At 27.1% G+C, this 72,089-nt stretch overlaps 7 protein-coding genes and 1 long non-coding RNA gene across 18 annotated transcripts in view; 4 read left to right on the top strand and 4 right to left on the bottom strand.

The window, feature by feature from the left end:
* LOC101488421 (UDP-N-acetylglucosamine transporter UGNT1-like) overlaps nucleotides 1–733 on the bottom strand; it is a 4,451-nt gene extending 3,718 nt beyond the window's left edge. The window contains exons 1-2 of the mRNA XM_004498688.4: nucleotides 382–733; nucleotides 201–277 (exon numbers count right to left, since the gene is read on the bottom strand). Coding sequence (XP_004498745.1) covers nucleotides 201–277; nucleotides 382–529 — 225 coding nt within the window. The 5' untranslated portion in view covers nucleotides 530–733. The remainder of the gene's footprint in view (nucleotides 1–200; nucleotides 278–381) is intronic.
* A 5,472-nt stretch (nucleotides 734–6,205) lies between these two features.
* Nucleotides 6,206–9,543, top strand: LOC101515666 (G-type lectin S-receptor-like serine/threonine-protein kinase SD2-5). Its single transcript, XM_004498687.4, has one exon. The coding sequence runs from the start codon at nucleotides 7,009–7,011 to the stop codon at nucleotides 9,484–9,486; it is 2,478 nt and encodes an 825-aa protein (XP_004498744.1). The 5' UTR covers nucleotides 6,206–7,008; the 3' UTR covers nucleotides 9,487–9,543.
* Nucleotides 9,544–13,206: 3,663 nt separating this feature from the next.
* Nucleotides 13,207–17,866, top strand: LOC101514913 (protein WVD2-like 6). 5 transcript variants are annotated; one of them, XM_004498686.4, is made up of 10 exons: nucleotides 13,207–13,398; nucleotides 13,927–13,971; nucleotides 14,183–14,457; nucleotides 14,546–14,791; nucleotides 14,965–15,005; nucleotides 15,111–15,176; nucleotides 15,310–15,406; nucleotides 15,516–15,587; nucleotides 15,682–15,792; nucleotides 16,981–17,866. In XM_004498686.4, the coding sequence occupies exons 3-10, from the start codon at nucleotides 14,188–14,190 to the stop codon at nucleotides 17,503–17,505; spliced, it is 1,428 nt and encodes a 475-aa protein (XP_004498743.1). In that variant the 5' UTR covers nucleotides 13,207–13,398; nucleotides 13,927–13,971; nucleotides 14,183–14,187; the 3' UTR covers nucleotides 17,506–17,866. The 5 variants fall into 5 exon arrangements, with proteins under 5 accessions (XP_004498743.1, XP_004498742.1, XP_073223760.1 ...); XM_004498685.4 differs by having other exon boundaries at nucleotides 14,178–14,457; XM_012715312.3 differs by lacking the exon at nucleotides 13,207–13,398 and adding an exon at nucleotides 13,469–13,751.
* A 13,772-nt stretch (nucleotides 17,867–31,638) lies between these two features.
* On the bottom strand, nucleotides 31,639–35,164 carry LOC101514587 (EIN3-binding F-box protein 1). Its single transcript, XM_004498683.4, has 2 exons — nucleotides 34,939–35,164; nucleotides 31,639–34,267 (listed from the first exon to the last, which is right to left on the bottom strand). The coding sequence occupies exons 1-2, from the start codon at nucleotides 34,961–34,963 to the stop codon at nucleotides 32,367–32,369; spliced, it is 1,926 nt and encodes a 641-aa protein (XP_004498740.1). The 5' UTR covers nucleotides 34,964–35,164; the 3' UTR covers nucleotides 31,639–32,366.
* A 1,986-nt stretch (nucleotides 35,165–37,150) lies between these two features.
* LOC140919947 (uncharacterized) lies at nucleotides 37,151–43,867 on the bottom strand. 2 transcript variants are annotated; one of them, XM_073367216.1, is made up of 3 exons: nucleotides 43,352–43,867; nucleotides 43,166–43,246; nucleotides 37,151–37,403 (listed from the first exon to the last, which is right to left on the bottom strand). In XM_073367216.1, exons 1-3 carry the CDS (start codon nucleotides 43,475–43,477, stop codon nucleotides 37,236–37,238), a joined length of 375 nt encoding a protein of 124 aa, XP_073223317.1. In that variant the 5' UTR covers nucleotides 43,478–43,867; the 3' UTR covers nucleotides 37,151–37,235. The 2 variants fall into 2 exon arrangements, 1 of the variants encoding a protein (XP_073223317.1); XR_012162687.1 differs by lacking the exon at nucleotides 37,151–37,403 and adding an exon at nucleotides 40,580–41,935 and having other exon boundaries at nucleotides 43,352–43,863.
* Nucleotides 43,868–56,283: 12,416 nt separating this feature from the next.
* On the bottom strand, nucleotides 56,284–59,256 carry LOC101513384 (uncharacterized). Of its 6 annotated transcripts, none has more exons than XM_012715277.3 (5): nucleotides 59,105–59,256; nucleotides 58,003–58,264; nucleotides 56,982–57,069; nucleotides 56,656–56,722; nucleotides 56,284–56,537 (listed from the first exon to the last, which is right to left on the bottom strand). In XM_012715277.3, exons 2-5 carry the CDS (start codon nucleotides 58,214–58,216, stop codon nucleotides 56,484–56,486), a joined length of 423 nt encoding a protein of 140 aa, XP_012570731.1. In that variant the 5' UTR covers nucleotides 58,217–58,264; nucleotides 59,105–59,256; the 3' UTR covers nucleotides 56,284–56,483. The 6 variants fall into 6 exon arrangements, with proteins under 6 accessions (XP_012570731.1, XP_004498737.1, XP_073223116.1 ...); XM_004498680.4 differs by lacking the exon at nucleotides 59,105–59,256 and adding an exon at nucleotides 58,778–58,997; XM_073367015.1 differs by lacking the exon at nucleotides 59,105–59,256 and adding an exon at nucleotides 58,778–58,990 and having other exon boundaries at nucleotides 58,003–58,257.
* Nucleotides 59,257–59,866: 610 nt separating this feature from the next.
* Nucleotides 59,867–64,304, top strand: LOC140919910 (uncharacterized). Its single transcript, XR_012162553.1, has 3 exons — nucleotides 59,867–59,938; nucleotides 60,540–60,644; nucleotides 64,052–64,304. It is a non-coding gene; the product is annotated as an uncharacterized lncRNA (long non-coding RNA).
* Nucleotides 64,305–66,932: 2,628 nt separating this feature from the next.
* On the top strand, nucleotides 66,933–68,533 carry LOC113786366 (ethylene-responsive transcription factor SHINE 2-like). Its single transcript, XM_073368054.1, has 2 exons — nucleotides 66,933–67,133; nucleotides 67,855–68,533. Exons 1-2 carry the CDS (start codon nucleotides 67,054–67,056, stop codon nucleotides 68,474–68,476), a joined length of 702 nt encoding a protein of 233 aa, XP_073224155.1. The 5' UTR covers nucleotides 66,933–67,053; the 3' UTR covers nucleotides 68,477–68,533.
* Nucleotides 68,534–72,089: the final 3,556 nt, after the last annotated feature.

Raw genomic sequence — 72,089 nt, 5'->3', positions numbered from 1 at the left:
AAGACATATTGTGTCTCAGACGTGTCACCGTCAGACATTGAATTCCTTTTCTAATTTTATTATAGTGTGTCAGTGTCGTGTCTGTGTGAATGCTTCACATCACATAACATATCAAACAATTCTCTAACTCCAAATAATATACAATAATTAATAACTACACTTTGGATATATAAAATTACAAGAATGAAGAAATTACGAACCTGAAGAAGTGTGATTACATTTGCAGATGGGAATTCATAAGATGAAAGAGCAGCCTTATTGAACATCACCAACAGAACTAAAATACACATAATTTAAAACATTTTATTTTTATTTTAATTTTAATTAACAATTACAAAAACATAAATAAATATGAAAAAATGAAGGTAGTTAGTTAGTTACCGGCGCAGGACATGTAAGAGATGGCGGCGTAGGCACCGCGTTTGGTCATGGCGGAGCCTTTGAAAAGCTTATCGTCGGATTGGTTTTTTTGAGGATCCGATAACGGAAGCATCGAATGGTCCGACGAATTCGACGGTTTCAGAGACATGATACGATAATGATATAATAAGAAGAGAAGAAAAAAAACGGTATAATTGTACGATAGAAAAGTTGTTGAGGTCGAAATTGAAGAGGGTGATGGTGGAAGACGTTAAAAAGAGGGTTTGAAGGATAATTCAATTTTAGAGACGGCGATTAATCAGAACTCCGAACTTGAATGACTTCGTCAACTCTCTTTCAACCTTTACTTGTCTCCTTTGTTCAAAAGGGATTTGAAGGATTAAAATAATATTCAATATTTAAATCATTCTTTTTCATTTCATTTTCTCACAAATTCACAATAAACTGCATCAACTGATTTTATTTTTCTTTTATTAAAAAAAAAAAAAAAAGAGGGGCTGTTGATAATGTAATGGTCAGGTGTATCAAATCTTATTTCGTCACGAGGGAGGGTCGACCATTAAATTGCTTTTCAAAATACTGTATAATATTATTGAATTTAGGAAAGTTGACAATAAATGTCCATGCTCGAAATGGATATGAGATTAATCTTTTTATGGAATATTTTGAAATTTACCAAAAATTCTATGATTATTATTAGATGTATGAAATGTTCTACTTTTTACATGAGATAAGCAAAAATAATTAAAATGTTTGTGCACATGAACGGTATGAAAAAATTGAATTATTTCATAAAAAATTGTGTCACTTGAGTGATAAATACAAAGTTGATCTAACCAAACGAAATGCGTTAGATGACATGAGAAAATTATACTTAAAAATTGATATCATTGCCTTGTTGAAAAGAAAGAAAAAAATTCTTTTAAGAGTCACTCACATAAAAGATTAGGAATTTTTTATTCTAATACATTAACATTTGTGTGGTCTTATGAAGACAAGAACACTTAAAGCAGTGTATACTTTATAATGTTTATTGATGACCATTTAAGAACTAATTGAGTTTACACCTTTGAAAAGTAAGATATTGCTTTGAGTGAGTTCAAGCAATTTAATATCTTAATTGAGCGTAAAACTGAGAAGAATTTAAAGTTCATTCGCATAGATAATAGAGGTGAATATTTAAAACTATTTTGACGTTTATTGTAGAAATAAAATGATTAGACACTAGAAGTCTCTACAATTGAATGATGTTTCAGATAAATGAATAGAACACTTGTAGAAATAGTTAAATGTTTGATGTTATAAGCAAAGCTTCCACAATCATTTTTGGGTGAAGTCTTCAGCATAAGTGTGTATGTTCTTAATCTTTTACCATATGTGTCATTGCAATATAAAGTAACAAAGATTATTTGATCATATAAGAATGTTTCTTATGATCATATGTGTATGATTATTTGTCCATGCTCCTAAAAATGTTAAATTTAAATGGATGGAAAAAGTAAGGAGTGTGTGCCTATTGACTACGATATTGATGGAGTTGGATTTAGGTTTTATGATCCTCTCATAAAAACCTTATTAGAAATTGTGATGTTGAGTTCATAGAAGACCAATACTTGAAAGACATTTATATGGAAGATAATTCAGTGTTCGAATATAGTAGTGATGATGTTTCTTCCGAACCTAAACTAAAATAAAAAACAGTTGAGATTATTAATCAGTAAGTAGAATTAATTAATGGTGATGGTCTGACTCGTGATGAAAACGATGAAAATTTAAATGATAAACAAATGCACTCAAATGTTGAACTTGTTGCGCATACAAAAATCACACAAAAGAAAGAAAACATTTGAAGAAGTACACTATTGAAGGTATGTTGTTGAGATTTATCATAAAATACATGTATTGGTTGAAAATACATATAACCATGATTTATTAAGAAAGTCTCAATTGAGAATTTTTTTTTTTTTTTTATAATATTTTTGTTCAACTAATTGAGGAAAAAAATTTAAAACACACAAGTTGCGACATAACTTTTAAAAAAATTTATCGCTTTAAATTGTTAGTAAAAAATTATTGGATAGATCACTTCCCTAGTAGGCGTGCACCAATTAAAAGAAGAAGAAAAATTGTGTTGATTGGACCTTAGCTCATAAGAAATTACAGGGAATTAAAATCCCTAAAGTAGAAAGAACAAGAACAGCAGTCGTCCCAAGAAAAAAGGCGAGGAGACGGCGACAACAACGTGAGAAGAAGAGTTGAGTCAAAAAAAAAAAAAAAACTTGAGAAAAAGAGTGCATATGCGATTTAGCGTGTTATTTTTACTATTTTTTTTGTATATATGTTATTTCTACTATTTTAATATGATAAATTTTAAAATATTATAAAAAGATAGTGTATTGATATTATAAATATTTTAATTAATAACTGATTTTAATTTCTTCACGTGCAATTTGCTATAATGTATTTTAAAGTTAAATAAATTAAGAATTTTTATATAATTTTATTTATTTATTTTAGTAGTTAAATAAATTGTTCCCATAATTAAAATTAAAATAATAAAAAAACATTATTTTTAAAAAACTCAAAAAATATAATTAAAAAATTTAGTGATGTTAAATCTAAAATACAGTCAAATTTATTTATAAATGACATATTATTAAACTATTGGTGATTTGACTTGATAATATTGAAATATGTTAATTTTCAAATATACTATAAAATTTTTTTTTTTAACATATTTGAGTGTTATACTGACTTTTGTAGAAATAGTCTATTATCTGGCTTCCTCTATTGGATGATGATTATTGTTCACTAATTTCCTAGGAAATTTTTTTGCTATACTAATTATTTTATATATGGAGTTTTTTTTTTAGTTCAAACAAATCTATAACTTTTTATTCTTACTTTGAAGGATATTTTACATGAAAATTTAAGGCGTCACGCATGATTATATCTTGTTACTCCTTTATTGGTGTTGCTTTGTTTGGTAATTTTCAATTCAGATTCCACAAGAAACGATAGTTTAATTAACAAGCTTCGAATATTCTCTTACACGCCATAGTCTCAACAACTCCAACCTAAAATCCATATTACTACATTTTCGAAATATTGTCTATTTTGAACCTTGTATGTATGAAACCTTGTAATTTTGCCCACAAGATATAGTAGTAGTATAATATTGCATATTGAAAAACAATTAATCAACAATGTCAAATCATACGAGTGTCACATTCACGTTCTCCCCATCACACCACTATCATTCATTACTCACACACACACACATATATATAAATTAAAAGGTGTTTCTTTGCATTCTTAATATTTTTTTAATATACAAAAATACACTTTGATCGGATAAATTTTAGAAGCTTTTAAAAAACAGTTAAGTTGAAAAAAGAAAGTTTCTACATAAAAATATTATATATTAGATTAACAAGTTATACAATACTATAAAAAAATAGTATTTATGATGATATCAAAATTTTGCCCAATAATTTTTTTTATTTAATTTTTTCATATAAATATTATTTATTAGAATTAATTAATTAAAAGTTTTGGTACATTTTTCTGTTCAATTTTGACCAAAATAATTAAATAAATTATTTTTAAAATTTAAATTTTAATTAAAATCATTAAAAAATTATTTTAAAATATACTTAAAAAATAAAACTTACAAATTTAATAATACAAAATATAATTAAACTTTTCCATAAATAACATATTATTTAATTATTAATAATTTAATTTAATAGAATTAAAATATATTAATTTTTAAATGCACCATGTTAGATTAGATATTCAAAAGATTAGATATAGAAACTAGATGGCCACCTACCCAAACTTCACTGATGATGAAGACCCCAAGTGTCCATATCGCATTGCATAACAAAACGTACATGCTTATTTAATTGAACTGAATTAGTGTGGTGCGTGCATATTCACCAACGTATAAAATAATTTTATACGAGTTTCTAATATGAATTAATTATCTTATTATACAAATATGCATTGTAATTTCTTTTAAAAAAAGTTATTACATACTTAATTTTTATTTTCATCGATTGTCAATATAAAAATTAATTTATATTGATGATTTATTATTTTTTTCTTTTAACATGACAGTTTCATATATTTCATATGCATGTCCCAAAGGAGATACATAAAAATGCAGACAAACAATATTGAATGCTATAATTTAATACGACAAGTAAGTACTAGTAATAATTTAAGACCATATCTGTCCTCCGAAAATTATCTGTTGTTGCCGGGCCCTTGTCACATGCACGTCTCATAACAAATGATCATAAAAAAAGGTGAAACATGTGTTAGAAAATTATGGATAAGGTAATCGCAATTAATTAAAACTTATATGTATTTTATTAATTATATTAATTTTTTTTTTTAAAGTTAGTGGATTTTACATGACTAATTTTAATTAATTGTGGATAATTTATGGATAATTTTTAAAAAATAATTTAAAATTTACCTAAAAAACATGAATGAATAGATCTTCTCCTTTTAGTGTATTTTAGTTTAAATCTAAATTTGTGTAGATTCTTTAGTAAATTTTTGCTGAAGTAGATGATTATCCCTAATTTTGTATCGAATTGTGCCTTTCATTATCTAAATTTTATATCAATTACGAAAATTAAAAATAATGTTTTAACAAGTATGCCTTTTATATAATTAATTTTTAGAGAAAAGAAAAAGAAAAATTATAAGTGCACTTTTATATGAAGGAAAAGTTTAACTCACTAAAGCTAAGACAATTGTCAAGACTATAAGCGTGTTTATCGTCAATGAAAAGTTTTCATATTTACAACGAAATTCGTTCACATATTTGTGAGATATAATAAGCTAAATATAAGATAAAGTTATGTTAATCAAAAGTTAATGGATTCATGACCTCTTTTTCAATACTCTTTTAGTGTTGTTACTCCTTCTTTCAAATTTTATGATATTCTCTACACTTCATTAATAAGAAATCTTAATTCAATTCATTTGGATTTAAAAAAAAAATTAAAATGCAAACTACTACAATAAAATTGAGTGTTTCTCTGATTTAAATATAAGTAAAAAAATTTAATGTATTCGATCTGAATATTAAATTAAATACATTAATTTTCGTTAATCTACTTTTAATTATATTTAAAGTAAAAAAAATATGAAAATAAATTATATAAATAATTAAATATGAACTCAGGTATAAATGATTGAGAAGAATATACCTCAGAATTAATTAAAATAATATTTGATAAAATTTTACTTCTTTTGAATTATTATCGTACTTTTTCAATAAAAAATAGGTGGAACAAACAAATCATAAAGTCGCCTAAAAATTCAATTTCTATTTTAATAGGAAAGTACACGTCACAAGTGATTTATGTAGAACATATGCAAAGGGTGATCAATTTTCAACCACCCATTTTCGGTTGCATTAATGTTTTGCTGGCGTATCATAATCTAAGTCAAAGTGGTCTCAATTCTTAGCAATTTTAATTAGTTATTGCTAATTAATTATTATTATTATTATTATTATAATGAAGAAATAATCTCAACAAAAACAAAGTAGAAAATGAAAAAAAAAATTATGTTTTTTAATTTTGCACCATTTATGGTCACAAGAGACTTTAAAAAAAATTATAAATTTGAGAAAATTATAGTTAATTTAATTAAAAAACTATTAAAAAGATATATAAGAAAAATGCACCTACATTTAAAAGAAATTATAATAATTAATGGATTTGAAATTTTGAATCTCACCATATTATTATATCATAGAAAAACAATTTGCCAAGTGCCAGCCATTCTAAGCTGTACACTCAATATCATGATATTAATTTACATCATTGTTCCCTTTTATTCTTCTTTCCTTGCAACTACTTTTTTATTCATACCCTTCTCATGCACAATCCCTTTTTTCATATTCAAACAAATCAATAGTACACTTCCTCAAATACTACCTCTTTCCATCTTCTTGCTTAATTTCTTTGCATCCATTTCATAAGGTGTGAAACAAGGACTCACTCATCATGTTGAGGTAAACTTGAGTTGGTCAATTCAAGTGTCAACAAAGTAACTTCTCTTTCTTTTCATTCTTGTCTTTTTTATATTTCACAACTTTTCTTTTCCACTATGTAGCCAACATAGAAAAAATTCAGCTTCAAAAGTTCTTTTCCTTTTCAAACTTGATGTTAGATTAAACATGTGTGATTGTGAGGATGTTCATGACCCTTTTCTCTCTTGTTCACAAATTCCATTTTTTTTTTCTATATGCCATTTTGGTTTTACACTATGTGGTCAAGGTAGAAAGTTTCAGCTCAAAAAGTTGTTTTTTTTCTTCTTTTCTTTTTCCAAACTCATGTTGAACATGTTTGTGACTATGAGGATGTTTATGTCCTATTTCAACCCTATTCTCTCTTATTCCTGAATTCCATAGTTTTTCTTTTTTGAAAAAACAAAGCGAAAAGAGCTAAATCTCAGTGAATTGTGGGAACAAAGCCACTCTGCAACTTACAATAGCTCGTCGCGTATTTAAGGTTTGAATCCATAGTTTTATTGCTTTGATTCTTCATGATATATCTAAATACCATAGTTAAGAATTGGATGGAGTAGAACTACAAAACCATGAGAAATCATTGTCCTCACTCCCATATTGTGCAAACCCTATGGTTGTGTTTGTGTTTCCTACTTTTCTTTGAAGTAGCTTTGGCTGGTATTCAAAAAATTGGCAAAATCTCTCCTGGACTTGAAGGCTCTCAAATGAATTGGATTGACAAGAATGGAATGTTTCTTGTCTCAAACAAAGGTGAATTTGGTTTTGGCTTTGTCACAACATCAAATAACAACACATTGTTTCTACTTGCAATAGTCCACATGGAAAGTTCCAAGGTGATTTGGACTGCAAATAGAGAATTTCCTGTTTCAAATTCTGATAAGTTTGTGTTTGATAAAAAGGGGAATGGTTATTTACAAAAAGGTTCAGTTTTGGTTTGGTCTACTAATACAAGTGACATGAATGTTTCTTCAATGGAATTAAAAGACACTGGAAATTTGGTTTTGCTAGGAAATGATGATAAAGTGATTATTTGGCAAAGTTTTAATCATCCAACTGATACATTAATGCCAATGCAAAACTTTACTCAGGGAATGAAACTTATTAGTGAACATGATTCTAACAACTTTACCTATGTCCTTGAAATTGAATCTGGTAATGTTATTCTTTACACTGGTTTACAAACTCCACAGCCTTATTGGTCTATGCGAAAAGATATTCGAAAAATCATCAATGAAAATGGCGAAGAGGTAGCTTTTGCAACTCTTGATGAAAACTCTTGGAAGTTCTATGACAATAAGAAATCTTTGTTGTGGCAATTTATTTTTGCTGATGATTCAGATGCTGCAAATTCTACTTGGATTGCTGTTTTAGGAAGTGATGGCTTTATCACTTTCTCAAATCTACAAAACAGTGATTCAATTGGTTCATCTACAACAAGAATTCCACAAGATTCTTGTAGTACACCACAACCTTGTGGTCCTTACAATATATGCATTGGTGACAAAAAATGTAGTTGCCCTTCTGTTCTTAGTTCTAGTCCTAGTTGCAAACCGGGTTTTGTCTGGCCTTGTAACTCAAAAAGTTCCATTGAGCTCATGAAAGGTGATGATGGACTTAACTACTTTGCACTTGGATTTCTTCCACCTTCTTCGAAAACCGATTTGATTGGCTGCAAAAATTCTTGCACTGAAAATTGTTCTTGCCTTGCTATGTTCTTCCACAACAGTTCAGGAAATTGTTACCTTTTGGATAGGATTGGAAGCTTTGAGAAAACTGATAATGATTCTGGTTTTGTCTCTTACATTAAAGTCTTGAGAGGCAGAAACACAGACACGGACACTAAAGAGAGTGGAAACAAGAATAAGCAAACGATAGTTGTTGTAATCATTGTGATACTAACATTGTTTGTCATTTTTTGTATGATCTTTGTAGGGCTTAGATACTTAAAGAAAAGGGAAAATTTGCCCGAATCTCGACCAGAGGATTCAGAAGACGACGACAATTTCTTGGACAATTTAACTAGTATGCCAATACGTTACACTTACAACGATCTTGAATCCGCGACAAATAAATTCTCGATGAAGTTAGGACAAGGCGGTTTCGGATCGGTTTACAAAGGAATTCTACAAGATGGAACTCAAATAGCTGTGAAAAAATTGGAAGGAATTGGTCAAGGGAAGAAAGAATTCAGAGCTGAAGTTAGCATCATTGGAAGCATTCATCACCATCATTTGGTAAGGCTTAAAGGTTTTTGTGCAGAAGGATCTCATAGGCTTCTAGCTTATGAATATATGTCAAATGGTTCATTGGATAAATGGATATTCAACAAAAACAAAAGAGAATTTACTTTGCCTTGGGACACAAGGTATCATATTGCAATAGGAACAGCTAAAGGACTAGCTTATCTACATGAAGATTGTGACTCAAAGATTATTCATTGTGATATCAAGCCAGAAAATGTGCTTCTAGATGATAATTTTCAAGCCAAAGTTTCCGATTTCGGTCTCGCGAAGCTCATGAACCGCGAACAAAGCCATGTTTTCACAACGCTGAGAGGAACAAGAGGGTATTTAGCACCAGAGTGGATCACAAACTATGCTATATCAGAGAAAAGTGATGTTTATAGCTATGGAATGGTGTTGTTAGAGATAATTGGAGGAAGGAAAAACTATGATCCTAATTATGAAACATCAGAGAAAATACATTTTCCAACATTTGCTTATAAGATGATGGAACAAGGAAATGTGAAAGATTTAGTTGATTTAGAAGTGAAAGTGTTTGAAAATGATGTGAGAGTTGAGATTGCTTTGAAAGTTGCATTGTTGTGCATACAAGAAGATATGTATTTGAGGCCTTCAATGAATAAAGTTGTTAAAATGCTTGAAGGTGTATGTGATGTTCCTAAGCTACCAAAAGGGTCTCCATTAGGTTCTCAATTTTATACAAATTTAGTAAGACCAACAAGTGAGAGTGGAACTTCTTCTGAACCAACAGAGGGGAATAGTGATGCATATCTCTATGCTGTTAGACTTTCAGGCCCAAGATAACATTAGCCAGTAGTTGTAACCTTTTTTTTATTAATCAAATTCGTATAGTATTATTAATTCATGTTTTATTAAAACTATTTATTGTAGAGAAAAATAAGTTAATTGAGATGATAAATAATTTAGGATATTTTTTAAAAAATAAATAATTTATTAAAAATAATAAAATTTAATGGTTTCTTTCATACGAAAAAATAACGATAAAAACTATTATTAAAAATTAACTTCTTTTTGGGTGTTATTGAGGAAATTGATATCAAATTTTAGAAGGCTTTGTTACTATACTTTTAGATTAATAAAAGCTAAGTTAATATCATTAATTTTAGAACCATGTTTTTTATATACCTAAGAAAATCTGTATTCTAAATTCGATACCTTTACTATGAGCTATATAGTTTTTTAGGATTTCTATACATTATTTCCTACAAAAGTTCAAAGAATGTGTATTCACATATTATTATATAATCACAATATTTTATTTCTTATTTAAAAGATTTATGTTATCTTATTGGAAAAAAATTAAGTTTCACATAAGTCTCAAATGTGTTTATATAGAGATACACTCATCTTATAAACTAGATTCGTTAAGATGATTCATATCAAATATAAAAACTTACTAGTGTGTCAAGTGTGAGTATAAGTTCAAAATATGTCAATTTTCATTTGTTTGTGAAGGGTTTTTCCCCTCACTAGTGGAGGTTTAACATTTGTTTCTCGCTTTTGATGTCTATTTTTGTCAATATCATACATTTCTCTTTGTTTGTAATATCTAATACCTGATCTAAAAGGTAATCTTGACATTATGTTGTAAATTTAGAGTACATTTCAAAAAAATTAAATAAATTACGTTTAATATTTTAAGTAAGAAATATGAAAATATATTTTACTAGAAAATATTATTAACTTATTTTAATTGCAGTAATTTTAACTTGATTTACTCCATTTACCTCTCTTTAGTTAACTAATCGTCCTATTTATTTGTAAACTTGATACATTTTATCACATAGTGAAAAAATCCTACTTTTATCTTCTTTCATTTCTTAGTTTTCAAATGGGTATATTTTTTTGTGGTATTTGAGATAATATTTCTTATAGTTTTGTATTTCAGAAAGAATACGTTGAATCGTGAAGGATTTGTATTAAAGAGACGAATAAATCTTTAACAACAGTGACTATTAACATGCCTCAAATTTAAATATCTATTTTACTATTTAGATTTAATCAAAGTTGTTTATAAATAATCCTAATTGAATTGCGCTCGCAACCATTTTTTCCAACACATTATATTATATTAGAGTAGACGAAACACCTAATTTTTTTTAACAATTAAAATCAACGTAAATGTTACAAATTAAAAATAGATAATATTTTTATAAAGTAAATGAGTAATGACGTATATAAACACAATCCATCAACTCTTAATCCTTATCTTGATCCATTATCCAACTTGGCATAATAAAAGTATATATTTGTCTTGTCATGTTGGTATTTCCAATCCACTAATTAAGCAAATTAAACAAAGTTGGTTAAACTAAACTTTGTCAAACCCGACTGGCCCACATGATTAGTGAATTTGGGATGTTTGCAACTAAGAATAACCCCACATCCTATTGAAATTCCAAATATCATTAATTCATATTTCAATTATTTATCTACTGTATAATCTTTTGATAATGAATGAAGATATTTCTTTGTTTTTTTAATTAAAAGTATAAAAAAAACAAATCACATTAATTAATCTGACTAGGAGCCTGCACCTAAAGGTCGTAATTGAAGTTATATTTTATCTTAATGAATTGAATGTGAAAGTGGGTCCATCACCCTTATTTAATTGTTTAATCTCTTGTTTAACTTCTCACTAATATTTAGTTAAAAACAACTTTTCACTTATATATAAGTGAACTATGACAAATACAAGTAGTTTTTATTCATAAAATTATTGATTTTATTAATATTTTAATGTGAACCGTAATAGTCTTTATTCGCGTGAAAAGATTTTGAAAAATTATATTTTTGTGTTAACTATTTAAGGTGTTGTGTGATGAAGTGGTTTGTGATGAGTATAGTTTGTTCATCTTTTGATACTCTATAGGAGGGAAGGGGAAATAGTGGTTGGTATGACAAACATTATTCCAAGGATGATGGAATTTTTTTGGTGTGGTAGGTATATAATTAAATCTGTAGAGATTAATTTTCCAATAATAAAAATTAAATTGTGTACCATACAACACTTATTCTTTTTATGCATATTACAAGGAACTTCGAATAAAAGCCTAGATGTAAATTTTTTTTTGTTATAACACTTTTATATGCATTATGAACTCAATCAAGTTGTTGATTACTATGCTATGTTTGGTCTTGATTCCCTCATGTGAAGATTGTATTTTTTATATTTGTTCCAGTTTCTCTGCATTTGCATTGTTGGCCTGTAAGAATTTTGTAACATTTCTTCAAATTGTGGCTTGACCCCATTCTTGTCATAACAAATTCAAATAAAATTCAAAGTTGATAAAATAGAAGTAGGGAAGTGTGATTTAATAAAAAATAGATTGAAGTGTGGTGGATGAAATCAATTATATGGGTTGTTGTTATATTTTTGCTAAATAAAATAAATGTGTTAGAATTAATGTCGGAGCCATATGCAGAATATGCAGAACTCTATATGAGCCTAATTGCCTAGGCTATGACAATCTAAGGTTGGTTTAAACTTTTTTAAATAAATAATGTTAAAGACATTTTAGTTAAAAATAAGACTTCATTTCATTAAATTTAAATTTTATCCGACAACTTATTTGATATTTTGATTGAGTAAACAATTATTTTGGTATTAAAATATACAATGTATTGTCTTATAGTTTGTAAATTTATTAAAATTATAAAAATATATTTAATTATGTCTTTTGTTATTTATTTTTAATATTTAAAAGTTTAGTCAATTTAATTCTTAAGTATTTTTTTTATCAATTTAATCTATCAAATTAAAACAAAAAGAATATTGAGATGAATATATAATATTAACACATTTAAATACTATGATGACAATATATTGCACATTGAAAGAATAAAAAATATCTATTTTTATTAATATAAAATAGTTGTGTATTGATATCTAATAAAAATTCATAATATTAGCACATAAAATTTTTTTATTCTTATTAGACATGAGACATTTTATTTACTCCCGACAAAGTAAGTCTGATAATCTATTAAAAATATGAATTTAATAAATATACACGAACAATATAAAAGAATATTACATTATTATCAAATAAGAAACTATCATTCTTCTACAGAATTTTAATATATTTTTATTTCAAAATAATTATATAAAAATAGGATCATATTGCAAAATAAATATTTTTTTATTGGAAATAAGTACAAAATTTAAAATACTATTTTTTTTTAAAGAAATAGTAAATATCACTTTAAATTATAGATAAAACTTTCCCGTATATATTCTTTAAAAGAACATTCTATCATGGATTATGATCTACTGTGAATCAATTTTAAAAAATATTTAAAACTTCAACAACTAAAAATATATTTTATAAAAGTAAAAATTAATAACTAATTATATTTTTAATAATAAAATAGTAACTTAAATAATACTCTTTTTACAAAAATAAGAACAAACAAATATTTATTTGACGTTAAATGAATATAATTAAATGATTATTAAAATGCATAAAAAAGTAGATTAAAGGATTTTTGTGAAAAAAACGATAAATGTTTAGCAACATGTACAGTTTGAAGCATACGGATCTTGGTGCTGGAGCGTCTGTAGAGTCGATCCTCAGATCCTGATCTTCTTCTCAGATCTCTTTCTTCTCTCTACTTCCCCCCCTTTTCTTACTTCTTTCAATCATTTTTCAATGCTCTTCACTTTCCACATTTTCATTCCATTTTGACTCTTTGGTAACTACTCTTTTCTTCCCCAACTTTCTCTTCTCCAATACTATCATCTTTCATTGCTTAGTTTTTTATTTCTTTCATTTTTTCTCTCAAATATTTAACTTCGATTCTTATTGGATTAACTTCATCACTATTGGATCAAACTTTGATACTTGGAATCTGACTGTTATTCATTATTATATTCAATTTCTTTTAGTTTTCCTAGTTCCACTTTGTAAATTCTAATCAAATCATCAATAGTAATAACCTAATGTTATTACTTGCTAATCAAATGCTGCAAATATTAGTCAATTTTTCTGAATAATAATCATGATTGTGTTCTGCTGTGTATTCTCATTGGTAACCAAGTCCAAGAGGTGATTCAATTTTGATTATTAAACTAAAATTGGTCTACATCATCATCATTATTTTTGTTGATTATATTTATTAATGTCCATTACTTTAAAAACAAGCCGTTTACTTTGAAAATATCTGAATTTTGATGATTGTGTAGTGTTGTATTGCTTACAAGCTTATCATACAACTTTACAGGTCTACTGCTTTGTCGTCTAAATCCTATCTTTCTTCTTCAAAAGGGTAAGTTGTCATTACACAACCATAGACTGTGAATTATATAGGAAATGAATAAATTGTTTTGAGAATTTGTTGACATAGTTTTCAAATTGGCTGGTTTTGAGGATAGCAGAAGCAACTTAATTTTTTGTAATGGTTAAACTTGTTCGCTTTGTCTCTTGTGTTGAATCGTTTCTAATTGCAATTTCTTGTGTATATATAATAACTAGATTAGAGTGAATGATGGATCTGGTTAACCCTATTCTTGCTGATGGACTCGATGAGGTCCACCAAAATGGTGTTCATGATGAACCTTCTAATTCTGGAGAGGATGGTGGTGTGTCAAATGATTTAGACTCCCGTGTTACTGAAACTATAGAAACTGTAGCTCCGAATGGATATTTGGAAAATTTTAACCAGTCAGAGAGCACTGCAACTGGAGACTCGTCAATAGGGGGAATCGAAGGATCAAATGTCAACGTGGATGGCAATAATACCACTATTTCTAAGGTTGGAGAGTTTTGCTTTTCTTGAGTTGGTTTCCCTAAGTAAGATATATGATTTGGATATAATATCTAATATATTTGCTCAATTCTAGGAAAAGGAAGTGAAAAAAACAGTTCAAACGGAACAATCAAGAGCACAAAAGGGTTCTGTCAAGAATAAGAATGCAAAGGTTGCTAGTTCAAGTGGTGTTCATGCAAATTTGGTGAAAAACAGCAAAAATGCAAAAGATAAGCCAGCATCATCCGCTGTTTCAAATGGCACTTCTGCTTTAGAATCTCGCCCTAAACAGTCTATTAAAAGCAGATCATTCAATGATCGGCAGTCTCAAGCGTCCAAGGTAACAGTTGTTACCTTTGCTTGGCTTCCAAAATGTTTACTTAGGAACTCAGAGTCTGAGATAATTGTTTTATATTTGTTTCTTCTATTTTTGTCCCTTTTCTTTCGGTTTTTGGTAATTAAATTGTAGGCTTTTGGCATTCCCTGATAGTTTTCTCACTTTGTTTTCATCAGAACCCTTCAAAGTCTGATGCAGCGTCTTCTGAAGTTGCCAAGTATGTACTTCTTGCACTTATTGGACAATGTTTCTTAGTAAGAAGGATACTTATAAGGGATGATTGTAATTATCAAACTCGTTGATTGTGATTTATTCGTTACAGGGAGAAGAAAAAGCCAAAATCATTGAAACCCGTTGATAAAGTTCCAGATGAAGCAGAATCTTCACTGTATCCTTTCCCTTTGGGGTTTATTTATTTCTCCTAATGCAAATGTGGAACTATGAAGTTTTCTTTATCACATAAATTTATTATTTAGTATGATGATGATGTGTATTTTTGTGGTCCTTAATCCTCTTAAAAGTACCAATGCAGAAGACGCCAAACCTCGCAGGGTGGGTACACTTCCAAATTATGGATTCAGTTTCAAGTGCGACGAACGAGCTGAGAAAAGAAGAGAGGTAAACAGTTAGTACATACTTGTTTCCACCTTTTGTGTCATTATCCAGCTTTTATTTGAATAAGCTTCTATTTATGAAAAAAAATATGAATTGATCTTTTTGTGAGCAGTTCCTCACTAAGGTTGAGGAAAAGATTCAGGCAAAGGAGGAGGAGAAGAGTAACTTGCAAGCAAAAACCATGGTAATAAATAATAATGTTTGATATATCATGGCTGAAATGTAAATTGCCGAGTTTGCATTTTAATCGTGTCAGTCTTTCTCTCCTTTTATTATAGGAGAGCCAAGAAAAGGAGATTAAAAAGCTTAGGAAAAGTCTAACATTTAAAGCAACTCCAATGCCAACTTTCTATCAGGAGCCTGCTCCTCCTAAGGTGGAGTTGAAGAAGGTAAAACTGTGTGTGTGTGTGTCCGCGCACATGTATGTATGCACACTCGCATGTGACTGCGTGTGTATACTTGCACAGTTGTACAATGCATGCCTTGTTGTGTACTCCTAATCAACCCTTCAGTCTGCACTAATTATTTCCAGAATATTTTTTGTATGCTTTGGAACCTTATATAATGTATGTGTTTAGGAGAGAGACAAGTCATACAAAAAGGTTCTGAAAATAGCTGTTAATGAACATTCTTGCTGATGAAAGGTTTCTGCTCCCTCTTGTCTCCTACAAATGACTGTCTTATTATGTTTAGCATGTTAAGTTTCTTGCTTGTTCTTAATTAAGCAAATCTGTTTTCCACGAAACAATATCAGCACCAATGATCTGTGTGATATCTACAAAACATGTATTTGCCTTGTCCATTTCTCTTTTTTTCAAACCCGTTTTACCTGTGCTGATTTGGTCACGGCTTTATTTGTGTAGCACGACTACTCTTAAATTCACCGTCGTTACCAAACTTCCAAACCTTTGATCTTCACTCGTTATATTTATGGATTTACTTCCCACAGGTACAGGTGTGGTCTTTTTTTCTAATGCATAATTTGTAGATGCACTTGAGATAAAAATTGGAAAAGAAAAGGACCATTTTGAAAGCACTATCATTAGCTCATTATAGTGATTTGGTTTATACTATAGTTTTGGCTTTGCTAAGAATTAAATTTGCAAGACCATTGTTTGCGCTGTGATGAAGTCAAGATATTGTTATCAATTATGATTTCAATTTCAGTAAGTAAATTTGAGAGTTTCTTTTTCGAAAGTTAGACTATCAATGTGAATATTTCATAATCTTAATCATCTGCTTCTGCCAATCTCCTTAGGAACCTTATTTCTTTAAATTATGATTTGGTGCTTTTGTCTTTTAAAAGTTATGGTGATCTGTTAATTTTCCAAACTAATAAACCATTCAAATTTCATTTGTTGTTTTATTTAATTCTAAACATTTTGTTAAACTTCATTTGTTGTCTTGATGATTTGTTCACACACACACACATATATATAATATACATGGATGCATCTAGGCTGATGTGACTTACTTAAACTGCATTTATATGTATTCACCAAAAAAAGGAAAGGGATGGTTTTAACCCTCTTTTGAATGTTTTTAACTTCTTTATCCTCTGGACAATACTAATGTAGATACCAACTACAAGAGCAAAATCTCCGAAGCTCGGTCGTAAGAAGACTTCAACAAATTCAGAGTCGGATGGAAATGGTAACAGCAGTTCTCAACTAGGTCGTTTAAGTCTCGATGAGAAAGTGTCTCATAGCAACTCCACTAAAGGAGTTGCCCCTGTCCATCAAAAGAAGCCGCTACGAAAGTCCCTTCCTCCTAGACTAGCTTCTGATAGGACCAGTTCATCCAATTCAGTAGCCGGACCTACTTCATCGAAGGCGGTTCATGATGAAAAAACTTCCTTATCTAATGTAACAAAGAAATATACTAGCTTATCCAATGCTACAGGGGAAGAGAAAACTGAGATCACCGCAGCCGATGAAGAGAGCAGTAATACCTTGTCTAGTGAGACAAATGTTGCTCTACCTCTCAATGTGGTTCCTTCAGATAAGCCAAGTGAAGCAGAATCTCATGTGAATGGTGACATAGTGGTTGAAGAGAATCCTCAGCTCATGTTGTCACAAGGACCGATCATGACCGTGCATTGAGCATATTGCAGGTTAATTACTATCGGAGAATTTGATTCGCCTGTGAATGTTATAGAAGCTTAATATGACTCATTATTTGACAATGAAGGCTTGCAAATTTGCGTTATGGTTTGTGATGTCCTCTTGTCTTGTCGAAGCGGCATCTTTTTTTATCTGTTTATTACTCTCAAGCTTGTTAATTCAGTCCTTGTCATTCTCTCTTTGTGCTTGCAGCAATGTATGTAACTATTTGCAAGGTTATTGTAGTTGATGGTTATTTTGGGTATGCAGCACTTGTCTGTTTAGTGGGATTTGTAATATATTTTAAGCAAAATTTTGAGAAAAATTGACATATGAAAGTGCTTCCTTCTTTGTTCTGGCATTGCTTTGTTAAACAATTTGACATTGTCAGCATGTACAAATTGAATCATATGATCAAATTCTGATGTTTTGTGGTACAACTTTTGGATCAACTTCTTTTAGGAGTTACTTTTATCCATAACCCATGTATGTGTCCGAAAGTATACTTTCAGATGGGGAAAATAACTGTTTTTATTTGAAAGTATACTTTGAAGAGGAATAAAATTGTATTTTATGTGAAAGTATATTTCCGAAGTGCATGCAAGGGATCGGAAAAGAAGCTCTCATTTCTTTTAAGCTATGGCTATAACCAAACAGACATGCAGCATGAAGGCAACCCAAAAGCTAGTCCCACCTACTCTAGAATAATTGTGTCTGCAGATATAATCAAATAAAGTCCAAGTATGTGTTATAACTTATAACAAAAGGTACAATCTAATAATCCAAATATAATAATAACATTCACAATCTAATAATAACTTACAACTTATGTCCCAGGATTGTCCTGAGCGAGTATGTTGAAAATCTGATGCAAAAACAGAAAACAAATGTTATCGCTATCACTAAATATAATTGTCTACATTATATACTGATTAAATTTATATATTTATATATAATTGTCTGCATTATATATTGATTTTCTTTATTTTTTTTACTCAGTTTTATATATTGATTCTCTAAATGACTCTTCAATTATTTGGACTTGTTTTTTCACTTAATTAATAATTGTCTCGAGTTTGTAAATAATCAGAGATATTTTTACAAAAAAAAAATTAAATAATTAATCGATGTAATAATTTTAAAAAAAAACTTATAAAAGTGACAAAAGTAACTCTCATACAATGAATGTATTTGTATGTGTTACCTTGGACCCCTATCCCCACTCATAACTTCCAAAGGTTGGTGCAAGGATCTATATCTATACTAAAATTATTTCGAATCTATTTTAAGTTCAATTTTATATACGTGGTAATTTCACAAAGATTTTTTACTTTAATGCATTTTATATTAAATGCAATTAAATAAATTGTAGTACAAAAATAACTAAAGAAAATTGTAAATAATAAAATTAAAATGTAAAAGTTATTAAGGAATGTTTTCTCCTTCATTTTACATTAAATCCAATTATTTTTAATACAAATCAAGTTTGACGTTGTATTGGTACTTTCTCCTCTCTTCCAAATCCTTCAAAATAAAGAGAACAAAATGAGTTTTTGACTCTCTTTCTTTCTAAAATATGAACCAAACAAAAAACTTAAAAATATTACATTACCTCTCCTCTCCCTTTCTTTGATCTACCTTCAACCAAATACATTTTTAAAAGTACACAATAAATCTTTCATAATCCTCCCACATGAATTAAAACAACTTAGAAATTTTCTATAGTTTCTCCTTTTACAAACAATTATTTGTTGAGAAAAAAAAACTTATAATAGAAAACTATATACTTTAGTATATTTCTGATTGTATTTTTTATTCAATAATTTATAATTATCTGAAATATTTATATTAAATCAAAATTTTAATATGCAAAAAAATTGGAAAGTATGAGGAAATATCAAATGTCAAAATGATTACATGAGTGGTTTGTTCTCCTTATTACCATACATCAAATTTGTACAAGTTGAATGTTATTTATAAATGAATTTGTCTCGAATTAGAATATGAGTGTTCTAAATAAAAAATTGGAATATAAATTAGTTTATATAATATTCTATTTAAGCTAAATACCACTCGGGATCCCTTAATTTAATTTCAGTTAACGTTTTACTCTTTTATCTTTTTTTTCTCCGATTTGGTCCTTTATTTAAATTTTAAGTGACAATTTAATATTTTATATTTTAAAATGTCAACAATGTTATTCTTTTTTTTTACAAAAATTCATCAAAATTTTCAAACAAAATCCACAAAATTAATTATATTCTTTAATATAAAATAAATTTCATCAAATTCGTAACTCAAATCTTCAAATAAATTCATATTTGTCAATCTTTATTTGATGTTGTTAGAGATGAAAATATGAATTTATTTAAAGATTTAAGTTGTGAATTTGATGAAATTGCATTATATTGAGAATGATAATTAATTTTATGGGTTTTGCTTGAAATTTTTGATGAATTTTTGTAAAAAATAAGGATAATATTGTTGACATTTTAAAATATAAAGGATCAAATTGTCACTTAAAATTTAAATAAATGATCAAATTGAAAAAAAAATAAATGACTAAAACGGAAATTAAGTTAAGGGACCACAAATAGTATTTAGCCTTTTATTTATTTAATGAATATTTTGTATATTTTTTCTGATTTCTTTCTCAAATGAAAAAGTAAGTGGGATAAAAAAGAATGTTTCCCGTCTTTAATATTTATCACAGACTTAAATAATTTTAAAATCCTTTAAATAGATGATTCTAGAATAGACTAATAATCAAATTCATTTAAGTAATGAAAATAAGGCTTTGTTTCAATTAGCTTCCAAAAACTGACTTTTAGTTTTTGAAAATCGAAAAACAAAGAATTTGGTTGAATATATGGTTTTGAAAAATTATTTCTCTATTTTACTATTTTTAAAATCAAAAAACTAAAACAGGTTTTACATATTTTACTTTTTACTGTTTACTTTTACAAAATTTAAAAAGACACAGTGTTTATTTTTCTCATTAGTGGCAAAATGAAAGTATTGAATAATTTTGAATTTTCTTTAAAATAATGATGTAGTAAATATAAGTGGTATGCATATATGTGTGGTGGTGACCGTTAAAAAACAATATATGTGTGGTGGTGACCATGTGTGGTGGTGACCGTAAAAAAAAACTGTTGTACCTGTGTTGTTAATTTGTTATGTATTTTTTTTAATTACTAATACCACAACATATAGTTAAGTAATTGGTTGAAGTTTTCCAAAAAAAACTATTATTTTTTTATTGAATTTTCTTGCTTAATAAAAAGGATGAATTAAAACATTAAGTTCTAACTCAATTAAAAAATATCAATATTATTAAATTAAATATTTTGTTTTGAATTCAAATTTAGTATGAGTTTTATGGTAGTATTTATTATTCCTAAACAAAAAAAACTATAAGGGGTTTTTCTTTTAATAACCTCTTTTTTAGAAAAATTTACTTAAATACTCCCTTTTAAAAACTATTAACCAAAATGTATTTTTATTTTTATTTTTAAGTTATAAGTCACTATTTACATATGCGACTTCCTTAAAGAAGTCTGTGTTTGCAATGACGACTTCCTTAAGCAATTTTCAAAAAAAAAATATCAATTTTTTTTTTAAATTAACAAAAATAATATATATATATATATATATATATATAATTCATAAAAATACATAAACACAAAGTTTAAATTATATAGATTGACTAGAGTTGCCTGTAACATTTGAACAATATTTTCGAGTATGATCAGTTACCCGACATAGTTCGTATTTTTTTGCCACTTTTCCTTTAACGTCAATTTCAGTTTTAGTACGGGTACTATTTGAACGACCTTTTTTAATTCTCTGCATTTCATGATTGTGATACAATGTTTCACCTTCATATGTATGTCAATATCCTTCATTTGGTATAGGTGGAAACTCTTATTTGTAGATGTTAAATACATTAACAATCTTGTACGCGTTAGGTATAAGCACTAAATAGTTTTGATGAACGTAAGAATATGCAGCTATGACATGTGAACAAGGCACATGCATAGCTTGAAATTTTCCACAATCGCACCAATTTTTTTGAAGGTTGACTTCAAAATGACCAATTGGCCGTACCTCTCTTAGGTTTACAATGTTTCACTAACATTCAAATTTATTTTCGTAGATATAGTGGAAATGGTATAAAATTTGCCAATACACCTCGTTATGATACCGTTGAATATCGATCAAAAATTGATCACATGACCGTTAACGGTGTAATATATTAAAATGTTACTTTATTTTTATTATTTTATTTCTTCTCATGAATATATTACTAACAAACTTATTATATATCAGTTTCTCTGGAGGTCCTACCTACGCCTAACATACAAAAATCCAGAAGACAATTGGCTATGAAATGCATCTACATATTTGATTTGTTTCTACATAATAGAAATGCATCAAACCAATATAGTAAACTACAATTTGGACTGCCTCAAGAAATTTCACATCCACCGAGGAATATGAAAAAGTATCATAAGGTAGATTTGCATAAACAAGTTGACTATAGTTGGGCATTATTCTACGAAAATAAGAACAAATAGTAGAATGAACGAGAGAGACATATTCTTCATGGTCAACCTCTAAATGTTGAATTTAAATCAAGTTATGAATACATGGTTTGATTTTGCAAAAATTCTAAACGATTTATTTCTTTAGAAAATCAATTGGTTGATCCTCGTATCAATTCACCCCAACCTCCACCACAATCTAGCCAACATTTTTTTTTCAGGAATCAATGCCCAACACAACACAACAAAATCAATATTATATACCAACACCTTCTGACACTCAACCGTCTCCTCATACTTTTATCCACACAGCAAATTAATCTTACGGTTCACGCTAGAGAAACAATTTAATTTTGACAGCCAACAACCACATCAAGAGGACAATCGTCGACTATCCTTTGCATCAAGCAAAGAGGAATTGTTGTATAACACGTTCAATATTCGTTATAATACACCTGAGTTTGCTACCCAGTTACTGAATAATATGTGTCAACAAAACTTTCAAATTTCAAGCTTTGGGAATGCATATACTGCGTTGAATCAAATATCCAACTGGACTCAAGGTGGATGGTGTTCTTCTGCAGCACTCCTCCTAGACATCCTTAACAGCAAGAAGACGAAGATTAAGAAGAAAAAGAAGAAGAATAAGCGTGTTAAGTACTAAGGCGTCGTCAAAATCCTGTACGTGTGAGAAAACATCGGCAATGTGGTACTAGAGGCCTTCGACATTAATTTAATCGTAATTTTTGTAAAATTTGTAATATATTTTATGAATGAATTGTGTAATTTAAAATGTTAAAGGCAACTCTAGATTTTAGAAAAGAGGTTATTCAAAAAAAAAAAAAAAACTCAAACTGTGAAACGAATCAATTTATTTTAGATTTTAGAAAAAATTATATTTGAACCAATAAAAAATAGTCAATGTTATTTGGATTTATTTTTGCAATATTTTCTTATAAAATTCAAACCAATTAAAAATAGGTTACTTTTTTTTAAATTGAAAAAAGAGAAATTATTATTAACAACGATGATATTAATATCTATTATATGAAATTTTAACTTTGTCTCTTGAGATTATAGTGGTAAGTTCTTATCACAAAAACTAACACCGTATAGACAAGAATATGTTAGTTTGGTTCAATCGAATTTAAAGGTTTAAATTAGTTAAGAATCTTAAAAAGATAAAATTTTCTTCGAACACCATAGAATTTTTATACAATTAAAATAAATATATAAGTTATACAAAATAATAATATATAATGATAAAAAAAATATAAATACATAATTATGTTACTACACATTCAAATTTATCTAAAATATAATAATTATTATAGTTTGATAATGGAGTTATATTTAAAAAAAATTAAAATTTATTAAAAAGATTTTACGATTTCATCTATTGAGAGAATTTTTTAAATTTTACTATGTCACAAATAAATTAAATAATCTTTATTTTTCTATTAAAAAAATTGAAATTTGTTGATAATAATGAACATATTTTTAGTATTATAAAAAATAATTATTAATGACTTTGCAAAAATAAAATATAAAAGGATAATACTCAAACAGTTGATACAACATAGATTTTTTGCTTCAAATAAGAGATCCAAAATTCTAATCAATTGAATTTTACTTTATATAGAAGTTAGGTTCCTTATTTTTTTAGGAAATATATTTGGTGTACCCTTATATGAGTACATACATTTTGAGATAATAGAGATATAAAGTAATAAAGAGAGAAATGTGATAGATTGATGATGTGATAGAAAGAGAGATAAAAATAAAATAAAGTATTGAAAGGAGTTAGGAAATAAAGGGTGTCCATATATCATGGTTGTTTTTTATAGTAAAGTAATTTTAATTTTGATATGTATTATAGGTGTTTTATTATAAATATTAAATTGTTTAGATTTTATAAGCTTAAAATTTGTTCATTTAAAAAAAAAATTGAAATCATATTTTGAAAACAATTTTAACAAACAAGTATTTTTATTTTTTCATTTTCGAAATAAATTTTAAAAATAGGTGTACCAAACGGATTTTATTTTATTATATTCTAAAAAACAGTTTTTAAAGATTAATTTTAAAAATAGAAAATCAAAACCCAACCAAACATGCCCTTATTTATATAATTGTCTGTTTGCAATCGACATTTAAACCAACTCAAAATTTATCGGGAGTATTTTATGGAGCATGATTTGTCATGTCCATTTGATAACAAATCAATGCAAATTTTAAAATAACTTCAAAATATCTATTTTATTTTCGGAAAAAAAATCTATAGCATATAAAAAAGAGACCTATTCTATAAAGAAAAATGTATTTTGGCTCCACATGTCTTTTAGCAAAACCTAATAGATAGACACACTTGTAATAAATAAAAATGATAAGAATTAATTTAATTTATTATTTAGGTTGACAATGACAATGATTCATTTAAATAAGTTGATCCAATGATATTTTGTAAAAGTAATTCAGTTCGTAAATTAAGAAACGTTGAAAGAGTTTTAAGTAGAATATCTTAAGTTTCTTGAATACTAACATAATATAATTAATTAATAATATTTACTTGTAAAAAAGAATCTAAATATTGCAATGTCAATTTTTTTATAAATTATTATTAATATTAAATATGACAAAATAAATAATTCTCCTTAGATTAAATATCAGTGTAAAACTATTTTACACCAGTAATATATATTTATTAAACTCAAAAATAATATTACTATTACAATAATTTTTTCAATATTTATATTTAAATATTTAAATTTTTTACCTCATGCAGAACAAAACTCAACTGGTTAACATCAAATTTAAGAGAAACGGAAGGTTAGGATTAATGGCCTATAACTAATTCATATGATACAATAAAAGTCAAAGGTTCAATTGTAAACCTATATGAATGAAAGAACATATCTTTAGAAGAAACCAATCCTTCAAATGAATATCAATAGACTGAGGAATTAATTTATCATTTTTTATTGAGACATCGTCAAATCGCCCAAAAATGGATTAATTAATAATTATATCTTAAATTTAAAATAAAAAAATTGGAAATTTTTTATTTGCAGATGGAAGCGGTAAATATCATCTAAAATTTACACACACAATTTCAAAATCTTGAGTTTAAATCCAAATAATATTAAATATTAAAATTTATCAATTCAACTAAATCTTACAAATACATATTAACACATTAAAAATTTCTGTTAGAGGTCATTAATTAATGACTTAATTGTTCTAGTTATAAATTTATGCCTAACCTTTTTATATGTTACTATCACTTAAAAGAAACAATTCCAAAGTTGATGCCATTAAGGTCGCATAATTCTAACTTTTAATCTTAACCATTGATTTTGATTGACGTGTGCTATAAATGTTTTTTTCATCATTCAGCTTCAGCAACCCTTTCTTCTAATAAGCTATTTCTTAGGACGTCATTTTCAGTAGGTTTCAGAGTTTTCAAAAACTACGAATTCTTTGTCCAAACTCATAAATACAATGTATTTATCTAACATTCTATAATTCTATTCTTGTGCATACTACTTCTAGGTTCCTTTTTACATGTCACTTTTGAAAAGATGGAAAAATGTTTCTCTTTTATGTATATATGGTTTTCAAAGTCTAATATAATATTAATTGTTGTGTTAGTCAATAATGTCTATAACTATTTATTAAAGAGAAAAAAAATAATGAAATGTGATGGCAAATAACTAAAATAACATATTCTCTAGCGAATGATTTATGAACAAAAATAAGTCAAATTACACATTTTTAAAAAGGCTAACCATATTTAATATATGCAATCTCAATAATTTTTTTAAGTGTATTGCCTAAATCATATGCGCTCTATTAGAGGTAGTTAAAATTACTTATAGTTAAATGGAAGTTGTTAAATTAGTTATATTGATAGTACTATATAAAAGTGTATCATATCTAATTATAAAAACAATTATTCATATAATCATTTTAAAATTTATTTTATTTTATTTTATTTTTTTTTGTTCAACCATGATTCTTAACACCCTCCATGATTAATAAAATTAGATCATTATAAATAGAAATAAATAAATAAATTTAATTCTATTGTCTAAATTATCTATCTTTATACGAGAATCCTAGTAAGAGGTTAGGACGTTATGTGATGTTAGAGGCGTGTTTGGCTAAGACACATGTGCATGAAGTTGTCCTAAGTCATTTAGCACTTTAGCTCAATTGTTTTGAGTCGGAATCCACTCTATAAATATTTAATTAAATTACGATTATGACCACATCCCAAACATTTTTTAGGTATTTACAAAAACTTTTATATTGGACACTTGATATGATTTGATTAGCAAATATCGGTGGTATATTTAATCTTATAAGTTAATTTAATAAAATTGAATTGAATCCAATCCTAATGACTTGACAATTAAGAATCTATATTACATTTCATTTAATAGATCCTAAATATGTAGAGGTGTACACATATCAAGTTTGATCAGGTTCAACCATACCCAATATAAAATCATTGTGTCTTCAACTTTGATGAAGAAAAAAAAAAAGTTCGCCTAATGATAAAGGAGTTGAGTTGAGTAATTTTTACAGAGGTGATAAAGGAAAAAATATATTTATATATTCTGAAAAACTTTTTAAATAAATTAAAACTCTTCTATTTTGTGAAGATTCCAGAAACATTAAAATTCCAACCACAATTTTATAATCACAAAAAAAAAAAAAAAAATCTTCAAATTTAAAAAACTATACAAACAATAGAACAAGTGACATTTAGTGGGTTGGTTTCCAGATTTCAAAATTTTAACTCACCAACCAAATCTTTGAGATTAATCAGAAGTTGAATTGAATTTTACTCAATAAAAAACAGGTTTAGTTAAAATACAAGTTAAATTGAGTTGGATTACTGAAAATAATTAAATTAACTCTTCGTAATGAATATAAGTGGATGTAATTTCGTATAGTAATTGCAATTTTTACATCAGCCACAATTTAAATCCTCAAAATAATTTCTTACAAAAAAAAAAAAAAAACTCAATATGTTTCAAAGTCTTAATCATAAAAATAAGATTTCGTGGACTAAGACACTAAAACTATATTTAAGCTTTTAAATATAATTGATAAAAAACAAAGATTTACTTAAGGTCATCGATCCAGTAGTTGGACAAAAATGTTTGATCATATCAAATACGGTGAGACATTTGGTTTGTGGTCAATCTTTATTGGATCACATTATTAATATTGAGCATATAAATTATTTTAGTACATGCTCTAATCAATCTTTATTATACATATACGACAAATCATACTAATCGTAGCAATTATTTGTTGTAAAAAATCATATTTCTCAAAATTTGTAACGAAGTATCGCTGTATATTACAGATTTTATTATTAATAAATTTGTTCCATTTTATTTTTGTAAGAAAATAATAATTTAGATTAATATGCTCTTCAGAGTCCATCTTCTAAACCTTTAATCAAAATCTTTCAAATTTCTTAATGAGATTGATTGAAAGCATCTTAGCATTGTAAGTTGAGCATATGTATAAAAGAATATTCTTTTGTCAAAGGTGAGTTTGATTTTTTTACAAATATAAAATAAAATGAAATTTACCTCTCAAGAAGATGGACAAGTTTTATAGAGAATTATTCTAAAATATGTTTTTAGTAGTAATTTAAAATCACTTAAATCATTAGTTGTTATGATCAACGTCGTTTAATTAGTAGTAAAAATTTATTATTATTTTCATTCTTACGATTAAAATGGTACATAATTGATGTTAATTTCATAAAATAATAATAATAATTAAATTTTAATATACATATTTATTTATTTTTATTTTTATTAAATTAACACGATCATGTCGATGTCTCATACACATATTTATTAATTTTTTAAAAAAGCTATCATAAATCATGTTAAAATTTTGAATTATTTTAAAGTAATTATTTACGTTGGACCATTACTTATTCATATTGTCCAACTACTTATGAATACGATGTAGTATGGTCACTATTTTACATATAAGATTTGGATACACGCATCAAAGTATATATTATTTAATTGTTTAAAAATAATTATTATTTAATTTTTATACATATATTTTATACTTTTGTGAGTATGTCCAAAGCTTATGATCAAAACTTTGTTACCACAAGTTTCTGTATAATAAACTCACTTTTAGTTCTCTTTTTTGAAATTCTTTTGTAAAAAAATTGATACTCTTAGTATGTGTTTGGATGAATTTTTTATAAAAAAAATGTAATTTTTTAGTGGAATTCAAATCTTTCAAGCAAATTATCTTATTTGAAGAATTTTTAAAATGAAGGTATTTCATGAGATATTTTGTCAAAACTAAATTTAGAGAATTTTTAATATCTCATAAATCTTAAGAGTTTCAAATTTCCTCTTTATTTTATAGTATATAAATCATGAAATGATCTCTATTATTATTGTAATTTTACATTTGTGACCCTATATATGTTTCAAAATTTGCATATAAGTCATTATATTTTTTATTTTTTTGCAAATCAATCCTTAATTTTTTTTTCAAATTAGTCTCTAAAAATTTCAAAATAATCTCTCGACTTTTATAAATTTTCAATTTTTGTCCAAATATAATTTTCATACCCCAAAACTTTTGAAATTTATAAAAATAGCACAATTTTTAAAAGAACAATTCATTTGCCAAAAAAAAAAAAATTTGAATTGTTTGGAATTTTAATTTTTCTAGAATTTCCAATTATCCTATCCAAAACACACTTTTAGTGTTGGGAGTCAATTTAAATTTCAAAGTGTGGAATTTCAATGCATTAAAAAAAGGAATGAATATTTCAAGATATTTGAATTTGACCATTGAAATTTGTACATTCAACTTAGAAGAATGAATTAAAAGTTTTTTTTGAACTCATTGAAATTGTGAATTATTAATCTCTTTTTGGAAGAAGCTAAATTATCTATTCTATAAATAGAAAGACCGGTGAAGAGGTGAAGATATTCTCAAATTTAGTTAATCATGAGAAGAGTTATAGAATCTTCATTTTAAGTGATTATGTAGAGGTAAAGTATCTTCAACTATATCTTAGTGATAAAAATGTGTCGAAGATTATTTGTTGTGTGAAATTGAGTGTTATCATTCTTTGTAACTCTTATACGAGAGAGTATCGTAGAGTTATGAGTTGAATTACAAATTGTTGCAATCTTATTTGAAATGGTGAATAAATTATTTTGAGATATTTTTGTCAACATAGATAAGAAGTGCCAAACCATGTAAATCTTTATGTGTTCTCTATTATTTTCTTTACGATTTGTTCTTGTGTATTCATCAAAGATCTATAGACATGCGAGTTAATAGTTGAGGTGAACGATTTTTTTCTAACACTTAGTCCCTCAATAAAGTCTCTATAAAATTATAATAAGAACTAAAAGTTAAAAAAAAAAAATAGAAATTAAATACAATGTTGAGAAAAAATAAATAAATAGATAAAATAAAATAACACAATTAAATAAATAAAAAAATCTAAAACCGAAGAAAAAATCACGATGAAAAAATAATACTATATAAAAATTATTATAATACATAAACTTTTAAAACACTGTACAACTTCAATACAATTATATTCTTTAAAAAAATATCTAATTACTTTTACAAAATTTTAAAAAATAAATAAATATAACTTTAAAATATTATTAATTGATGTAATTTATAATTAAAAAAATAAAATTGTATGTAATTTTAACCTCCTCTTTATTTACAAAACTAAAAAATTTAAGACAATTTCTCCTTCATAATATCAACCAATTATAACAGATGTCATAGTCTTCTCCCTGAGTCGGCCTAATCATGTCTCCCTAAAGAGGATATATATCGATATCATATCATATTAATATAAGAAAAGAAAAAATAATATTTTGAAATAAAAGTATATAGTGGTCCCAATGTGGGACATATGTTTCCATGTCTGTCTCTACCAAACGTATAGGGAAACTTGGGATGTTGGGTGACTTTATTACAAGTGGTGCACGAATTCATTATTGCTTTACATCACAACAATGCATGTGACATTGCATGTGTCATTTTGTAGTCCATCTCTGACAACATTAATTTCTAAGAACCATTGAACCTAACACAATAAAGATTTATATGGAACACATTTCAAATCAAGTTTGTGTAACATGAACCTCCACGATTCACAATATACACCGCGGATGAATCAAGTACACATACATAATTCGTTATTCTATTTATTCCCTACTATGAAGATTTGTTTTTATTTATTTATTATCTGATTTCAAATATTTTTAACAGAAATAGGTAAAGAAAAATAATAAAATTCTTCCGCTCATTTGTAGATAAAAACTTTAACAAATAAAATAAAATTTTTAAATAAAATAATAATTTAATCTTATGATTTTAATATATCAAATTCTCTTAAAAATAATTGTAAAATGAGAGTTACTTTGATTAATAACAATTTCTCTATTCTCCAATGTCTTAAAAAAGATAAAACAAACAAATGTTAAAGTGAACGATTGACGTGTAAATAGATTTATCTTATATGACATTTTCACTGAAAACTTATATATCATTAAATTTTATTTTATTTATTTAATTTAACCCGCTGACAACCTAAAATTAAATGTCAATAATCATTTTTTATTTTTATTACTTAAATAGTGATTTTAGTGATATCAATTTATAAAAAAAATACACAATATATATATATATATATATATATATATATATATATATATTGTATTCAATTAAATCATCGTCTTATTTATAAAAATAAGGAAGATTACGAACTATTACTTCTAAAAAAATATCACCGATTGTTGTTAAAATTTTCAATAATAATTTTTAAGTATCAATCAAAGTGGTGCTCTTATAAAGGGATCTAATACAGAACTCACCATTATTACATTCTAACTTGTTTACTAAGCAATATACTTTACTTCTCAAAATGTGCAAAGTAGTGTTAATTTACACTACTTGTACCATTAGAGAAAACCCTTGTAATAATAAATTAATAGTCAAGCTGCAAAAGTTTGAATCACAATTCACAAATATAAAAAACTTTCTTGCGTTTTAACCTAAATTTAAATGTATCTCAAGCTTCTTTCATATGATGAAAGATGACTTTAAATAAAATGGGACCACCTCAAAACTATGCTATATAAACATCATTTAGAGTCCCTTGTCTTCTCCACCAAGTTCAAGAGACAAAATCAAGTGATCAAAAAACTAGATAAAGCCTTAAATTAAAATCTTTAAAATAGGTAGGTACCAAATAAAGCTTTGCTCCTAAGATGTATCTCAAGCCTTCTTCTCATGGAGAAAATTGACTTCATGATAACGGAATAATTTGTTAACAAATTTGTAAAAAAAAAATCAGAGTATACATATACTTGAGGTGCTAGTTTGGTTGTAAAAGTTCTTGTAACTTCAACATATTGAGTTCAAATTCCATCAACTGACGGTTGTAAAATAATCACTAGTGGTCACTATGATTAATCAAAATCTCCCCCTATCCCAAATTTAAAAAAATAATAATAATCAAAGTATACACGAATATAAAAACATATGCTTTTGGAAAGAAACTGCAATTTTATTTCATCATTGTGGTAATATACCATACAACCCAAAAGGCAGATATCAGCATGAATACACAATATAGAAGTTGTTACAGTGACAAGTTCATAAAAAAATGAAGCCTTCAAAAAACTAGGGCCTTGGTATAAAAAAACAACCTTTCCCGAAGGAAGAAGATTGTCATGGCAGACCAGTATAACTTCGCTGCCACGGCCAAGGACCCCAAAAAACAAGGCATCATAACTCCGAACCTGACAACTGTAACCACCCTAACAAAAGCACAAATGTCAAAACTGACCTTCAAGCGAAAACATCTATAGACACCATGGTACAGATAACTGTAAAAACATAAACAGGGAAATAAGACACTGGCAAAACCGATGCAAAGCCGAGCTCAAAAACATCGGGTGCCAACGAAAGTAAACAAAGATTCCTAACTCCAGAACCCGGTAGCTGCGTTCTCAGAGATATGCAGCCATTTAAAAGGTGGCAACCAAAAATATGGTGCCGAGAACAGAATTCCAGTTAATGGAATCTGCAAAAATGGTGGCTAAATGACTGCATACTCCGGAAAAAGGGACCCGAGTCACTGGATGATGATCAAGACCCACAGTTAATGGACCAAAAAACTACCATGCAACGCTAATCATAATAGATGTGTAACTAGCCTCCTGTGTGTTCTGACACGAGCATAAACTGCCGAGTGAGGTTAAATCTTGCAGTTTATGAGAGGATGTCACACCTCCAAAGAAGTTCCACAAGCATTTCAACCGCGCTGCTGCTGATTGAATTGCAATGCTGGATATTCAGTCCCAAAAGGGTGTGGCCCAATTTTCTCAAAGCAGGCAAACTCCTGTCCGTAACCAAAGTGCAACCTGATAGAGAAAGAACCTGTAGGTTTAACTGTTTGGCGTGTGCCAGGGAAGCTATCCCAGCATCAGAGATTGCACACATGGAAACATCAAGATCAGACAGCAATTGGCAATGTTCAGCAATTGCTACCAAGCTAGCATTGCTAATATTTTTACATCCTTCGAGGTTCAGAAGCTCAAGAGTCCAACCATGCAGATTGACGAGGGATGAAACTACTTTGTCTGTAAGATTTACACAGCCGCTAAGATTAACTTTAATCAGACCAGCCTCAGAGCTCTCAAGCAGTGGAAGCAACCCAGCATCGTTCACTCCCTTAAGTCCAGTCAACTCAACCTGTTGAAGCTGCGGGCACAACTTTCCCATTACAGATAACGTAGCATTGCCAAATCCAGGGCAGTTACGGATCGATAATGAACGAAGTGATTCACAAGGAGATACTGGCGACAATTCCAAGTCCAGATCTTTGATTCCATAGCAACTTGCCAGAGAAATAGCCTTCAATTTTGCACCACAGTTAAAAAGGACGCCGAAAAACCCGAATTGGGTAATTCGGTGGCACTCTTCCAATTGTAGACTTTCAAGTGATGAAGCAGCCTTGGTGAATGAAATCAATCCATTGTTTGAGAGAAATGCACACTTAAGAAGTTGAACGCTTTTCAGATTAGGACAACCCTTTCCAATAGCTTCAAGGCCGACATCTGTTACTCCTCTGCAGGAGGCAATTGTGAGTGACTTCAGTTTATGCAATCCATTACCATTGCCCATAACCCAGAATCCCCTCTCACTAACATTTGGGAGGAAATTAAGGACAAGATCAGTAACTGTTTTGCCATAATGTCCAATAACAGCTAGAGAGAGATCAGAAATAGTCAGTGCCTGGAGCTTCACCTTTGTCAGAGCCAAAGAAGTTGAAGAAAACAAGCCAGCGATTCCCTGATCACCAACACCGGCACAGTCCTTGATAGACATAGACTTTAGATTGGGGCAGCACTTTCCAATGGCTTGTAGACCTTCATTGTGAATGTTAGAGCACGACTCTAATGATAGCTCGGTCAGATTTGGACAGTTCTTTGCAACTGCGATTAAAGCCTTGTCAGAAATTGCAGGGCATTTGCAAAGGTCAAGCTTCTCTAGCTGTTGACATCCACTAGCAATCTCAATTAGGCCTTCATCACCAACAGAAGAAACATTCCATAGAGAAAGAGCCTTTAGAGAAGGGCATCCACTAGCAACTGCTTTGAGACCTAGAGCAGTCACCCCGCAACCCGAGTTGCTTCCACGGATGGAAAGCTTCCCCAATCCTCCTCGTGATGCAGTTCCAACTGCAATGGCAGCAAGTCTAACATCTGTTGCCTTCTTTCCTTCCAAACTCCGGGAAAGGTATCCCTCACCTCCAAACTCTTCACTGACACCTTCCATTTTATTCTCGTCATCACTTTTGTTGCTACAGATTTCACTCTTGCAAATATTGCTTAGAAGCATAAGCCACCGTTTGGAAACACAAGCACATGAACTCCTTTCTTCACCTACCGGCAACCTTCTAAATATCTCAAAGAGGCACTCATCTGGCAAAGATTCAATAGATGTTTTTTGTTTCTGCGTGAACCATTCTCCATCGAAAACAAATGGAACACTGACGCGTGATCTCTTCTGAGGAGGAAAGTAGGCATCAACTTGATGACCAAGAGACGGGAAGAAACTTGCTTCCTTGGGGTTTGTGTATATTGACCCAGAAGGGCAAAAGTTATCACCTGAGAACCCAAACGTTTGCACAAATTGATCAGGAAAGAACAAATCAAGTAATATAAACATTATGAATGGTGTTATTTTGTGAAATATTTTTTTTATCAAACAACATAAATCAATAGTATATTTCTTAAGAATTCCGTTGTATACTCTGACATTAACACTAGGTTCATGTCAACTTACAACAAAACTGCTTAATTTGGATGTAAAATAAATAAATTACTCAAAGCAGAATCATCTACTAAAACATCACAAATAAAATAAAATAAAATTCTTAAAACAATTCCATGCTGAATCATCTCACTATCTCATCAAAACTATGAATCTTTGAATCTCTTGATCCGCTAAGCAATCAAAAACATTTGGCACAAAAAACCCTCTCAAAGATCTATAACACAAACTTTCACTACCCAGTTGAAATTTCACAACTCAACCACATGATGATCCATAACACATACTAAATTAAGAGAATTAACAACGATCCATAAATTATTTCGTTCAAAAAAAAAAATAGAAAATCATTATCAAAGAATAAAGTTGACATACAAAAACATCAAAATCATCATCTAATCTACAAAACCATAAGCCACTAATTTTGGGGGCAAAAAATAAAAACACACCCACAACCTACAAATCAACCAATCGAAGCAAAAACACATAGAATGAACAAACTTACCGGAAAAGCCGAAGACTTGAGACATGGGCACAGCTGAAACAACCGTGTGCAGTGTTTTCCAGAAAAGAACCCTCGAAAGAGAGCAAAAAAAGCAGCAAAGAAGAACAATAAGAAGACGGTGATTATGGTGTGTGAGTATTGAAGGCAAATATGCATATGAAAAAGAAGAATTAGGAAGGTATGTATGAAATCGTGGAAACCCTAATTGAAATAGGGCAAAAAAAAAGAAAGAGGAAAAGATAGAGAGAAAAAAGAAGGGGATGAATGATGTGTTTGTGAAAGAGAAGGTATAGTTAATTTATTGGAAGAAACAAGTGGGAAACGGATTCCCGTACAATGAATGGTGTTTAGGAACACATGCAATGTATCTTCTATTCAATATTCAAAGTGGGGTTTTTTTCTATTATTCTTTTTTCCCACCATTCTACTACATACTACCATTAATTCTACCGTGGTTTTATTACGTTTTATTTTAGTATACTTCATACGCTTTCTTTCTAAATTTAATTTCATAACAGTTTTTTATTGTTTTGATTTAATTTTTTATTTAAAGAATAATTTTATTTTTTATATCTTAAAATATTAATAATTTTATTTTTTTGTTATAAAAATTTAAAAAATTTATCCAAAAATTTAAATAAAATTCAATGTCAATTTTAAAAAAATTCATATATTCATCAAATCTATAACTCAAAAATTGAAATAAACTTATATTTTCATCTTCAACAACATCAAATTCATCAAATAAAGAATGAATATATGAATTTATTTAAAGATTTGAGTTATGAATTTGATGAAATTTATATTATATTGAAGATGATAATTAATTTTATAGATTTTTATTTTAAAAAATTAATGATTTTTTATAAAAAAAATGATAATATTTTAACACATAAAGAATTAAATTATTATTTAAAATTAAAAAAATATATATAAAAAAATTAAAATACTACTTGAAAGTAAGTTATAAGACTGCAAGAGTAATTTTTATTTTTATTTATATATTTTTGTTTCTTTTAGAATTCAGAATTTGGTAACCAATAATGACCATGAGTCTAGTGTAGTTAATGAATAATTAATCACTTCCTTAAATTTGCTAAGAGAGACTCGGTTAGAAATGTAAAAATTGAATATCTTTTTTTGCACAAAAGTTATTATTCTCCCCATTAGTAGGGAAATTTTCTAGAATATATTCGTATAGTAGTAGTTTATCAAGTAAAAAATGTTGAGTAAAAAAAATAAAGACAAAAATGTTTTAAAACTGGTATTTAAATTTAATGCAACGCACCGGGAGAAATTTCGCGGAAAAAATTTATAATTTGTTATGCTTAAGTATATTTTTAATGTAATAATTTAATGTGTTTTATTCAAAATGAACCAAAAAATATAAAGTGGTGGACGAATACGATAAAAGTTTAGAGGATTAGCGGTAAATGTGGTTACCGTTAAGATTCATGAACCTTGGTATGATTGATTTAGAAGCACATTATTTAATAGTCAACTAGCATACGCGTTACGATGAGACAAAGCGACAAACCCAACCCACCACAACACAAGAGGGCATTTACCATATTATTAATTCACCCAACTTCATGCCACTAACTACTCCTTAATTTCATTTTTTATTTTTTATTTTTATTTAACTGCTCACCCACCGGCCTAATATGGAAGCTAGCTAGAAATGTTTTAGTTTAAAACTTTACAAACTTGCTATAAGGAAGGACAACATCTATACCTATATCTAATCTTTTATTTTAAATATTCGTTTACTACAATAGATTCCAAAACAATGATAAAATTAAAGTTGTCAAAATATCTATATTTTTGTATTTGTAACATTAATGATAAATTTATTATTTAATTTTAATAAATTAAAATTAATTTGTTATTTTAAATCAAACAAATATCGTAATGAGATGAAAAATTAAACAACATCACGTTTAGGCGTCGGACAAAAGACCGCTGCATACAAACGATTAAATAACAATAACAATAAAACTCAAAAGAAAAATTATATTTATATAGAAATAACTTGATAAAAATATTTTATTTACAATTTTATTATTCTTTATTAAATTAAATAATTGATATTGTTTAAAAAAATATCTACATCTATTTATTAAAGAATATCAAGTTTTGGCAAAAAAAAATAATTTCAATTTTATGATTTATTTAATATGATAAAGAATCACATTCATAAATGTGTGAATAACTAACTATTGTCCTATAAATACAACTCATATGAGAATGGTAAAAATATTTAATAATATGATATGAAAACTTTCTATTTTATATAATTAATGTAACAAGTGACTTTTAGCATTATTACATGCTAAATTTGTCACCCACACAAATGGGTTGTTCTTAGATATCCCAAAAGTATTTTGAATTTGTGACGTGGCATAGAGCCAAAGCCAGGTCAATTGAACTGGAGTTCTGCTCAAAATCACCCACTTGACTGGTTTCTGTATATAGTTCAGTACATGCATCAAATAAAATTATAAAGAAATGTAGAAATTATTATAACATTATGGCATCAAATAAAATTATATATTATTATTATTATTATGTGTATGTATACATAAATTAATGTACGGTGGTTTCTTAGGTGGTCTAGATCATACTTCCGACCTTCTAAGAACCAGCATTCGAAATTAGATACATAAGATTAGACTTGTTTGTTTAATTTTATTTATTTATGTTTTTATTAAATTTGACCACCTGTTTTTATACAGTTTTCGTGCTTAAATTTTTTTAAAATTTTAGAATCTTACCAAAGACACAATTTGACGCTAATTTAGATGGTGTATGCCAAATTTATAATTGTTTTTTAATTATTTATAACATAAAATATTGGTTAATAAAAATGTAACAGATTTTTTATATGAATAATTGTTTATATTTAACAATCAATAAAAATATTAAAAAATCATTTTTATTATTTCAAAAATTATATTTTTATTAATTAATATTTCATTTTATTTATATCATAATGGTTTACTTCAATATATCATTAAGGTAAAATGAATATACATGTTAGAAAATGAAAATAAAAATATTTTCACAAAATAAACGATTCCTTAATTTTGTATCTTTTATTTTTAACATTTTTTTAATTTTAAATTTAGTTACTTTTTCATTAAAAAAAAGTTTAGATTTTGCTTATTTTTTATTTATTAAAAATGTTTTAAATAATTATGAATATGATATGGCTTCACATAATCCAAATTGAGTACCAAATTGAAGATTTTGAAAAATGTAAGAAGTTTAAAAAATTGAAAGACTAAAATTGAATAAAATAAATAAGAGATTAAAATTATATATAGAATAAAATAAAAAGATCAAAAGTAAGTATATTGTACGTGAATTACTTCCAATGACCTATGATTGAGAGTGAAAATAAGTTAAATTAGATTAAACATTATAAGGTCAAACTATACTTTGGTTAAAAAAAAATTAGTTAGTAATATCTTTTTTGTTAAGAGATATTTCAAAAATCCATGACATTATTTTTATAAAAAAATTTAGTTAGACCACAAACACTTGTCAGTCTAGCCTATTTCATCTTTACCTAACATAAACTAAAACAGAAAACAAAACAGACAAATCAAAATATATATATATATATATATATATATATATATATAGTTTATTTAAATTATTTACATTTTTATGTGTATTATTTTTTCCATGTACTCAAAATATTACAATGAATATTTTTTTATAGGAAAATATGAATATAAACTTTTAGGGTATGTTTGATAAAAAGTAGTGGATAGGAGATAAACTACTCGACAATGGAGATAAAAAGTAACATAATAGGTAAATTAGTTTACAACAAATAGTGAAATAATGTGTTATAAAGTATTTATTAAATAGTGTATTGTTAACAATATTCCTCTCAAGATAATCATCAACATCAATTTTAGCTTAAATTAGTAAAAGAAATAATGTTTCCATCAAATTTATTACTTTTGACTTTGACCAAATGCTCGTCATGTATAACTTTAATAATTTAATTTAGTGATTCAATCCCATTAATACTATTGGAAAAAATAAATATAATTGTTTTTAAATAAATATAAATTATTTTGTAAATTTATAAATTTAATATCTAATTCCTAAACTTAAAATGAGACATACCATTTCCTCACTGTAAAATTGCTTCTAAAAAATATCTTCTCATGCTTAATATCTCTTTCTCCAACTAGGACTCTCCATGGTTGGTTTTTTAAAAAAACCATATCTATTTTAAAATTAATATATAAATTTAAATGTATAACTAAATTTATTATTTGATTTAAAATTGGTTATAAAATCGATTGTAAAATTGGTTATGGTTAAATAATCGGTTTTTAGTTAAGCAGTCGGTTTTGAAAAATTCAATTTTAAAATCATTTTTTTTTTCTCAAAACCTATTGAAATTTGATTCTTTTTTAATATTTATTTTATAAAAATAATTTATTTATAGTTTAAAAACCGGTTATTTAAAAAAATCGTTATTCATATTTAAAAATTTATTATTTTTACAAAATGAAATCTCAATAAAAAATATACATCAACCATACAATTGTTTTCTCTTGCGATTAAAATTGAACATGTTCAATTACTTATAATAACTTGTGATTAAAATTGATTTATTACTAACTTCATTAAGAACTCGGATTCTGATTCATACTAATTCAATAAATTATTTATTACTAAAATCGTAGAAAATACAAACATTTAAAAGTTTTTTTGATCAAATTTAACAATTACTGCACCATAATAAAACCGTAGAAAATACAAAAACTTGAAAATTTGCTTCCAATCCAACACTCAGATGAACACTACCATCACAATATTTAGTAAATTTAAAATATCTAATAGATTTAATGTATTAATTTTTGTCTTGAGCATTTATAATTAATTTAAGTTTGAGCAATATCTAAATCTCAATATTATATTAATGTAACATTTTGAAAAAAATTCATCCGTTAAAAATTAGTAATTTAAGAAATTATATTTAAAATATTTAATCTATCATATTTTAGTATTCCTCAATAAATATTAAATATCTTAATTATTAACAAGTTATCATACAGTATGATTGATTAGTAATAAACAATTGATTAAATGAAGTTAGTAATATCTCAATGAAGTTAATAAATTGTCACAAAACGCTGCCAAAATGTGGAAGGTCGGTGGAGTGATAGCAAAATCAAAATCATTTTGGAGTTTTCGAAATTTATTGTTTTTGGGAGTTGATTGGATAAAAACCGGCTAAAAATTAAATTCTAATATAAAATATAAGTGGATATTCAACCGGTTGATAAATAAACTGGATTATAACTATATTATTTTAACCAAATATTTAAAATGAATTTAATTCCGATTTTAAATTTAGACTTCATAACCAAATTTTTTGCATAGAGAGAAAGAGATTGCCTTTTCCTTTAAGCATGCATGCCATCCACTTGTGCTAATAAGTAATTATCATTCCGTTTTAAATATTTTAGATTTTTTAATTTTAAAAATTGAATTCTTAATAGAAAAAAAATATGATTTTAATAATAAAAAATTATTTTAAATATTATAATTTTATTAAATAAAGTACAAGAAATTCAAACCATTTCATTTAAAATATAAATAATATCTCAATGCAATTTAAATTTAATAACATCACAGTGATAGTATAAAAAATAAAAAATATTAATATAATTTTCCAAGATTCATAATATATTATAAAATAAAAAATAGATTTCTCACCAATTAGGGATACCTTATTTGATTTAATGTGTTGGTGATAATTGTTGCAAGACTTTAGTAGTAAAGTTGTTAATGAATGTAGCAAATTTCAAAGCGTGTTGTTACATTAGCCTTTAGGTTCGATTCGCCCCCACCAATCGAATGCAAATGAGATAACTAGCGACTCCCCTTTAGGGTACTTTGGAAAACCTTAATATGATTTCACTATCACACCAAGAGTATCTTTCAATAGTATGTTACAAAAGAATGTTTCTTATTCTTCACTCATGCATTAGAAAAGAATAAGATGACTTAGAATATAAGAATGAGTGAGAAAAGTAGATATCAATCTCCAAAATTTCGTGTTTTCATTATGTTCAAAGTGACACTATTTATAGAAAAATAATGTCACTTGAAAAAGGTACAATTCTTAGTTCTGCCATTCTATTTGACTAAAGCGTTGCAATGGTATGGTGGTAAATTAGTGTCTTTTTTCGCGCATGACCTGGGTTCGAATCCATCGGACTCGAACTCGGGACATACTTGATTCACATCTAGAACAAAACCAATTGAACAAACAACTAAATATGTCTATTACCACCAATTATACATACATATATGCAATATTTTAGAAATATCTTACAATCCCCCACCATTTTTAAAATATACTTAGTCCCATAATTTTGGAAATATTATGGTTTCAGATAATGGTATCTTAAGATTTGAACCACTGCTTAGTAAGTTATGGGTTCCACTTATCCCGAATAGATTGGTAGACAAGTTTTGAACTAGTTATTCATTAAAATAAGTGTGCACAACTTACACATGAAATCTCGGTACTATCAAAAGAATTATAAAGATGACACATTTGTTAAGGTCTTGTGTCATGTACCCTTTTGATGAGAATTTAAGAGTCAAGCCCTTTAACTCTTTGAAGCGGTCTCATTTCATCCTCACATAGGTAGACTATATCAGAAATACACTCATAATATGTATTTCAACAAATTCATATTATATGTCTATTAAGAGTAAAACTCAACCTTCCAACTTTATACTTATGGTCCAAGTACTTTCAACCTTTGGGATATATCTATATCAAAGTACTTGCAATCACTCTAATAGTGTATTTTTATCATTGAACTCAAGACTTGATGTTACTTAAGTGTGAGTCAATTTTCTACCATTGATGATTAATTAGATATGAGTCTGAGTCTCATCCCCAATGATGTCTTCAACACCATGTCCCTTGTCAGACATTTCGTCAAAAGATCTGCAAAATTCTTTTCAGTTCTTACAAACACTATGGATATTACTCCATTTAAAATTAAATCATTTACATAGTTATGTCTTAGACCAATATGTCTAGAATTTCCATTATATACTTGGCTATATGTTTTGGATAGTGTGGATTGACTATCACAATGTACGAATACAGGTGCCATTGGCTTTGACCAAATTGGTATCTCATACAACAAATTTCTTAGTCATTATGTCTCTTTACTACGTTCAGCTATGACAATGAACTCTGCAACCATGATGGAGTCGGTAGTGCAAGTTTGTTTATTTGATCTCCAAGAAACTGCACTTCCACCAAGGTTGAAGATTCATCCACTAGTGGAAACATGATCCTCAACATAAGTTACCAAACGGGCATTTGTATATCCTTCCAAAACTGAAGGATATCCATTATAGACTAAACTATAGTTTATTGTTCTTTTCAAATATTTTAATACACTATTAACAGACTGTCAATATTCTTTACTTGGATTGCTAGTATACTGATTTAATCTACCTACAACATATGAGATATCAGGTCTGGTACAGGTCATGGCATACATGAAACATACGATTACCTTTGAATAATCTAGTTGTGCCACAGGGAATCCTTTATGTGGTTGTAAACTAGCATTTTGGTCAAATGGGGTAGAAACAAGTTTGCAATTAAATTGATCAAATTTCTTTAGCACTTTCTCAATATAGTGAAATTGGGATAAACCAATATTTACTCAATCTTTAATTATTTTAATTCCTAAAATCACATATGCTTCACCTAAATCTTTCATATCAAAATTTTTTTATAAGAAAGTTTTAGTTTTTTCTACCTCATCTAAATTGGTACCAAAGATTAACATATCATCTACATATAAATAAATCATAACACCATTTCTATTATGAAATTTACTATAAATACACTTGTCAGATTCATTTATTTTGTATCCATTAAAAATCAAAACTTTATCAAACTTTTGATGTCATTGTTTGGGTGCTTGTTTTAACCCGTATAAATATTTAGTCAATTTACACATTTTATGTTCTTATCCTTTGATAACAAATCCTTTAGGTTGTTTCATATACACTTCTTCATCTAACTCTCCATTTAGGAAAACAGTTTTAACATCCATTTGATGGATTGCAAACTTATAGATAAAAGCTAGTGCCAAAAGCACTCTTATGGATACAATTCTTGCAACATGTGCATAAGTATCAAAGTAGACGATACCTTCTTTTTGTGTAAACCTTTTGGTGGGGTAAATTGTTGCATTTTCTTTCCATGTGCAACAACTTTTAGCAATGGTTGCTCCTGTATACAAAAAAAATATATGACATTAAAATTAAATATATTCCAAAAATAATAATTAATTTAAATATTTTTAATGCACTATAAATAATAATTAATTTAATATACCTCATCAAACCATAGTCTATATGAAACATGATGACGATGTCGTGTAAGGACGAACAAATCATAAGGTCCTCCAAGATACCGTCTGAGCTCACCAGGTCCTTGAACTCCATCATGCCCCTCCTCCATATGCTCTCCCTCATGAAGTTAAGCCTCAAGTTTCTCGGAACAAGCCTATGTATCAGAGAAGTTCAAAAAAGTTTTTTGGAAGAGGCTTTTGTATCGGAGAACTTCAAACAAGTTTTCTAAAGTGTATATTGTATACCGAAAAACTTGTATTCAAGTTCTCCGGAAGTTTAGAAGAAAAAAAACTCACTCTTGACTTCCGAAAAACTTGAAATGAGAAATAGTAATTTGGAGGTATATGTATAATTAGGGAGGAATTGGGTAAAATTTTCCCAAAGTTTTTTATCGAGCCATATGAGCAGCTTAAACAAGCTTACAACGTGAAACTACGTTAGGATTTCCTGTGATGCTGCGCAAGTATACATCTATCTATCTTCTTTTAATAACGTGCAAAACATGAAACGTTGCGTATTCATTTATCTCTGTGATATATAATAATGTGCAATTAAAAATTGAAGTCCAAATTGGAGGCCACAAATCAATACATATTTACCCCCTTACCATGCTGGTTTTCTTTTTGACTACTCTGTTCTTGAGGGCTGAGGCTATTTCCGTCTTTCATTTTTTGAATAGAAAATTAAGATGATTTTATTTTATATCCTATATTTTATCAAATTTTTTCGTTATATCCACCATTTAACTTATATATCAATTTTTTTTTTTTTTTACTTTTAGTTGTAAGACGGATATACAATCACCTGATTTTTTTTCTTCTCAATTGCATCTTGGAATGCAACCATTTGTCATTTATTTATTTATTTTTATAACAAATGATTAATTGTTAATTTAATAAATAAAATAATAATAAAAAAATAAATTACATTAATAAATAAAAAAAATGCATTCAATGGAAGAAAAAAAAATACATCAAAGTTAATGTGTTTGATTAGATGTGACAAATAAAGTATTATATTATTTTAACAATTTCTTCATATTTATTGTATTTTGTTAACAATTCTCTCATATTTCTTCTAAAACTAAGTTATATTAATAAAATCAAACAAAATACATTAGTCATTCAAAAGATCAACTAAAACAATATCAAGTCATTCAAAGAGTTAGACAAGTTTGACAACAACCAAAATGATTAGATGTGACAAATAAAGTGTTATATTATTTTAACAATTTCTTCATATTTATTGTATTTTGTTAGCAATTCTCTCCTATTTCTTCTAAAACTAAGTTATATTAATAAAATCAAACAAAATACATTAGTCATTCAAAAGATCAACTAAAACAATATCAAGTCATTCAAAGAGTTAGACAAGTTTGACAACAACCGAAATATGAAATTGGATGACATTTAGATGAACATGATTAATTAAAATTTGATGTATTTTTTCGATTTAATGTATTTTATTTAATTTTATTAATATAGTTTACTTTTTTTTTATTTATTTATTAGATCCAAAATAGGAGAAAAAAGTAGGAGGGAGTTGTTAACAAAATAGAATGAAATTGCTAATTTATCTACCATGACTACAAAATAAGAGAAAATTATTAAATAATATACTACGTTATTTGTTTTGGCGTATCTATCCAATCACATTAACTTTGATGACTTTTTTTCTTTCATTAATTGTATTTTATTTGAATTTATTGATATAATTTAGTTTTTTTTAATTATTTTTATCATTTTTTATTTATTAAATTAACAGTTAATCATTTATTATAAACAAAAATAAATAAATGACAATAGATAGTTGAATCTCCATAATATAGTCTTCAATAAAAATATGACATTTTAATATATAAATTTCAATATAATGTATAATAGAAAGTTTTAAATAAAAAGATATATTAAAGAAAAATATTCAAAAAAAATTATATTTTTTACGATACAAAAATATAAACCACCTAAACTTTAATTTCTTTTTTACATTTAAACTCTTAATAAGTGTTAGCAAGACCCTTATACATATTCACCTCCCTAGCTGTGGCAAAAAATTTCATCACGTTTTTCTTATGACATAATAATGTTATATTAGAACACATTATCAATCTGTCCATGATTATGTGTATTGTACTAAAAATGAAATCAATAAAAGTGATATTATTTATAAAAAAGTAATTTCACTTGAGAAAGAGGTACAATTTTTAGTTATGTGTTCAATAATTGACTAAAGCGTTGCAATTGTATAATCGTTAATCAATGTCTCTTTTCGCAAATGAAAACGTCTGTAAGAATCGAACTCGAAACATACCCAATTCACATCTAAAATACAACCAATTATATATACATATATTCATGTTACAACAATCTGTTATTCGATCAAAATAAACGGCTAAGATTTGTTTGTTGTTTGAAATCGGATTTATAATATAAAATGTCCGATCTTAAATTAACAATTAAAATTAATTACAACGTAAAAACTCTACAACTGCAGTAGTGCTCGCAGCTAAGGGTGTACATGATTAGTTTAAAAAAAAATTATTTTTTAGTTTAAAATTAAGATTTATAATCAAATTCATTTTTTAGTTTAAAATTGATTGTACAATCAGTTATAGTTAAATAATCGATTTATGATAATATAATTGGTTTTGACAAATCCAATTTTAAAATCGAATTTTTAATTGGTTTGCGTATGTTTTATTTATTTAAAAACTTTGACATTATATATGGAAAACTTGATATAACTTGTTAATTTCAAGAATTTGATGTATTATGAAACTATGATGACAAAATTATGAGCAAATTTGAACATATTTTTCTTTGCATTACTTTAAACAAATCTTCACCGTATAATCCAATCAATAATGAGTGTATGTAAATTACAATTTATACACCGTATTATACCACAACTAGCAACACTCTTAAAATTTGACATTCATCTTCATGTAAAATAGAAGACAAAAAAAGATGAGAAATCAATAAATGATTTACAAACATGATGAAATATTGACAAAATATAATATATAACATTTATATAAATATGAAAGAAAAAAATGGTTAAACTTATATGAGATGTAAAAAACAAAAACAGAAAGAAAAAATCTAAGATGAACTAAAGACTAATTTGTACAAAATGAATTAAAAATGAATCATGTTTTTATGCATTATTTTAAAATTGAAGGAATAAACTTTAGTTTATAGAAAAAGACAAATATGTTTTTTAGGAATTATATTTTTTGATGTTAAAAGATATATAAGAGTTTGTTAATGTAATGAAAATTGTGAAATTTCTACTAAAAACTCGTGCTACGGAAAGAATTATATAAAACTTAATACGTGTAAAAATAGAGAAAAAGTGAAGTACTGTTTAGTTGAGAAAAAATTAAAATGTAGAAAATTAATAGATAAATAGAAGAATGGAGTTGAGATTCTAAAATTGTTACTTCTTTGTTGTCGTCGAAAATAGAGAAGAAAAAAAAATTGCTGTCTTAATGAAAGAAATAGAACATCTTGCTGATTCAATTTAAATATTATGTAAATTACAATTTAGAGAAATGTTAATTCAATTAAAACTGTATGTAAATTAAATTTAGAGAAATGATTTCGAGTTCAAATCAAAAACCAAAATATGAGTTGATAATAACCGGATGAAATTTAAAAATAAGATATGAGCGAACATCAAACTAATTTTTAATGAGTTGAATTATACCTATATTATTTTAATTGAGTTTTTAAAATAGATATGGATATGATTTTGGATTTGAACTTCGTAACGAAGTTTTTTACCGAGCCATACTCGCAGCCCGTCTACGAGAAGCTTAGAAGTAGCTTACAACGAGAAACTACGTTAGCATTTCCTGTGATGCTGCGCAAGTATTACATCTATCTTCTTTTAATAACGTGCAAAACATGAAACGCTGCGTATTCATTTATCTCTGTGATATATAATAATGTGCAATTAAAAATTGAAGTCCAAATTGGAGGCCACAAATCAATACATATTTACCCCCTTACCATGCTGGTTTTATTTTTGTCTGCTCTGTTCTTGTGGGCTGAGGCTATTTCCGGCTTTCACTTTTGGAAGCTAAAAAATAATTTTTTAATAGAAAATTAAGATAATTTTATCTTATATCTTATGTTTTATCAAAACTTTTTTGATATATCCTACATTTAATTTATATATATATATATATATATATTTTTTTTTTAGTTGTAAGACGGAGATGCAATCACTTGAAGAATTTTTTTTTCTTCGATTGCATCTTGGAGATGCGACCATTTGTCCTTTATTTATTTATTTTTATAACAAATGATTAATTATTAATTTAATAAATAAAATAAATAAATAAATAAATTAAAATTATATTAATAAATTAAAAAAAATACATTCAATAAAAAAAATACATCAATATTAATGTGTTTGATTAAATGTGACAAATAAAGTGTTCTATTATTTTAACAATTTTATCTTATTTTGCAGTCTATTGTAGATAAATTAACAACTTTATTGTATTTTATTAAGAAGTCTCTTCTATTTTTTTTCTTCTAAAACTAAATTATTTTAATAAAATAAAACAAAATACATTAAATAGTCGAACTCGTCTAACTCTTTAAACTGAGGTAGTTATGGTTAGGGATGACAATGGGTAGGATTTGGGTAGGGTACTATAGTATCCATCCCCATACCCGCGATTTAGAAAAATATCCATACCCGTGTCCGTACCCTCTTGGGTATCAACTTTAATACTCGTATCCTTACCCTCTGGGTACTTAAGTGCCCATACACATACCTATTACCCACGCTTTAACTAAAAAAATCGATAAATAAATGATATTGTTGCGATTAAATTTAAAAATGATTCAAATATCTTAAATCCAATCATAAAATATTATAAACCAAAACATTTTCTAACTCAAAACATTTCAAATGAACACTCGTTACAATACATATTTAAATATCCATAATAATATTTTATGAAGTTACAAATCATACGATAATATTATCTGAGATAATTGATACAAAGTTGCAAGTATAATTATAAAGTCACCATTTAATAAGATATAACTATTAGTTATAAAATCACAATTATTTTACCTATTTATCATAATTAGATTCTTAAAAAATTTGCAAAAATTTGCAAGCGTTTACATTTCAATTATAAATATTGTAGTGGTCCAATGATATTAATAGATGTTAAAACATACAAGAAAATAATTAATTAAACTAAACACTAATATAATTAATAAATAACTAAATAAATAAATAAATAATATATTTATATAAGTGCGAGTGCAGGGCAGGGTGGGTACTATAGTACCCGTACCCGCTTAATTTTGTGGGTAATTACCCATCCTCATTCCCATACCCATCATGCAGGTTTTTACCCTACCCATTGTGGGTTTTTTTTGCGGGTACCCACTGGGTTTGGGTCTAATTGTCATCCCTAGTTATGGTTGATCCACGACTTGAATTTGTTATGGTTGATCGACATCCTAAATGTCCTCTAGTTTCACGTCTAGGAGGTTCCTAAATGTCCTCCTGTATCAAAATGATGATCAACTAAAATAATATTAATTTGTTCAGATAGTTAGACGAGTTGGACAACAACTGAAATATGAAACTGAATGACATTTATATGGACATGGTTAATTAAAATTTGATGTATTTTTTTCTTTCCAATGTAATATATATTTTTTAATTTAATATATTTTGTTTAATTTTATTGATATAATTTACTTTTATTTATTTATTTATTAAATCCCAAATAAATAGGAGAGAATTGTTAGCAAAATAGAATAAAGTTGCTAATCTATCTACCGTAGCTACAAAATAAGAGAAAATTATTAAAATAATATAGTACATTATTTGTTTTGGCACATCTATCCAATCACATTAACTTTGATTGATTTTTTTTTCTTCCATTAATTGTATTTTATTTGAATTTATTAATATGATTTAGTTTTTTTAATTATTTTTATCATATTTTATTTATTAAATTAACAGTTAATCATTTGTTATAAACAAAAATAAATAAATGACAATAGATGGTTGAATCTCCATAGTACAATCTCCAATAAAAATATAATATTTTGATATATAAATTTTAATATAATATATAATGAAGAATTTTAAATTAAAAAAAAATATAAAAGAAAAATATCCAAAAAAAGTTATACTTTTTACGACACAAAAATATAAACCACTCAAACTTTAATTTCTTTTTTACATTTAAACTCTTAATAAGTGTTAGCAAGACCCTTATACATATATTCACCTCCCTAGCTGTGGCAAAAAATTTCATCACATTTTTCTTATGACATAATAATGTTATATTAGAACACATTATCAATCTGTCCATGATTATGTGTATTGTACTAAAAACGAAATCAATAAAACTCAATCCATATAATTTATAGATATTAACAAGTTAAACCACATCTTATGGGATTTGTATGCTACAACACTAATAATTTTAGTGATATATTGTTTAACACACTTTTCAACTCACTTTTTTTTTTTTTAATTTTAAATTTATATAGAACCACACAATTTAGTGAAAGACGTATAAATTTTAACTAATAAAATATTAATGTTAAAAAAGATGCTATTAGTATTCCTCATTACAATATTAGTAAAAAAAAAAAAAATCAAGAATCAATCTAAACACTTATAAAAAAAAATCAATCTTGACAAGTTTGAATTGAGAGTAATAATAATAATATACTAAACACTTGATATTTAAGGAGACTTAATATTCCAAGTTTATAAAATTAACTCTCTGTACCGGTAAAATAAAATTTCTTTTGTTATTAGTGACGACAAGTAAGTAAGATTATAACTCAATGAATATCATCTATGTTAACAATATAAATCAATCGAAAAAGAGCGAAAGAGACGACGACAAAAGGGAACCTAAGGTTCCATTATATATTGCAAGAATACATAAAGAAGGTATATATATTAAGACCTTAAAAGATTAATCTATCCTTAATTTAATGTAAAAGTCCAATAACATATAAGTCCAATAAACTACTGTCTAACAAACAATATTTAAACAAATAAGTGATTTGTCTTGGTAGGAAAACTAGGGAGAATTATGTACAAGATTTTACATCATCCCTCATCATGTTGCTTTTGTTGATATAGTAGAAAATTGTTGTTAAATACGACAAATACATCTACAATTGTTGTTGCGATGTGATTAATAAGACATAAAAAATGTTGATGTTGTGGCTACAATTGTAGTTCATTAGTTTGAAACCATTTTTTCGATTGTACAGTTTTTTTATCATACAATTAATCTAATCTAATTCATTTAAAATTAGAAAAGAAGCTCCTTCATACAAAATAAGCTCGAGAAACAGAAAATAAAAACAGCTTTTAAGAGTATTCACAATTAATTATCCATTAGGAGAATGAACAAATTCCCATTTTGCTTGATCAATAAAATAGACACTCTTGCTCCCAAATATCAACATGAAAGTAAATCATTTCCTGTATGAGAAAAATATTATAATCAATTTAGTATAAGTATATATGTTACAAGAATGTGAATAGATGAAGAATCTATTAAGTAAAAAAAATCATACTCTTAGAGGGATTGGTTGAGGAAAAGGCTTGTTGTTTCCAAGTAGTTCATCATATTCATAGGTGGCATTTGAACTGTGGAACATGAACTTAGTAAGAAATTAAAAAATAGTACCTCAAAAATAACTTATGTAAATATTAGCTAAAGCTAAAACAATGCAATAGTATTATCAACATGTATAATTAATTGACTTGACATTGTAACTTTAATGAATTTTCAAAAAGAATTTCACCAAAAAGAGTATCACTTTAGTTTCTTATGCAATTTGAATTATTATTTTTTCAATTTTACCATTTAATTGATATTATATGCATCACTTATAATTTATTATGATCGACTTTATATTTATGATAATTGAAATAGACCACCAATTAATAACAATAATTTGGTCAAATTAATATTTTTTCTATTTTATTTATTATATTTTCTTAATTTATTTACAATACCTTAAACTTGGTTCTGTAACTATTGTCTGATTCTCAAAACTTTTATTTCCAGTCCATTGTTGCCTTATCTCATTCCAGACAAGAAGCCCTGCATACAAAAGAAATAAATGAAAATAATTTAATCATACATTGAGATGAACTAATTAAATCCTCAAAACTAATTTTAAATTGTATATTCAATAAACATCAAGCTCACTAAAAGTTTACTTGCCTAGTTTTCATAACCTATATTATTTACATATAAGTCCAACATATGATAACACATAATATAAACATAATACAAGTAAAAATCAAAATGTATTTGATTTAAATTTTAAGTCAAATACATGTTAACTTTTGTTTATATATATATATATATATAGCCTGAGTGAGTATATTACAACAAACTTGCCTTGATTGACAAATTTAGGAGGATTGCTTGCATAACTTTGAGGATGAGAATGATTAATCATTGTTACTCCACTCGACGATACAATTTGTTGCGATTGACTACTCCAAAAATCTAATGATTTATCATTTTTAGTCACTGCTTTTAGGCCTTGAATTTTTTCACCTTTATTACATCTCTCATCCATTGAAATAGTATATGATTTAACCATATCTATAAATTAAATGCAAATCTAGAAAAGTTGCAATGACACAATGCTAATGTTGCAAAAACTATTTGGACATAAGCATGATAGAATAAATTGAGGAAGTAAGAATCACTAAAGGATCAGAATTATGCAATCATGTTACAATTAAGCCCATTCTTCATTTTTCTTATAAATAGGGAGATAATGTGCTAGTATTATGTAAGTCAAAAATTGAACACTTACTAATTGTATTTTAATAAACATTGTGTATATTAGTAATTAAAAAAATAAAATAAAATGATCATACGTACTAAAACATTGCCTAAACTGGACTAAAATAAAATATTGCCTAAGCAACAATTATGCATTACCTTACCACCTTAATTATACTTCCTATGTATTTGTGTGTCTTTTTTACATATATTAAGAAAAAATGTAGTAAATTTAATGTATTTATTTTATGTGTAAACTTTTCTAAAATGCCTTTATATATAAATATTATCATTTTTTTTTACAAAATAAATATATTCAATTTTGATTTTCCATCTTTTAAGATAAATTGATAATATTAATAAATGGTACATTTGAAAATAATATAAATATCTTGGTAAAGAGATGGCTTATATGTAGATGTAGAGATGAATTATTTTTATAAAGATGGAGTATATATCTTCTCTAAAGCACGTGCTAAACATGTATTGACTTATTTGTATGATAATAAGCAATTATAATTTGAAGTCCAAACTGGAAGCTACAACAATTCTTTAACTCTTGGAACCGATATTGACCTCCCTTGCTGAGGGATTAATAATTAAATTAAAATGATATTTATCATCACATTTTTCTTAAAGTGGCGTATCACATTCTTTATTTGGAATGACATTAAATAATCGGTAATACTTTTTTGTCTCCAAAGGTTTGAATTCTAGTCTTACATTAATAAACATATCTAATCTCTTATTTCAAATCACTTATGCTAAACTTATTGAAATTAATTGTATATTATAATATTAGTTAAAATCCAATAATTAATCAAGACAAGTTTGGATTCGCATAAAAAAATTTGTGTGGGTTAAATATATTTTTAATTTTTATAAATAATTTAAAAGATATAAAATTGATTTGATAATTGAAATTGAGTTAAGGAGTGAAGTGATAAAGGAATTATTAATAAAATTAATAATAACAATACTAATTAATAGCATTTATTGTATTAAAAAAATTCTATAAAATTAAAATTTTTGTTTTAGTTACTATAAAGAATTTCTTCACTTTATGCTGCTCAAAATATTATTTTGTCGTATAATGTTTATTATCTTATCATTTTTAATTTTAATTTGATAAACAAAATTATAAATCAATATTTAAGATTAATTTATTATATCGTATTGATTTTATGTAAAAATAAAATATGATAGATTATGTCATTATGATGAACATCAGAATGATCATTTGCCCTCTATTAAATTCTAACTTATACAGATAACGAAATTCTACGATGCACTTTTCTGATTAATTAACACTTGTTAATAATAATTTAATTATTATTTTAATTGAAATAATAAACTAATTGGAAATTAGATGATAAAAGATCGTCAAATTCTTCAAATCAATCGCACGAACACGATTTCCAGGACAACGCCAAACAAATTCAATGCCTTAATATATATATATATATATATATATATATATATTAGACAAAATTGTTTTGGAAATTATGCAACCAGTTAATGATAAAACTCAGGGAATTGGTAGTCTGAAACCGCTTATGTATGTTGGTATCGGAAAAGAAAATTATAGAAATTAAAAATAAAATTTTATTGAAAATAAAAAATTATAGAAAATGTTACTTTTCTTTAATGGTATAATTGTAATTACGTCTAATTTATAAAATAACAAAATTAATTAAAAATTGTTCATTCTCTTTATAAAACTTAGACTTAATTACGTCCATCTATTTATACTGATTTACGAGATTGGTCTCCCTATTTTAAAAGTCGACAATTTTAGTTTTTTTGATTTTTTTAACTAAAAAATAATGACGTGAAATGTTTTAAATAACGTGACATATGATACGATAATGTAGAATGATTAATACTTATAAAATTGAAATAAAACACCGTAAAAACCTAAATTTCAACTTCAGAAATTTTTCATATTTTTAATTTAATTAATAACATATAAATAATTAATGCATCTAGATGGTTTTATATCATAGAATTGTATGTCACGTCATTTAAAATATATTAAATCGTCAATTTTTTAGTTCAAAAATTCGATAGAGAGGGATCAAAACTGTCGATTTTTAAAATAGGGGGACCAATTCCATCAATCAGTATAAATATATGGACCAAAACTGCAATTAAACGTAAAATTTATAAAAAATGAACACGAAAAGAACAATGAACTCTAGATTGCAATTTCAACTCTAGCTATGATTAGATCAAGTTCATCCACCTCATTCCCTATTCTTGACTATTGTTGTGTTCTCCATTCTCTTACAAATAATTTCCTTGGTTAGTTTTTCTTTTCCTTTCTTTCACATATGGTTTTTTTCAATTTGGATTTCTAAATTGAATTTTATTTTTCGAATTATGTTGGTTTCATTTGTTGATTTCTTTGGTTTCCTTTATATTCTGAATCATGATCTATTTGTAATTAATATTAGCATATATATGAGATATCTTTTGTTTGTTTAATTTTTCTCTTTAATTCTTGTTTGAATGAAGAGTATGAATTCTTTTACATAATATTTGCTGCAAACAATTTGTGATCACGAAATAAGGCGGCGGCAATAACGATTATAAATATCCGTCGCCGCCTTCTTTCGCGTTTTCAATTTAAGTTTTAACATTGTAGTTACATATGACTCAATTATCTTTATCATAAAAAGTCACGTGATGTTATGTCCTGAACAAAAAGATAGATGGTTTATAAAGGAGAAGAGTCCAATTAAATAGAATTAGTTGCAACTTGAATGAGCCAATATTCTTGCCACTGAACTACATGTATTTATGGTCTGTTTATGGTATGTTCTTATTCCCTCCTAGCCTTTCTGGTTTCCCTTTATGATATGAGTTGCAACTTATGTGCCAATATTCCTATTTAAGGTTAGTTTATGGTCTGAATATTCTCGTGCACTCAACACATTCATCGTCCAGACGAGCCTCTTTCAACTAAAAGTGAAAGACTGTGTAGCTAACCACTATATTTTATCCACTTTTAACTTACAACACCAACATGATTAGTTTTGTTTCAATTCCTATTCACAGTTACTTGTTAATCTTATAGGATCCTAAAGAAATAAATAAGTTGTACAATAAAAGTATCTTAAATAACTTGGATAGATATAGTTTAATTTTGTTGTCTTATAAATAAATGAAGATGACTTAATTAATTGACAATTTCTTATTTATTTTACCGGATGCTAAAAATATAAATAAGTTGTACAATAAAAAATCTTAAATAACTTGAATACATATAGTTTACTAAACAAGTTGGAGTATTCAAAAAAGCACGAATAATTCAAGCTTTTTTCGTAATTCCTTACAACTTCCTCCTCTTCCGCCACACATCCCGCTGATGCGCTTGCCTCTACTGCACAGGTAACTCAACTACTTACCAAATGAAAAATTGATCAAGAAAAGTTGGGATCATGAGTTTGCTTGGTTCTTATCTATTATCTTAATATATAAAGTTGTAAGTTATAAAGAAAAAAAATTATCAACTCATTGATTGACTCAATTGTGTTTGCTATGCATGTATGGCTGGTGTGTTTCTCAATTGTTCTTTGGTTTTTCTAGGTTCTTCATTTTCATATAGTGTTCTTGAAATTCTAATGGGAAATATTACCAGTGTTTATTCTGTCACATTTCTTTTTATGAATCAATTGAAAATTTTCATTTTATTCTTTAACCTTTTTATTTTATAGTTGAACATTTCTTTTTGATGATCATGAGCTTACTTATTTTTTTATAGATGGCAACTAATGTTAATGGTCTTGAATCAAAGCTTTGAATCAAAGCCAGCTTTGGCTTTGGCCTGACTTTGCTACTAAAACTTTTATTGACATTATGGTAGATGAAGTTAGAAAAAGAAGTATGCCAAATAAAACATTAACTCTTTGAATATCAGTACTTAGACCAGAAACTTGCAGCAGCTGAGGCTTGAAATTGTAGAAAATCCAGTAAGAATTATGCACAAGGTTTTAAATTGCGGCTGTGATGACGTCACAATTCTCGATATTGCAGAAAATTGCTGCAAGTGCAGTTGGTGCGTCTGCAATTTATGTCACGATATAGTTGCAGAGACATAAAAAATCTTAATATTCAGCCACATTTAGAGTTATGAACAGTTTCTTCAAACCTTGATTATACAATTAATCTAATCTAATTAATATAAAACCAGAAAAGAAGGCTGAGAAACAGAAAACAGTAACATCTTGCAAAGAGTTACACCATTCACAGTTATGCAGTAAGAGAATGAACAAATGCCTATTTTAGTTGATTAGTCATATAAACCCTCTTGCTCCCAAATATCAACAAGAAAATAAATCATTTCCTGTATCAAAAAACATTACAATCAATCAGTGATGTGTTGCATCATTTTATTTTGGAATAAGTGATATGTTACAAGAATGTGAATAGATGAAGAACCAATTAAGTTAAAAAGATCATACTCTTAGAGGAATTGGTTGAGGAAAAGGCTTGTTGTTCCCAAGTAGATCATCATAGGTGGCATTTGAACTGTAGAACATGAACTCAGTAAGATACTAACAAACACCTCAAATAAAACATTCACATCTACTAAAAATCTACTATTTTGTCACAACATCTCAATTTTGTACGAGTATTTGAATTTGATGTATGACATGAAAAAATGATAATCTCTCATTAGATTAGATGTGGACAATGATCATGTAGATTGGAGTAATGAGCAACATCAAGCTTCATTATTCAATACACCCTCTTAGGCTTTTCCTTACAATGCTAAAAGTAATTTTACCTTATTCTTGGTTCTCTGACTACTGTCTGACTCTCACACCTTTTATTTCCAGACCATTGTTGCCTTATCTGGTTCCACAAAAGAAGCCCTGCATTCATCAAACATTTTTTTGTCAGTGTGATATATGAAATAAAAATCATTAAAACATACATACAAGAGTGGTGATAAAAAAATGGCTATAGCTAATGGAATTTGAAAGAAAAAAAAAACTATTTTCCCATTTGATACAAAGTGTTGTCAAATAACAGTTACAACTGCACCGTAGCATTGAAGCATAGGAAGATTTAAACAAATGACTATTTTTTACGATCTGCAGTTGACAATAGTGACATACATATGAACTGAAAACTATTAGTTTACAATTGTGAATTCTATAAATATAAGCACAATAAGTTGACTGCAATACTACATCAAGACTGAAGAAGTTGCAGTTTACAACAAGCAATAAAGAAAGATAAAAGGTATAAAATGGTATGACATTCAGCTACTGTTAACCAATTAGCTTTCCATGCATAAATCTTCAAGAAAAGCTGAACCTGAGGAGGCTAAATAGACTTTGTTCCCCTTACTTTTAACAAGACTATAAGAGAATAAAAGACTAAAAATTGTCATGTTTGGCTTCCAATTCTGAATTAAGTCCCAAAATCAATTCTAGATATCTTAGTTTGTTAATCAGTTAAGTTGGTTAGTTAGTTACACTTTTAGTTATTTTACACTAATTAGTTGTTTATCTAATTGATTATATAAGTGTTTGTAATCCTTGATGTAATAAACAATTCTCTCAATTATCATTCAACTTACTTTTCTATATTTATCTTTTATCAAATGGTTTAAATCAAGAATCGTAATGTGTCCAATTTTCATTTCCTATATTCACCAATTATTACAAAAAAACTCACACTGTTTTCTAGTTTGAAATAAAATAGTTTAAAAATATAAGTCCTGCATAATTCAAATAACAAACTAAGCACTTCTGTTTCCAACAGGTGAGAACCAGAATATGATATAACAATAAACTTGCCTTGGTTGACAAATTCAGGAGTACTGCTTGCACTAGTTTGAGGATCAGAAAGATTAATCATTGTTATTCCACTCGACGATACGCTTCGCTGCGATTGAGCTGCACTATGATCCTTTTCAAATGTGCTGCTACTCCAAAAATCTGAGGAGCCATCATTTTTAGTCCCTGCTTTTAAGTCTTCAACTATTTCTCCCTTATTACATTCCTCATCCATCGAAATAGTAGTTTGAGGTTTTTCACGACGTCTCAAACAACCTATGCTCTATCAAATACCATGTTCAACAACAAGTATATGATTAATTTTATTTCACTAAATCTAACGGATTGCTATAGCTACAACACCATACCGTAGCTATAGAGGATCAAGTCAGAAAAAAATATGTATGCAATAATAAGTGTAACAAAATAAAATTAGAATAAAACAAGTCTTTATCTTACAGAGAAAATTCCTTTGCATTTAAGCTTGAATTTTTCCATGGAAGTAATGACAAGAAGGGGAAAACAAGAACAACAAAACAATAAAAATGAAGAGCAAAGTTTCTTGCAAGAGAATCTAACAAAAAGTGGTAACAAGGAACACCTAGAATACTATTTTTATATGTCATATCAAAATTCTATAATACAGGAAAATTCAATGTTTCTTACTATACCAACTTGTGAAGAATCCAATGAAAGAATGACAAAAACAATTATGCTTGCTTAATAACAAAGCAAGTACAAACAAAGATTCTTAAACATGATTTAAAAAAAAAATTGCAAATTATAGAGAAATTACCTTTAACATACCCAGAAAAGTCAAGAGAAGTAGCTACATCAAAATCAACTAATGCAATTCATTTTTCATCATTGCTAGAAAAAAAAATAAAAATTCTCAAAACTTAATTGGTTGATTTTGTGGTTTACTTGGTAAGCAAGTTAAGAGAATAAAATTGTAGAAATATAAATAATATAATAAAATATATCTATAAAAGTTAACTATTTACTTAGAGATTAAGTAATGAGTGGAATAGTGAAAGTATTGTATTCAATTGGTTAATTAATTAGTCATTGTTATTTTCAACTACTAAAAGAAGAGAAACAACAAAGGACCAAAAAAACTCACGCCGTGCACTCAAGGTTGAACAAAGTCAAAATAAGATGAAATTTGTCACCAAATACTATGAATCCGTCAAGCAGATAATTCAATGCATTTCATGCACATTAATAATACTGATAATGATAACTTAAATTTGGTTACAAATTATTGTACATTGGTGATTATGATAATAAAATGCAAAGGTAAAGAACTTCTAACTTTAATAAAGAAAAAAAGAAATTGTGGGAGGGGGAACAAAATCTACCAAATATTCGAGTCGTTTGGTTCTCTTGAAAAAAGAATATAAAGTCCTGTTTAGTTGTTGGGAAATTGTATGGAAATTGGATAAACTTTATTTTTTTTCAAAAAGTTGTAAGGATAATTTGCTTACTTAAAAACTTCATATTTTTCGAATGATTTAATTTATATTCATTGTTAAGTGTAAAAAAAAATCACTAACAGTGACTCTTAATTATTTAAAATTAAAAAAATATTTGATTTGTATGATAATCACATTTGAAATAATAGACATGAGTGATTGTGATATGTTGATAATATACAATATTTTATACTATCACTACATGCAACTTAAACTATTTTTCGAATCGTAAAGTCAATATAAATTATCTAAAGACGTGTTTTTAAGATAAGGATCATTTACTTTTAGGAAGAGAAAGACTCTCTACATTTCTTCTTACCTATCTCATTCTTATTTTTCTCCCTCAAGTTTTTCTTTTATGTTCCACTCACTATATATATAATTTTTGTCTAAAGTTACTAAAAGGTAAAAGAAATCAAATTCTGATGATCTAATTTAAAATTAGTATTTTCTTTAGTGTATTATCCAAATTTATTTAGGAGGTGAGAAAAAAAATTCCGAAGAAATATCTTATTTATACCCTCCCAACACCCTTTAGTGTACTCATACATCATCATGCAAAAAGACCAAAATATACCTTTTCATTTTGTATTCATCATTAGGGTTTAAAATAAATTGTTGTTATTTTTCAAAGTAGGAGCACCACAAAAGTCATCTTTGTTCTTCAAAGAAAAGTATGACAAAATCTGTAGGAGTAAAAAGAAGTTTGATACCTAGAAAAATGTTGGGGGTACTCTAACAAATTTCTTTCCCAAACCAGAAAGATGAGATCTCGGCCCATTTATTTGGAAACGCAGCCCAATGGGTTTCGACTTCTTATGAGCTGGTTACTTTAGACATAGTTTGATTGTACAATGATGATGATATGATATTATGTTGGAGATTTCTCTTCTTACCTCGTGTATTTTCAAAAGTTATTCGATTCTTTTGCTGATTTTAATCTCTTTCAGATTAATTAATCCAGAGATGTAAATATAGATTTAAATTTTTTACATCTCTAAATCAGTTTTGACATCTAAAAATTCTTTAAGTTTTGATATTGTGTCTCCTCTTAATCCAACTCTAAAATCATTTTTATTGTAGTTGACAGCTAATACTGATGCATTCTGATGCAACCATTCACGTGTATCGAGTAAAGACACTATCATATCATGATGTTAGTTTTTGTCCTCATCATCACTTCAAAAGGTAAACACATAAACCTTATATGAAATATTATATGTGTATGATCCATTACAATGAAATATTGTTTTAAAATTAATTTATTTTCCAACATATACCTACCTTGAATGAAGCCTCTTTGATGAGGAGAAATGACCTAAGCCATAATAGTGGTCAGCCTGTCAACAATAACTTTAGTAATAATTTTGAATTTAAAGTTGGCAAGCACAATAGGTCTATAATACTGCATTTTACTAGGATCAACAATCTTATGGATAAGCATAACAACATTTGAGTTATAATTAGGAAGAATCCAATCTTGGACAAAGAGTTGGAGAACAACCTCAAAAGCATCATATGACCAATCACATCTAATACTTTTGATAAAAGTTAGCACCAAAACCATGAGGTCTTGGGGCACTGTCACAATTCACACAAAAACTGAATTTCTAACTTATTCACAAGATGAGGGATTGAGGGATTCATAGTAAGCATTTTGAATGTTATCCAAATAACTACAATTTGAACTCTATGGCGGATGTTTCCAAAAACTTCCTTATTCCAAATTTTAAGCTTTGATTTAAAAAACTTTAATTTTTTATTTAAGCACAATCATGGAACAACTTGTAACCTACTCCTTCCAAGTATTTTTCGCTTCATTGATACAACAATGATGTGACGCTCACATCCTCATAAACTTAAATGAAGATATGTGCTTAGATTGATTGTTATAAAATTTCAGCATGATGTGATAATGATCATAATTAACTTTCGTGAAAATGAGACAAGAGCTAACATACCAAGAATCCAACCATCTTTGATTGCAAACTACTTTGTCTTATCCTTTTTTTTTTGTATGGGCTCGACCTCTTCTTCCATTAGACCAAATGTATTGAGCACCATTAGTTGGCAAATGAACGAGAGAATTGTCATTAGTCCAATTTTGAAAATCTTCCATAGACAACCTAGAAGGGGAACAATATCCTCTATACTCATGAGCTCTTAAAATAGTGTTGAAGTCCGCTATGAAAGACCAATGCATATTGTATTGACTTTGCACATTAGTAAGAAGATACCACAAAGATCTCCTAGCAATGTAATTCATGGACGCATGCCATACTAAAATCTACACCATAGTGTTGCAAGGTGAAAGAAATATGTTGATTAGATAATCTTTTGAAGGTCAATCTTGACAGGGGTTGGCCTTTCCCCTAATATTCCAGAAGATCCACTTCATTTAGACTGGTTCCTTGAACCTAGCCTAGCAGGGGTGACTTTGTTCTCAGGTTTTTTAGCAGTTTGCCTTTGTCTGGCCATGGTCTTTTTAGACAACACAATTTCAAAATAAAAATCAACATCAACATCTTCAGTCATGTTAGCCCAATTAGAGTTTAAAGTCTCAATATCATTATACACAACCCTAGGAGCATTGATATCAGGAACATGGAAAACATTTTGTTCAACCTGAATTTCTTAATCCATGTGTTCTTTATCCTCAAAAGTAAGTTGAGTTTTTGGGACACTATCAACTTTGTCTGCCTACTGATTATTTCGATTATTTAGATTTGGAGAGACTTCAATGTTAATAGCAACATCATTACCTTCATTGTTTTCCTTCATATGTGACTCTTCATTGTTGTTATTGGGGTTAGACTCTTGATTAATCTCATTTTCAACCATTTCACCATTAAGAGTTGGATTAAGATCTTGATGATTACCTACACCAATAGTACAATTGTCTTCACTAGTGGTACGATTAATTGCACCAGTAAGACAATTATTAGGGGTGGAAATAGGTCAGGCTTTGAAAGGTCTAACCCTGACCTACGATTAATTTTTTAGGTCTACGGCCTATCACACACTTTTTTTTCGGTCTGACCTGGCCTTTTTAAAAGTTTGGTCTGACCTAAAAGCCTATTTAAAAGCCTTATTAGCATTATAACATTTAAATGTTATATTTTACATATCTATATATATTAAACAAAAAATGATTTTTCTAACAAAATGATTTTTTTAAATTTAAAACAAACACCATTAAAACCCTAAAAATTGATTTTTTGTTTCAAATAATAATTTTTTTCATGAAACAAATGCATTAATTATTACCTCTCAAACAAATATGAAATGACTACTGAGTGATTGCCTAATTGAACGACTGCCAAATATGAAACGATTACCGAATATGAAATCGCTACCGAATATGGAACAACTACTGAGTGTTTGCCTAATTGATAGACTTTAAAATAGGAAATAATATTATTAATAAATAATAAAAAAAATAACATTAATAAATAATAAAATATATATAGGCTGGCCTGTCAGGCCTAATATGTTTTTTTATAAGCCTAATCTATTTAAATAAATAGGCTTTAAAAATAGCACGAGCCTATCATTTTTATTAAATAGGTCAGACCATAAGTAGGCTAGGTCATAGGCCCCTGACAGACGGCCTAGTCTATTCTCATCCCTAAGTGCAATTGTTCTTGATGGAAACAAAAACCGACCTCCTATTTTTGCTCCCTTCCTTGTCTTTTTTGTCTATCTCTTTCCTTTTATTATTAGCTTGAGCTTTTTTGCAAGAAGAAATTGAATGGCCTATGTGCTTGCAGTAGTTGCAAAAATCTGATAGATTCTCATATTCGACTCACACATAAAATGAAAAACCTTTTCTTTCAACTAAAACTTGATCGTGAAACTTTTCAGTCTGATAAACATCAACTAAAATGCTAGTATAATTGCCAATATGATCTTGGGGCATCAATATTCTTGTGCTAAACCATTAATACGAACCCAAACCTGAGAAGGTGTTTTATGTTGTTGATTGGAGTTAAAATTGTGAGTCCAAGTGAATAGTTTCAGATATTCAGGATTAATATTTCATGAACTAACCGTTGGACCCTTCGAAGATCTTCAATAGAAGAGAAAAAAAACTCATGTAACCTTTACCAAGTGAGATCAAACCCCCACTTTCCCAGAGATTTCTATAACTCAAGTAATTTGGCCCACAATTCTTCAACCAATAAAGGTGTTCCACCCTTTGTCCAAAGCTTTAAAGGGTATGCTTGAATTAGTGATATAGTATGAAATATAGTGGAATTGAATAGATCAATCTAGTTAGATTTTAAATATTAATATTATCTCATTCTATTTTATTTCACTCTATTTTATCTTTTACCACAAATTTAAACATAGTTTTGAATTTTGTCTTGAGAGTTAAAAAGAAAGTTGTCGAAAGATTCTAAAAGAGTAGAAAAAAAAGAAGATAAATTTTCACTATAATTGTGATAATATTTTATACGATTTTGTTGTTTTTGTTTTTTTTTAATCATATTTTTTAAGGTTGTAAGGTAAATAATTGATTTTTTATTTTGAGAGTATTATACAAACAGTAAATTAATTTGACTAAATTGTCTTCTTTTTTTACTCAAATGAAGAGATTGTCTTCTTTTCTTACTCAAATGAAGAAATTGTCAAACACGCCAAAGCTTCCTGGTTTTAATTTTGTGGACAGAAGAAGGCCAACCAGAGTTTCGCATTATTGAAATTTCCTTTGGAAAGATAGTGAGTAGTGATCTGTCAAACTTGTGCATGTGAAACTTTTAATGCACCTATATCCAAAAAGAAATAATTCAATTACTAAAGTATTAGTATATAAATAAATGTCTTTAGATTTTTGTTTGCGCAATGAGTGAAAGAAAGTTGCAATTTTAAAGTTATCTTTATTATCTAATATCAAAACTTTATAAAGATATAGTAGAAATGTTTTTAAATCTTAGTTCATATAATAAATGTTAATATTGTTAAATTGGACTTCTTATCTTTGGTTCGAATTGAGAATCTTGTACCTGTGTGATTTAATTATAGTGATATTTATCATCTTTTCTAAGATAAAATATAAGCTAAATTACATTTGTAGTCCATTAACTTAATTTCAGGTAACGTTTTAGTCCTTTATCTTTTTTTTTCTTTTTGATTTAGTCTTTTATTTCTAACAATATCAAATAAAGTATGAAAATGTGAGTTTATTTGAAGATTTGCGTTACGAATTTGATGAAATTTGTATTATATTGAAGAATATAATTAATTTTATGAGTTTTGATTAAATTTTTTTTTTTTTTTGTATAAAAAAGGATAACATTTTTGAAATTTTAAAACATAAAATATCAAATTGTCACTTAAAATTAAAATAAAGGACCAAGTCGGAAAAAAAAAAGATAAAGGACTAAAACGTTACCTGAAATTAAGTTAAGAGACCACAGATGTAATTTAGCCTAAAATATATAATAAAAATAGAATGATTTAAAAGTGGTGTAGTTAATATTGATTTAGAGGTTTAATTAGAAGGAAAAAAAATTACGTTAAAAATATAAATGAGACTTATTTTTGAACATAACCTCGAGTGCCAAATCAATTGGACTCGTCAATCCACCAGCATCTTTATAGTATAACTCCATACACCTGCATTGCAGTCAAGCACACCAACATGATCAACATTGTTTGATCAACATCACACGACAATCCAACAATCCTATTGTAGATATCGTAACATTTTAATAGACTCGAAAAACACCTCATCAAAAGGCTCTCCATATAAAAGGTCATGCACTTCAGGTGTAAGGTGCACAATTGATTATGACCTAAAATACTCCTCACTTCCTCAACTCTCGGTGGCTTAGGCGACATAGTGTTTGAAGATGCACCTCTTTGGAAGTTGTTCTGACATATTTCGTCAATGTATCATTTTCTGAAGCTTCCGAAGTTCTACTCTGGATCAACTTATTTTTCAATTAGCTTAAAAAAATATAATGACATAAAAGGATATTCTTAATTAAAATAAATTTTATCAAATAATTTTAAAATATTTTAAATATAGTAATTTGAAATTAATTTTTTTATTAAGTTAAAATTTATCAATCTGATATATTTTTTATTTATTTTAAATTAAAATAAATAAATTATTTACTTTAAAATATTAATTATTTTTATTTATTAAAATAATTTTAAATTATAATAAATAAACTATAAAAGATTAAATAAAAAGGATTTTAGTTACAATAAATTAAAAGAAAAAATAATAAACTATAAAGTCATAGACTACTTGAATTACCTTATAAAAATATACTATAAACTCATAAATGACCGTTACTAAACAAATCCTATAACCTATAAATTATAAGCTATGAATCTTCTACAATTTTGTATTTTATATGAACTCAAAAGTGGATACATGAACTTAAAACAAAATATATAAATAATTTTAAATTTAAAAGTACATTTAATTTTTTTTAAATAACTAATACTTTGAAAGACTTAATGATGTATTTTTGTAATATATATTTTTATTCAAAATCCACCTTAATGAGAGCATTTGACACATCAGTTGATTAGTCAAAAGTATTTTGATATAGATTTACTATAAGGTTAATTTTTGATTCAGCATTAATAACAATGACAAGTTATTTGGGGGTGATAAGATAATTTAGTAGTTTAACAAACAACATAAGGATTGGGGATAAAAATTGTAGAATTTAGCTTTTATCACTTTTAATTATAATTAACAATTTGTCATAACATTTATCACACTTTTATTAAAGGACAAGTTCTAACATTCCCCTTTAAAAAAAAATAACAAGACAAGTTCTTTAATTCAATTCTACTCGAATAGCGGCTTTAGATAAAAAGTAAAATTAAATTTGGTTTTTAAAAATTTTAAAATAGAAAACCACATCTAACGGTCCTTAAAACAATTGCACGTTGAGATAAATAGAAAGACCGTAAAATCTAAATATATAAAATAAAATAAAAAATAAAAAATCAATAGATTGATCTTACTATCTCCAAAACTAATTTGACAAACTCACTCTACATAATAAAATTAATAATTGATATGTACACATAAGTGATTAACCATAAATAATTATAATATTAACTATTTATTCACTTATTTTATCAAAACATCTGACACTAGAGGATCTAATTTATTTCAAAAGTGTTAAATTATATTTGACCATTGTGGGAGAAGATCCAAACACCTCAAATAACAAACCATTGCTTCATTTTTCTTTAATATTCCTTATCATATGCTTATTAGCCCGGCCTCTTAATTATATTATTTACATATTCACGACAACAAAAAGTTTACATGATTCACGCAACGACTTTACATAGTACGTTTATTATTGGACTAGCAACAAAATTTCTATCTTTCCATCTTGAATTCTACATCCCACCAATATTCCACCGACAATTTATCTGTAATTAATTCTCCTAAGTCCTAAGGTTCAATAACATAAACTCAGTAGTCCTACATTTGGCATTTACTACTATATATGTTATGTATACCAATATTAATTTCATTCACATTCACATTCACTCGTACTAAGTTCTCTTCAACCACTCTTTCTTTCTAAATCCTGCAAATACAAAAGCATTAGGAATGGTACAATCAAACAAGTTCAGGGGAGTAAGACAGCGTCAGTGGGGCTCATGGGTGTCAGAAATTCGTCATCCAATATTGTAATATGCTTCTTAATTATACTTTTTTTTTCTTTATACTTAATTATGCAATATATATATAATGTTGTTATTTTCATTATTCTCATACCACATGCATCTATGAACTATCATTCCTTCCCTCACACTTCTCTGTTTTTTTATTGCATTTTTATAAAATATGGGTTGCAATGTTTACCTTCCAAATGTTAAAATTTTCTAAATTTGTGTTATGGTGATATAACATGAATATATAGTGGTTTTATACGATGGACATTTCTTTTTTTACAAATTAATTTTGTGAGGTTGAGATAGATTCATCTTAAAATTCAACAATAATAATATGATAGAGTTGGTTCTAAATAAATAAATAAATAAAATCTACTACTACAAGTTGATATGTGTTATTAAGGTTTTTCTTATTAATTATGGTTGAGACAACATAAATTGCATTACCTAAAATCATGGATATAGACTGTGATTGCGATTTAAAACATTGATATTGATCACAATTCCATGTTGACCCAACATTTATTAAGATCTAAAGTAGACTATAAAATAATATGTTGATAATAAAAAAAAATAAAAAAATAAAATAGTCTTTTTAATGTTAATAATAATTTTACGCATTATTTTACTAAAAAAATAAATAAAAAGAATTTTACACATTATGCTAGCAAGACTAAATTTGATAAAAATTAAAGCTTGCTTATGATGGATATATCTATAAATTCTGATTACACAGGAAGAGAAGGGTATGGCTAGGTACATTTGAGACAGCTGAGGCTGCAGCAAGGGCATATGATCAAGCAGCAATTTTGATGAGTGGTAAAAATGCAAAGACCAATTTCCCTAAACCAATGGATCAAAATGAAGATTCCAATGACATAACCTCACATTGTGATAATAATAATAATAATGATAATAATGATAATAATGATAATAATAATAATAATAATAATAATAATAATAATAATAATAATAATAATAATATTAGTAATAATAGTAATTATTTGTTCCCTTCAAATGATCTTTCTGATCTCCTTAGCAAAAAGCTTAGAAAATGTTGTCAAAAACAATCTCAATCCATCACTTGTTTGAGGCTTGATGATGACAATTCTCACATAGGAGTGTGGAAAAAAGGAGTAGGTCAACATTCTGACTCTAATTGGATCATAAGGGTGGAGCTTGGAAAGAATAAACATATTGAAGAGGGTCATGATGAATATTATTATAATCATGTGTCATCATCATTAGAAGGATCAATACCTAACAATAGTAATGTTGGTGGTGATCATGTTGGAGAAAATCATGAAGAGGACATTGCTGCCATGGAGATGATCGAAGAACTACTTAATTTAAACTAAAAAAAAAAAGTAGTTTGTGTGTCACATTTGTTGAAATAGAATGTTCCTTTTGTTCTCTTTTTTCTCTATTTTTTTTATAATTGTGTACAAATGATGTGTAATGTCTTTTAATAGTAATAAGTGGGATTTAAAAACTCGTGCAACTCACGAGAAGATAATCGTTGTTTATAAACTATTTTGTATTTATTGTATATAATTATTTTCCTTTGGAACAATAATATTGAATAAGTTGTGCCATTTGTCATGATACATAATAGAGTATTGCAATATATGCATTATTGTGAATGAAAAATTTAGGTTGATAAGAGATTACAAATAATGCGTGAATTCAGGTTTTTTTGATAAAGATTAATATGGTTAAATAAATAAAGATTAATCTAATCACACTTAAGTGGAGGCTTAGATGCCCAAAAAAATATATACATGATTTTGATTGATGTGATGAAATTTGTTTGCAACATGTGTACGTGCAAGTTTGGAATTATGTTTTTATGATATAATTTTTGTAGAGGTTACATGGTATTTTTTAATATATGTGAAATGATAAATATTAAAGAGATACAAGAGATATTAATCTAACAAAATTACTACATAACTAAATACAAACTAATTAATTAAAGATAGAGTGAAAATAAACTGTTTTTTTTTTGTTGACCTATGATTCAAACCAGTAAAGTAAGAGTTTTAGCTTTTTCAAAATTAATAATTAATATTTATAAGTATATTTAAGTCTAAATAAAACAAAATAAAAAAAATATAATATTACGTCAATTGACATTTAATTAAAATATTCTTCATCTCAAAACATAAAATTTAAATTAAATTTAAATAAAATTTTATTATTGACATTAAAAATACCTCTCTTTTTATGTGGAAGTTTATTTTAGATTTTACTTTAAACTTTATAAAAATAAAAATAAAAAAGTGCTGGGCCAACTCTGGTTTTCCTAGTAATAGAGTCTCTGGTCTGTTGCATGCCAATTAAGATGGCACTCTGTCTAGATTGCCATCAAGATGAAAACGACATGATTAGTTGGTACGTAGTAAATGCCCCAACTCCAAGATTAATGGAGCAAATTATAGTGTCCATATATGTGACTTTATATTTAGAGTAATATCCCCATGCTCTCTTAAATTTATTTTATTTCTAGGCAAGGTCCTTATTAAAGTATATGTAAAAAAATATCAGTCACCTTATGATATGAAGGGTCTTTCTCTATGTAGGAGGAGTACTAATTTGTTAATACCACTATTAAAATTTGAGTTGGTGTCCGTACATTGCTATTTTTAAGGTAGAATGTTATATATACACACTAAATAATATATTTAGATAGGAATGTATAATTTACATTTATGTGATGTGAAAATAGTTTATATGGTCACTTAACGGTTGAATCAATGAAAATATTTAATTTTTTATTTTAATTAATTTTTAAGTCATAAATATAATTAGTTGTTACATATTAACGATATAATTTTTTTTATACTGACAGTACATAGAAATTAAATATTTTAGATAGACTTTAAAGAATATTTGTATTTCAAATGTTTCAATTGTATTATTTTTATGTATAAATTTTGTTATTTGAATAAAGCAATTGTTATTAATTATTTAAAATATAGTTGTTTTTATATATTTTAAAAGTTTTAGATCAAAATAAAATAAAATTAATGCCAAAATATAAATTTTGAAAAAAAAAATGAGGAGCATTTAACACAGTTTTGTAAATGAAATTTTATAAGAACTAATTTGCAAAAATGGAAAAAATATAGTGACAAAAATGTAGATTTAAAAATATTATAGAAACCTTTTTTGAAAAAGGTAGCAAGTAATTTCGAATTCTTATTTTAATGTGATAATTTTTCTTTTTGAATGGTTTATTTTTATGTAATATTCCACATTTGTTAAATTTAACTTTGATAAAATAATTCATGAAAAAATTTATTGTATAAATTCTTTAAATTTATTATTCAAACATAATAATTTATATTGAAGAATATCAATTACACTAAAATATTACATTCCCTGTAAAAAAAAGACGCTAAATAGAAAATGGTTAATTAGAAGCAAATTTTCATAGTATTGTGTATATAGAAAACCACTTTACTATATGCCTATATCGATAGAAATTGTCAATATCAAACGGTGGTGGTAATTTATAATATGATTAAAAATAAAAAATAAAAAAACTGGACAGTTGAAAATGAGTCGTAAGAGTTATAGAAGCATAGTTCAATCGTGACTTATTTTCCCTAACACTTTCTTCAATTGATTATTCAAAACAGATTGGTAAGCAGAAACAAATTGATTTCTAAATTCTAACATCTCTTCTTCTTAATCTTGCTGACATCATCATTTGTGTATGAAGTTGGAGCATTTTTCGGATTTTTTGTAGGTCCAAATTATTTTGGATAGTTCTATTAAGGGTGTTGTATTTATTATTTGTTTAATTTAGGGCTTGTTGATTCACATCTCAACAACTTTATTTTAGTCTTTAAAAATTTAAAAATTAAAAAATTTGTTTGGATTACTTGTTTCTAAAAATTGTTTTCTAAAACTATTTTTAATATTATACTTTTTAAAACTAAAAAAACAAAACAGATAAATTGTATTTTACTTTTCATTTTTCAGTTTTTTTAACTTTATAGTCAAAAACTATTTTAAAAAGTAGAGTTGCCAAACAGATTTTTAAATTTTTTTTTTAAACAGTTTTCTAAAATTTATTTATAAAACAGTTTTCAAAAATGAAAAAGTAAAACACAATCAAACCAGCCCTTAATCTCCCGTTTTTAAAAAATGATCCGAAGTTGTGCTGCACATGGAACATAACATTTTGCTAAAATAATTAAGGTAAATATTACATGTTGAGTGTGTTCACTCCCCAAGTGGAACCTACTAGTTTTAGTAGTATTATTATTATTATTATTATTATTATTATTATTATTATTATTATTATTATTATTATTATTATTATTATTATTATTATTATTATTATTATTATTATTATTATTATTATTATTATTATTATTGAAATAAAAAAAAATAAAAAAAATGGTATTATTAGGCTAGGCCCACGTGAAGGAAATAAAAGGGATTTAGAAATCCTAAAAATTAGTAGAACGAAAGAGAACGGCTGTCGAAGGAAAAATAAGGGTTTGATTCCGGTGGTGGTAACAAGTGTGCAGCAAACTTGCTCCATTTGATCTACAAATTTAGTATGTTATTTCTACCACTGAGTTTGTTATTTTAATATACAGTTTGAGTAGTTTTATTCTCTGAGAGTAACTTTGGCATACTCACTTTAGTGGAAGGTTGTTATTGTTGATTGATGTTCCCTATTATTATTAGGAAGACTCTGGTGTACCCATTAATTATTATAGTGGAAGTTTTACTGGACTAGGTCGCGTGGTTTTTATTCTCTCAATTTGAGGGAAGTTTTCCACGTTAAAAATTGCATTTGTCTCATATTTAATTTTCTACCAATTATTTTTGCTCTAGAATTGTACTTTCTGTTTGGCAATTTATCTGCACGGGTGAAGGAAAAATATTCCGCGTTATTGAGATAGTTATCGCTAATTATCTTTAGTTTTTTCCCAACAAAGTGGTATCATA

This window comes from Cicer arietinum, chromosome 4 (genome assembly GCF_000331145.2).
Source record: "Cicer arietinum cultivar CDC Frontier isolate Library 1 chromosome 4, Cicar.CDCFrontier_v2.0, whole genome shotgun sequence".
In the NCBI taxonomy this organism is placed as follows: Eukaryota; Viridiplantae; Streptophyta; class Magnoliopsida; order Fabales; family Fabaceae; genus Cicer; species Cicer arietinum.
Note: the sequence above shows the minus strand (reverse complement) of the source record. Positions and strands in the feature narration are given on the sequence as shown.

Bases quoted from the DNA above. Each gene is read 5' to 3' on its own strand.
- LOC101515666 (XM_004498687.4), top strand. From the start codon at position 7,009: ATGAGAAATCATTGTCCTCACTCCCATATTGTGCAAACCCTATGGTTG.
- LOC101514913 (XM_073367659.1), top strand. From the start codon at position 14,188: ATGATGGATCTGGTTAACCCTATTCTTGCTGATGGACTCGATGAGGTC. The intron at 14,458-14,545 runs GTTGGAGAGTTT...GCTCAATTCTAG, and splicing joins ATAATACCACTATTTCTAAG to GAAAAGGAAGTGAAAAAAAC. The intron at 15,006-15,110 runs GTATGTACTTCT...TATTCGTTACAG, and splicing joins GCGTCTTCTGAAGTTGCCAA to GGAGAAGAAAAAGCCAAAAT.
- LOC101514587 (XM_004498683.4), bottom strand. From the start codon at position 34,963: ATGTCTCAAGTCTTCGGCTTTTCCG. The intron at 34,268-34,938 runs GTAAGTTTGTTC...TTGGGTTCTCAG, and splicing joins TCAAGTCTTCGGCTTTTCCG to GTGATAACTTTTGCCCTTCT.
- LOC140919947 (XM_073367216.1), bottom strand. From the start codon at position 43,477: ATGGAGGAGGGGCATGATGGAGTTCAAGGACCTGGTGAGCTCAGACGG. The intron at 43,247-43,351 runs GTATATTAAATT...TTTTGTATACAG, and splicing joins ATAGACTATGGTTTGATGAG to GAGCAACCATTGCTAAAAGT. The intron at 37,404-43,165 runs GTATCGTCTACT...AACTATATACAG, and splicing joins AAGGTTTACACAAAAAGAAG to AAACCAGTCAAGTGGGTGAT.
- LOC101513384 (XM_004498678.4), bottom strand. From the start codon at position 58,479: ATGGAAAAATTCAAGCTTAAATGCAAAGGAATTTTCTCT. The intron at 57,070-58,002 runs GCAAGTTTATTG...TGATGAATGCAG, and splicing joins TCCTGAATTTGTCAACCAAG to GGCTTCTTTTGTGGAACCAG. The intron at 56,723-56,981 runs GTAAAATTACTT...CATGTTCTACAG, and splicing joins GTCAGAGAACCAAGAATAAG to TTCAAATGCCACCTATGATG.
- LOC113786366 (XM_073368054.1), top strand. From the start codon at position 67,054: ATGGTACAATCAAACAAGTTCAGGGGAGTAAGACAGCGTCAGTGGGGC. The intron at 67,134-67,854 runs GTAATATGCTTC...CTGATTACACAG, and splicing joins GAAATTCGTCATCCAATATT to GAAGAGAAGGGTATGGCTAG.